The 60,948-nt window shown below is 28.6% G+C and overlaps 1 protein-coding gene across 10 annotated transcripts; it reads left to right on the top strand.

Moving 5' to 3' along the window:
* Window positions 1-2,793: 2,793 nt before the first annotated feature.
* On the top strand, window positions 2,794-56,061 carry LOC142333095 (odorant receptor 10-like). 10 transcript variants are annotated; one of them, XM_075379942.1, is made up of 9 exons: window positions 2,794-3,014; window positions 5,640-5,744; window positions 8,907-9,062; window positions 16,833-17,071; window positions 20,774-20,929; window positions 28,699-28,937; window positions 32,640-32,795; window positions 40,566-40,804; window positions 55,958-56,061. In XM_075379942.1, the coding sequence occupies exons 1-4, from the start codon at window positions 3,000-3,002 to the stop codon at window positions 16,896-16,898; spliced, it is 342 nt and encodes a 113-aa protein (XP_075236057.1). In that variant the 5' UTR covers window positions 2,794-2,999; the 3' UTR covers window positions 16,899-17,071; window positions 20,774-20,929; window positions 28,699-28,937; window positions 32,640-32,795; window positions 40,566-40,804; window positions 55,958-56,061. The 10 variants fall into 10 exon arrangements, with proteins under 10 accessions (XP_075236057.1, XP_075236054.1, XP_075236058.1 ...); XM_075379939.1 differs by lacking the exons at window positions 40,566-40,804; window positions 55,958-56,061 and adding an exon at window positions 35,747-37,026; XM_075379943.1 differs by lacking the exons at window positions 40,566-40,804; window positions 55,958-56,061 and adding an exon at window positions 36,057-37,026.
* The last annotated feature ends 4,887 nt before the right edge of the window (window positions 56,062-60,948 follow it).

The following is a 60,948-nucleotide window of genomic DNA, read 5'->3' on the forward strand; positions in this document are numbered from 1 at the left end:
GACATCCTTTGGAGTAGATAAATTGATAAGAATACCCGGATTTTCACCAACTTTTACTGTACAAGGACGGATATATCATCAAATTGGATCACTTTTTCCAGCAGATAATGAACAGCATAAATTTTTGCAGGTGTATTTTATGGGTGATGAAGAAAATGAAGTAAACCGTCTTTGTCAGTATATTGAAGGAGTCGAAAGAGATACAGTATTGAAAATTCAACGAAGGTTACACAGCCACAATTTGTTGGTAAATACCTTTAAAAGTGCAATAGAAAACTGGCCTCCAGATAATTACATAATGGTCATTCATGCTGATCGGACTCCACGTGGCGAACATGAGAGGCGTTATAATGCGCCGATCAATGAAGTTGCCGTTTTGGTTACTGGTGACCCATGCTCTCCACAAGACATAGTGTTACGGGCACATGATAATACGCTGAAACGGGTAGCCGATACTCATAAATTTTATGATGCTTTGCAATACCCTGAAAAACGTGATTTGCCATCACGTTAATTTTCAGTAAACGTGAGCCAGGATATCATTTCAATATTCCAGTCATTAATCCACAACAAGACAGCCAGTTCGCAATAAAAAGGTCTCCTGCATAGATTTTTATGCGTATCACATGATACTTCGAGAGCACGACTTCAATCTCCTTTCGCGGTCAAGGCAACTCTTTCATCAATGCTTGGTAGATATGTATATTAAAGTAGAAAGCGAACGCCTTTTTTACGTTTCTATAAACCAGACGAAATTACGAGCTGAAAATTACATTCATCTACAAGTTGCGATTAGCGCAGATGGTAATATTAGACCTAACGACATAGGCAAGATGGTTATTTTGCCTTCTACTTTTGTGAACAGTACCCGTTATCTAAATGAATACACTCAAGACGCTTTGCTTATGTACGAACTTACGGCAGGCCTGACCTCTTTGTAACTTTTACCTGTAATCCTTCGTGGCAGGATGTGACTAAAGAGCTAATGACCGGACAAAAAGCCACTGATGGACATGACGTAGTTGCTCGCGTATTTCGTTTAAAGGTTCCACGCGAGCGAAGCCGCGGGTAAAAGCTAGTTATATTATAAAAAAGAATTCATATATTTCTGGATAACGTTAACAAAGTTTATAGATTATTAAATCCTTAAAAACAGGTATTTTAAATCTTCACAATAAACTGAACAACAGTATTTCATATTACTTTATAAGGAATATAATTGATTGACTAATGATACTTTGCACTTGGCAGGACTTGAAATTGCCAAGAATATTTTAAACACTTACTGGTCTGATAAGCTCTATAGATTATTCAGACCCAGATAGATATGGCACCGCCATCAAATGTAATAAAATCAATTCCATTTATATTTTTATTATCTTTGCAGCTTTACTTTTGAATATTTCTTGATTATTTGTGCATTTTCTATATGCTTTACACTCAGTATTTTTATCCATTCTACAATTTCCACATGAATGATAGTTGTTTATAACCCATCATTAGTCAAGTTATACTGAACAATAGCTGACTTCTGGTAGAAGAAGGTCTCCTGCCAGTAGCCAATTCTCAATACATTACCAACCAATATTAGTTTTTCTAATGCAGAAAACTTAGTTCAGTTGATGAAAATAGTACTGAAGAAGATTTTATTGAGGACAGATTAAATGAATGCTTATATAGTTAATTTATGTGTAAGTATGCTAAGTGATCTGTTGTATTATCATGAAAAAGTTTTCTGCAATAATAAAATAAGAAGATTCTTAATTTGAACCCTATGTATTTTTATTAATGTAGTTCAAGCCTTACTTTTTAAAAGATTTCCACTTAAAATTCAAGAAAAATAGTCAGAAACCTTTGGTAAAAGGTAATATGTATATAGATGCATTTCAGACACTAACCTTAACTCATATTCATTAGTATTTTTTATGTTGTAAAATTTTAAGGTCTCATTTCCTTTTTATATTTTTTTATCAAAATGATGTTAAAGCAATTATAAATAATTGCATATTCCAAAAACCCATTGCTTCATAGCAGTTTCTTTACATTGTTCTTACTTTTATCACGACAGTAGTTTCTCATATTCAAATATTTTGGAAGGTGCTTTTATGAAGAGGAAAACATTTTTTTTTATAATCTACCCAAATATTAAATTAAAATGAATAAAATAAACTTTAAAGGGGTATTCAACTCAGATTTGACCAAACAAAAAATTATATATTTTTCATTTATTGATTCTTTAAAATCTGTTCTTTAATATGATATAACATTTTTTATAAATTTTAACGTTGAATATTATAAATGTATTTTTTATTTTTTTTTTTTTTTATTTCTTCTCGGATTTCCATCCGAAGAGTTCCATTCTCGGATGGAACTGATTCCATTCTCGGAGTTCGTTTAGGACTCGTTTTAAAACTTATTTTCACTGATCTATATTAACTGCGTAGGGGATCGTATGGTAAAATACAATTAAGTGTTCAATATTCACCCAGAGGTCCCGGGTTCGAATCCCGGTCAGGCATGGCATTTTCACACACGCTACAAATCATTCATCTCATCCTCTGAAGTAATGCTTAACTGTGGACTCGGAGGTTAAAAAAAAAAAAAAAAAAAAAAAAAAAAGTGTTCAATATTGAAGCATACTTCAGCGCCGCAGAATGAGCGGCTGGGAACAAAATAAAACCATTGTTCGCTTGCGCGACTATAATCGTGTGGTAGGGATGATTATTTTACTCTGGTCAGAACCAAGCCCACCGGGTTTTTTTAGTACAATTTTTTTCCACTAGATGATAGCACTATTCTTTGAGTAGTTAAGTTCTCTTGTGAATGTTTGTTTAGTATGCAATATTTCGACAAATACTTTAGGATTTTTCGGTGTTTTGGATTTGTGACTAAGTTATTTTCATTTTATTATTAATTACTATTGTTTTTATTTCACATTGTGCAGTTATTTGGGATAAATAAGATGCCGCTTTTAAAATATTGTTCACATGTGATAGGTTATGTATTGGTTACAGGTACAAATTCTTCTTTTTTTTTTGTTTATATATGTTGTAATTTTTATTTGATTAATTTATTAGTGTATAGAGTAAATTATAATATGGAACCAACAAAACAACGTGCTTCAAAAAAAAAATTAAGGGTACTAAAACGAAAAACAAAAATTGAAATTATGAACAAAAAATTGTTTACATTTTCTGAAAACTTTTTTCCAGGTTTTTAAAACATAAGAAACATTACAACTAATGTATGCCTGATATTTCGATGATTATTTTTTTTTTAATTTTGCAGAAGTTATTGCTGTGATTTGTAGAGAGGCTATATTAAAATAATTTACATGAAATTAACTAAAAAATATAATATCAAGGAAACGTTATCATTTTTTTAATTTTCGCCAAAACATTTTTTCTGACAGTGAAAACTGACAAACAAAAACTACCTCTACAGATCACAGCAAAACTTTCTGTTTATTTTACTTAATGAATTTGGTTTCTAGGATAAATCATATATGCGATATAACGTTTCTGGTAAATGACGATTGTTTCACCCAGAATTCTAGGGGTTGTAAGTCAAATATGGATGACTTTAAAAAACTGTAGTAGAAACTAAAAAACATAACATTATTTGAATTTTTGTAGTCTGTACAAAATTAAGTATTAGTTAAGTGTTGATAGTTGTTTATTTCTTATGTGCTGCCAATACTTAAGAATTTAAAAGAATTATTTTGTGGCTGTTAGTACAAGTTTTTAAACTCAAATTTATTTTTTTAAAAAGTTTATCTTACTAATTTGATAATTCTTTACATTCGTTTTGTAGTGTTATGCTTTCAACATGATGATTATAATTAGCAGCTATCATATCCTGTATTTTGATATTATTCAGTTATAATTTACCTTATATCTAAATTTCCTCAATAATTTCTGATTTTGTAAAATGAATTTCTTTCTGTATTACGTTATACTATCCTTACACTTAAACTGTAACATATCAAATTTCTCATAATAATTGAAAATTTCCTTATAAAAACTTAAAACAACCACATAACCTTTCCCAGAATACTCAAAAAAAAGAATATATAACAAAAACCCAAGAAAAAAAAATTAGCATAATGATTTATCAAAACATTTCTTGAGGAATGGACCAGCAGTAGTATAGTGTGGTTAAACAGTTTGTATTACAGTTTAGTTAATAGTAAAATTTATGGGATGGGTGGCACACAGCCACAGGCAGCTGACCACACGATAATGTTATGAAAAATGCACATTCATTTCAATGTTTACATTGATAAGAAACAAAAGTTATTTCATGTCAAATATTTAACTTTTTTCATAAATTACATTTTTAATGACTTATTTTGTTGCTGTTTGCCTACTGATATCCAAAAGAAGGAACATTTTCATGCAGTATGATTTTTATAATTCAGGTTATATTTTTATCATCTCTTAATTTGTTAATAACGTATCAATAAAGATGAAAGTGAAGTGAGGGAATACTTTCTTGGTAAAATTAAGGTAAGATGTGCCTTATCTCAATATTCTGTTCTAGGAGGTTTATATTAATAGAGATTAAAATATATTTTAGCAGTACTGAGGAGTAATATGAATCTTAAATAGATTAATCTCAGTAAAATAATAAATACACAATGTTAAAATAAAATGTAGCTCAGACTTTAATTTAAAACAAATTTTATGTGAAAGGACAATTTTTTTATTTCTCCCAAAAAAATGGAACAGCATTTTGACACCAGCGCTCCCCTGATGGGTGGAAAAGTACTTCAGTAGAAAGCTTGAATTAGTTCTCAGATGATTACTTAATAAAAAAGATGCAAAGCCTGTGCAGAGTATATTTAAGGTATTCCACAAAAAACTGTTAATCTGTAATTTATTATTCCCATTTAGCTGTTAGAGGTAGGAGCCTGCCAGTTGCAGGAGGCTTCAAAATTAACTAGTATCTGGGATTTTGTTCTTAAGCTTAAACTCCTCATTTGGGAGATATTCTTTTCTCTTCATTGGTTATTTTTATTTTTGCCATTTTAAGTTCTGTAAGTCTGAAATGAATTTTCCACAAAATTTGTACTAAAAATAGTACTTATGCATCTTTAATCTATTGTGGAGGAGCAAGGATCGTTTATAACCTAGCTATGTACTCTACTACCTGTACAGAGGCTGTATAATAAACCTAATGATTGAAGCATCTACATTCTGCTTGTCATATGAATTTTAATCATTTTATTTATGCATGTATTCTATACTGAAACTTGGCTCATCATACAGAATGTAACTGTCATATATTAAAATTCTCATTTCACAGATTTTTGATGGCTTTAAACATTTAAAAACGTAGATAAAACTGTCAATTAAACAAATTTTTCCAACTTAAAAATATAGATTATGTGATTAATAAAGTTTTAGGAAAGCTTTTTATATAAAACTTTAGAGATTGGATATAAGAACTGTAAAATGAGCAATAATGTACAGTAATGTGTGATATACTGTACTGTACAGTATAGTGTGATGTGTTTTATCTGATTACCAGGTCGTTCATCTGACTGAAACATTAAGTCACACCATATTGGAATTGCATTATAACCAATATGAGAAATAATTTTGTTATGATTTAATATTGTATAATTATTTTTATAGGTGGATGAAACTATTTTATCTAAAGTTAGCGATTTTCTTAGAATCTTAATCGTTTCAGTATTTACATACATATTTTCATCAATAAGTCAAAATCTTATTAATGAGGTAATTATGCCAAACTTACAGGAGCAATTAAGTTGTTAATTTTATTATATATAATTTTAAAATACAGCTTACCGAATTCCAGTTTAATTTTCTCGAGTGCTATTGGCTACTCTGCCATCTTCAAGAGGAATATAATTATGATTAAAATTATAAAACTACTATAATTAAATTATGGTACTTACGTATTAACGCCACCGCAGCTACAGCTTTATTTAAAAACAAAGTAGTCATACGGATTTCGGTGGAAAATGGGCTGATATAGAGTTTAACATAGATTCAAAACAGTCTCTTCATTTTATAAATATAATTTAACCAAACTTAACCTACGTTTGCTTCGCTCGCTAACCTTGACTAATTTTTTTTTTTTGTCTTCAGTCATTTGACTGGTTTGATGCAGCTCTCCAAGATTCCCTATCTAGTGCTAGTCATTTCATTTCAGTATACCCTCTACATCCTACATCCCTAACAATTTGTTTTACATATTCCAAACGTGGCCTGCCTACACAATTTTTTCCTTCTACTTGTCCTTCCAATATTAAAGCGACTATTCCTATGTGGCATATAAGTCTGTCTCTTCTTTTAACTATATTTTCCCAAATGCTTCTTTCTTCATCTATTTGCCGCAATACCTCTTCATTTGTCACTTTATCCACCCATCTGATTTTTAACATTCTCTTATAGCACCACATATCAAAAGCTTCTAATCTTTTCTTCTCAGATACTCCAATTGTCCAAGTTTCACTTCCATATAAAGCGACACTCCAAACATATACTTTCAAAAATCTTTTCCTGACATTTAAATTAATTTTTGATGTAAACAAGCTATATTTCTTACTGAAGGCTCATTTCGCTTGTGCTATTCGGCATTTTATATCGCTCCTGCTTCGTCCATCTTTAGTAATTCTACTTCCCAAATAACAAAATTCTTCTACCTCCATAATCTTTTCTCCTCCTATTTTCACATTCAGTGGTCCATCTTTGTTATTTCTACTACATTTCATTACTTTTGTTTTGTTCTTGTTTATTTTCATGCAATAGTTCTTGCGTAGGACTTCATCTATGCCGTTCATTGTTTCTTCTAAATCCTTTTTACTCTCAGCTAGAATTACTAAATCATCAGCAAATTGTAGCATCTTTATCTTTTCACCTTGTACTTTTACTCCGAATCTAAATTGTTCTTTAACTTCATTAACTGCTAGTTCCATGTAAAGATTAAAAAGTAACGAAGATAGGGAACATCCTTGTCGGACTCCCTTTCTTATTACGGCTTCTTTCTTATGTTCTTCAATTATTACTGTTGCCGTTTGGTTTCTGTACATGTTAGCAATTGTTCTTCTATCTCTGTATTTTAACCCTAATTTTTTTAAAATGCTGAACATTTTATTCCAGTCTACGTTATCGAATGCCTTTTCTAGGTCTATAAACGCCAAGTATGTTGGTTTATTTTTCTTTAATCTTCCTTCTACTATTAATCTGAGGCCTAAAATTGCTTCCGTTGTCCCTATACTTTTCCTGAAACCAAATTGGTCTTCTCCTAACACTTCTTCCACTCTCCTCTTAATTCTTTTGTATAGAATTCTAGTTAAGATTTTTGATGCATGACTAGTTAAACTAATTGTTCTGTATTCTTCACATTTATCTGCCCCTGCTTTCTTTGGTATCATGACTATAACACTTTTTTTGAAGTCTGACGGAAATTCCCCTTTTTCATAAATATTACATACCAGTTTGTATAATCTATCAATCGCTTCCTCACCTGCACTGCGCAGTAATTCTACAGGTATTTAGTCTATTCCAGGAGCCCTTGACTAATTAACACCGTAATTTTTTGAGTATTTATTTAATAAATTTAGTAATTATTGTAATTATTTATTATTATTTAAGTAACAATAATTACTGAATGTATTAAATAAATACGTTGTTAATTAGTCAAGGTTAGCGAGCGTAGGTTAAGTTTGGTTAAATTATATTTATAAAATATAAATAGTCGTATCTTAAAATTTATAAAGCGACTCAATAAAATAAATACTCAATTTTAAATAAAGCTGTAGCTGCGGTGGCGTTAATCGTAAGTACCTAAATTATATATATTAAACAATTGATCATCATTTTACTATTCGTCAAAAGTTAAAGTTTAAGTCAAAGTGACTACGTTAGTATTGTAATAGTTTCTCAATTGTTATGAGCTCTGTAAACTGTGGAATCAGTTTAGCCTACTTAATTGTTATTTTTCATTATCTGCTTATACAAAATATTATCATTGAACTTTACTTGTTCATTTATTAATTTATTATTATTATATGTATGGAATTTTTTTAAAAGTCTTATAATAATTATTAGAATAATCTAGTACTTCCATAAATTTATATGGATCATAATTATGCCTATTTTCCCATATACAAGGACTGTCCAGAAAATAAGTTATGTTTTGAAGTAAAAAACCAACCAAATAAAAAAAAAAATTTATTATATACATTTGAAAGGGACAATCTTAAAACTATTTTTCTACATAGTTGCCATTTAAATTGAGGCACTTATGATAACTATGCATAAGCTTTTCAATTCCTTCTCTGTAGAAATCTGCCACCTTAGATTTTTGGCAGTCACCTTGCACAAAACGTTTGATAACCAAGCTTCCCCGATACAATTTCATGCAGTAAACTTTGTGAAATTTGGGGGAAATGAAGTGAGAGTTTTATAATTGTAATGCAGCGATTTTTGCAAATTTTATTGTTGATTTCATTTTCAGTTCATCAGTTTCAAGGCTAGGCCAACCACTGCAGTCCTCATCGTGAACATTGGTGCACCCATTTTTAAACTGAATGTATCACTGCCTCAATCCACCTTCACTCATTATTCCATATCCATACGATGAATTTCAGTTGGTTTGAGGTTTTTTGGCAGTAAAAACCTAATCTCTGAATGCACCTCACAAATCGTGGGATTTTCTATTGAAGCGCACATTTCAATAATTTGCAATGAACAAAGTAAAAAATTCACAGTCCATTCGCTAAGACAGCTTTATGCATACTGAGTGTAGAAACGTTTTGATGCCAAGATGGCGGCTGTATCCCCAGCCACCTCCACGCTAGGCCCAAACCTAAGTTACTTTCTGGACACTTCGAACTGAACGTTAATAACTTTTTTTTTCTTTGCATTCAGGATGAGAATTTAAGGAATACACTTTATGAATGTTCTTGGATTAATAAACCTGAATGGTTCAAAAAATCATTACTAATAATGTTGACAAGAACTAATAAACCATTACAAATAAAACCTTTTGGATTGTATGTTATTAATCTAAATAGTTATGCCACTGTAAGTATATTTTTTATAATGAGATATAGTCATAATTGTAAAAGTAATGTGTATTAAATTTTTTAATTTATTATATTATTTAACAAACGGCTTTTCAGTTGACACACTTAACAAAATAATGCTAAGTAGTACATTATTGTAATAAATGTACAATAATATACAAAAAAAAACAAAAAACACTCATATACATGCTCTATATACAAATATAACAAATTTTAAAGATAAAATAGTATTAAAACCAGGGGTGAACTTGTAAATTTTACAGTATCAGAATGTTTGATTTTGTATTATAGCAGAACATAGGGAATTTAGTCCGCAGCTACAGGTGATTGGCTACCTGTCAATGTTATGAATATGCACATGTATTTCAATGTTTATATTAATAAGAAGCAAAATTTTTTCATAACAAATGTTTAAAATTTTCATGAATTAAATTTTTGGCGATTTATTTTGTCAACATTTCCTATGGATATCCTTTTTGTAGTATGATTTTTATGATTTAGGTTGTATTCTTTATGTTAAAATAAAACTTACTTAGGCCAGACTTAAGTTCAAACAAATTTTATGTAAAAGAACAATTTTTTATTTCTCCCAAAAAGCAGTACCAGATTAGCATTCTGGCAGCAGTGTACCCCAGATAAAAACAACAGTTTTATATTCTTACATCAAGTACTTTCATGTACTCAGTCGCACAAAAGTTGCCATCAGGAAATCCTCTGGGTTACCCACATATGCTTTGAGAGGGCAGTTTTCTTTTATATGTTTTATGATCTTCCTTGGAGCTCCAGTCACATATTGGTGTCAGCAGCCTACCCCAGTCGTTTAGTGAGTGCATATCTGCCATGCTCTAACCTCAGTCTGTTCAAAGCTACCCATAGCCTACAAGACTGGGCGAATAGACCTCAGAAAGATGAGGTTGTTAAAGACCAAAACACTTATTTCTAGTTTAAAACATTTTTCTAAGTAACATCAGAAGAGAGAAACACAGACCTAACATATAATTCTACAACCAAAGTATAATTTAATAATTTTGTTTATGCTATTACCTCCAATACGTTAATAATCAAATACAACAAATCAAGTTTAATATAAAGGAATTTATTTTCCTTTTCATAATATTTTGAATAATTTTTCATGTCAATTTTTTACTCTGTGTGAAATCTTTTTTATTAAATTAGCTCTCATATATGATAGGATTAAAGAACTTGGCAACAATATTTGATTAATTTTCCCATTATTTGCGTGAAGTCTAAAATTAAACTCTTGTTTACATTTACAGATATTGTAAAAACTCAGATCTTGATATACTTTATTAATAAAAAATTTACAAACACGTCAGTTCTGAAAAAAAACATAATTAACAAACAAAAGATAACAAAAGGTTGAATATTTTAACATGTATTAAAATGCTAAAGGAGTTTCCTTACCTTATTAGGCATGAGCTATTATCAACAAGTCTCACACGATTCTCCTTTGAAGAAGTATATGATAATTACACCTAAACAATTTTGTAAAAATCCTTGTAAGTGCTGGTATAGATTGTAAGATATTCATGTTCTTTTCTCTATAACTATGACATGTATCTTCTGTGACCAACAGAAATCTGTAGTTGCTTGAATGCATATACGTGCACATGCATGTATGCACACACACAGAGAGGCAGAGCTATACATATTGTATATTCACAAAAAATTATTAAAGCATTTTGTTCGTATCAATCCAATGTACATAATAAAATATATAAACTTTCTAATCTCGAAGATTATACAGTGATTTATTGAAATCAACTTATATGTTTAATAAAAGTTAGATAAAAAAGTGAACAAAATATTATTAAAAAAAATTAAATGAAGTAATTATATTTAGTTATAATATCAAACATGATATTCCAATTAAGTGAACAAGACTAAACTCTATTTTTATAATCAAATAAAAAATAAAGAAATTCTTTATTCTGATCTATTTACAATGATACATTATAAGATAAATTGTAAATGTAAAAAAAATTCTGAGAAAAATAGATATGATTAAAATCAAAATTAATTAATTAAGTATAAACATATGAAATAATGTTAAGGTAGAAAAATTAAATACAAAAAACTACTACAAAATAATCCATAAGGCAACATTGACAATTATTTTTGAGTTCATATTGAAGGGGATGCAGGGTTTTTGTTTTAAATAATATTATTTAAAAATTTGTGGAAAGAGTAAATTTTTTCTGTAAAAGAAAATCTTTTAATTGCATTTTAAATAAATTGATTGTAAGATTTTTCAAATGGTTTTGTAATTTATTAACAATTTCAACAAAATGATAATTAAGTCATCTTTTTGTAAGCCAAATTATTGTTTTGATTTACAAGAAAATATTAACATAGTCTGGTTTGAAATGGGTAGATATTGTTCATTTTTTAAAAATAAGTGACTATTCTTCTTAACAAATATTGCATATTCATAAATGTAAATACAAGGATAAGTTAACATATTTAATTTCTAAATATCAATCCACATAATTCATAATTATGGACACCAATATACTCGTAATTTTCTCATAACAAAAATTATACAGTCTATTCGGTTTTCATTAATTATTTATAGCACTGAAACTACAAAAAACAAAATAATAAGTAATTAAAAAGAACAATTAATTCAACAAGTAAATAAATACTAGTTGATTATTTTTATCAAGAAAAGAGTTCTAAAATTAAGCTATAATTTTACAATATTTATACAGTAAAAAGTTGAAAAAATCTATGTGATATTCTTGTTTTTAGGAAGGAAATAAACTTCCTATCTGTAAAAATAATAGTTAGAAGTAAAGATTATATTTTCACCTTCAAATATAATGACAACCAAACATCAACTTTTCCTTATCAATTAAAAAAAATTATTCTGTAAATTTATTTTATAAATTAATCTTATTCCTTTTTTTTAATAATTTTTTTTTCCAGATGATGAATGCAGCTTACACATATTTTAACTTATTAAGATCTTATAAATATGTATATAATTAATTAAATTATTAAGGGCAGTTGCATGAAATAAATTTAAGAAAAAATTTATTTTTTTCATTTTTAAATTCTCTTCTGTTTAATTTGATATTTAATGTATTACATTCAAGTGAAGATTTTTCTGCAAAATAGTTTTACATTATATATTTTATGATTTAGTCATTTATTTTGTGACAACTAAATTTTTTTTTTTTTTTTAATTTTTTGTAGCTGTATTTTCTATCCTGCTCACATGAAGTTTACTTTTGAGTTGTACAGGTTTGTTCAGACTAGGTGTACAGGTTGCTGGCCTTCGTGGTGCGAATGGTAGCATCTTGACCTTTCATCTGGAGGACCCAAGATCGAATCCCGGTCAAGCGTGGCATTTTCACACACTACATTTGTCATTCATCTTATCCTCTGAAGCAATACATAATGGTGGTCCCAGAGATTAAAAAAAAAAGAAAGGTTTACGTTAGGTATTCTTTGATGGTTGGGTTTATATTAACCACACATCTCAGGATTGCTTGACCTGAGACTGTACAGACCACACTTCATTTACATTCATTCATATCATCCTCATTTATTCTTTGAAGTAATACTTCACGGTGGTTCTGGAGGCTGAACAGAAAAGAGAGAGATGTTATGTTTTGTAGGTTCTAATGAATGTGAAAGTTTGTTGATTTTTGTGGTAATTGATATGAACTGTGCTGCTATGAACTGATGCTTCATTCTCTGGCGAGTCCCCGAACAGTCTTTGAAGTTGATTTCCTAAAAATATTTTTTTTCAATCTTTTTTAATATTAAGGTACACTTTTCTCAACAGCTAGAAAAGATATTTGAACAATTTTTTTGTGTTTTTTTAAAGAAAACAGATCTCTTTAACACTGTGGAAACTGATTTTCAAACAGCACATTACAAAATATTAAAAATAATTATTTCTCTTTCGAGATAAGGAAAATCGCAATTGATTACTGCAAAATTTTAAAATGTATAAAATATTGATTAAAATAAAAAACCAAATCCATAGCACTGAAAAAACCCCTGAGAAGTAAACAAAATCCTGTGAAATTATCTCTTCTGGTTTTCTGTAAAATTATACCAAAACATAAGACAAAATTAACATTCTATGTATAGAACCGTGCAAGTGCCCTTAATTCTTTATAACTAACTAATTAATCTTTAAAAATAAAATGTATTGTTAATGTGTATGTGATAAAAGGTAACTATAATATTTCAAAATTAACTTGTATATCATTAATTAAAACATGTGTATTAAAATTGATTAAATCTCATGTAATATAAATTTACTCTGTAACAATTTTGTTTTCTTTTGTTTTTAACCTTCCTTGTTTTTTCCTGAATTAAAAAATAACAAACAAATATTTTATTAAATTTTATATACTATTATTTTATTTAATTTTAGTGCTATTATTTTTTTACAATTATGTACTATTCATATGAAAAATAAATTGGTATGTGAGTATATAAATAAAAAAAGGAAGTATCCAAGATATTTTTAGGATTTTAGAAAATCAAGGATGAAAATAGTATTACAAAATTACAAAATAAGTAAAAACAAAAGAGAATTGATAATAATATTTATTAATTTATAAATATAATAATATCATAAAAAGTATGTGAAAATAGTTTGTAAAAAAAATCAATGTAGGAATAAGTAAAAATTTTAAACTACCTAAATTGAAAGATAGTTCAGCTAATATTTATATATATATACACATTGAATACAAATGCAGAAAATAAAATTTTATGTAATGCTCTGGGTCTTAGTTATATATATAGCTGAGCTGTGGACCCATTTTAATATCTCAGTGTAATAGTAATTTACAACTGCTAAGGGGATTTTTTGTCTCATATTTTAGAACAAATATTTCACACTATAATAAAGCAACTCAAGATATTTCAATGGTTTATTTACTTTGTGCATAGGCTCTTTTAAATGTTACTAAATTATTTCCCAAAAATTATTGTTATAAAATAATATCAGCTGATTTTCAGAAGATAAATTTGATTTATCAAATAATTTTTTTATTTAAGTCAACAAACAAGTTAAGAGCAAGTGTCTCTGGTATGTGCTATGCATTTGTGCCTAGATTATTTTTTTTTCTCATAACTATTACATAAATAATTATAGATAAAAAGACTTTTAAATATTTTTAAAAACTGCTACTTTCATTAGAACAAATATTTCATTTTTTCCACGTCAAAATTCCTTTTGAATTATATTATCATTTTATTAAAATAAAATTTTAAAGACAAAAAGAATTAAATGTAAAATTTTTCCATGTGCATTGTGAATCAGAAATCTGCATTCTTGGATTTCATTATTTCAAATTACTGAAATAGTTATTTTTTCCATCCTTATAAAGAAAACATTATTTTATAATAATAAGATCTTCATTTATGTCTCATTCAGTGAATTTATCTTTTTTTGAGGCAGCAATTTGTGTCTTACTCACTTACGTGTTTACTCGCTGTGTGACTCAAATTTATGTCTCACCATTTTTTTTTTTTAAACTTATTTAAAAATTAAGATAGAATAAAAATTTTATTTACAAAGTGTATAAATTGGAAAAAAAATTGTGGGGAAATAATATTATAACAGTGTTATCAAGTATTGCTGTTTTGGGTGTAGCTGTCAACTTGTTAAAAATTAATCATCAGAGTTCTATATATTATTTATTTACCATATATTACAGTATACACATGAGTAAAATTCTGCTATCTGGTAAGTTGTTATAATAAATGAGTCTTAAAAAATAAAGAGAATATTAAAGACAAATAAATACGTAAATCTAATTTTGTTTGTAGCTCTGACAATCCTTCTTGGGGGTGTGAATGTTTTCCCATAATGTCCAAATCGCACAAAATTGTCATACCATAACTGTAATGTAAAATAACACAACATAAGAAGAAAACATAAAAATATCATTCTGAAATTGGAAAATATTATAAAGTGTATTTAACTTATCACCAAACCGAACGTTAATAAATAATTAAATTAAAGTATCACAAATAAAAGGGGGATTTATAATTTAGAAAATTATATCTTTACTTAACATTAGATATAACAGCCCAGTCAGCTATAATACAGCAAAAGGAAAATTTGTTAAAAGATTTCCGTGAATGACCGTTAAATGCTTTTAACAGATCACAAAACCCTTCGGTAATATTCTACAATCTGCCAAGTTCACAAGAAATACTTTTAACAATCTCTTAATTGGCAGAGGTTATTCTGCCAAATTTGAAGTGGAGTCAGAATATTACTTGTCTCAAAATGCCTTTCAAATATTTTTGAGAACACCATTATGATTGTCATGTGATAATTATTTAAATCATCACCATGGGATTATATAATTGTATTTTAGCAAATCTAAATAAGATGTTAAGAGGTTATTTAATAAATGTGTGATTAGATTGAACTTTTTTCACAATAAAGATGATATTTCATCGCTGCAATAATATTTAAAAAACCTAATTTAATAATATTAATTGGTTTTAAAAGACGATACATCTAATATTATTGTTGGCAATTCATATTCACTGATAACAAACTAGAATCTTGTACCCAATCATAACATTCAAATGTTTTGTAAAATTACAATACTTGCTTACTTACAGTGTGCCATTTTGTTGTTTGAGATTTTTCAACCACTAATAACTTCACTAATTGTTCACCAATAAAATGAAAAAATTAAATAAAAAATTTGTAAAAAATACATATATGTTGATGATGCATTATTAAAGAAATTCCACCCTGCCTTAGTTACATTTTGTAATGATTATGCTACTTTTTGCCATTGTGGAGTAACTTTAAAAATTAATGGATATTTATTTTATTTTTTGCATAATTAATAAATAATCTTGAAAATAAAGATTATTCAGTAATTTATCTCTTGTAGAAGCTGACAAATTTCAGGATTTAAGGTCAATTGATTGTTGACTCTACAAAAATGTCCTACTTATTAATATACCTTCATTTGCTCATTTATTAATATATGTGTTATAGTTTTAAAACGAATAAGATAATGGATGATGAGACATTGATGACAATGAATGTCCTGTGAAATCTGGACAGTGATTTGTTTTACAAATATGATACCAACTGAAATTCATACACAACTTGTTTTTCGAATCGAATTAATGTGATAAATGAAAAAAATTTTATAATAATTTCATTATATAGATCTGATAGCGTACATCTATACTTGTTACACATTGTTTGCTAGGAAAATTTAAAACGAATATTTTTATCTGTTATACCATACGATTTAACCCCGAGTAACTTCCATTTATTTGAAAAACATATAATTCTACAACCAAAGCATAATTTAATAATTTTATTAATGCTATTACCTCCAATACAACATCTTAATAATCAAATATAACAAATCTAGTTTAATGTAAAGGAATTTATTTTCCTTTTCATAATATTTTGAATAATTTTTCATGTCAACAATTTTTTACTCTGTGTTTTCATTCGTCATAGAATATTTGCAGAGATCAGCTCATAGATTACAATATACCATATCATTTAACTGACTCAGAGCAGTAAGCCAAGCCAGCTTTGTCAATTTTTTTTTTTAAATCAATACACAACCTAACTAAAATGATTTTCAAGTATATTTAAAAATTAGCTTCATTTAGCGTAGATTTCTAATAAAATTTCTTAATTAACAAAATATTAATCATCCTTCCATGTCTAGAAATTTGTTAATGTTACTTAAGTAAAAATTTCTTACATATTAAATTTTTTCAGAGAATGCAGGTCGCATGTTTGGAATTTATGGTAAGCTGTTTAAAATATAAAACAAAACGGGAATAAAGTACAGCTTGTGGCTATTATCTTTTGTAAATGAATAAATAGATATAGATCATGCAGTGATGATTTACGCCTACTGTGGTCAATACCGGAATCTAATATTCTCCTAACCAATCACAAATGGATATGTAGAAGAATGGAGTGATTTCATTTCTCAGTATGGGTCCTGATAAATGGTAAGTACTAAAATATAGAAATCATTTTAATCAGGAAACCTGGGTTGGGATATAAGTTCGTAAACAAAACATGAATACTGATTAGAATAGCGTTTTGGACAAAAAGTGGTTATAATGTTGTTAGAATAAATATATGAAAAATTGTTGCTCATGTGAGAGTTTGAAAAAAGTAAATATTACTTGAAAATATTTAAAAATTCATTATTTGTTAGATTAGGTTTTCTCTGTTTCAAGTCAATATTAACATTTTTCATAAATGAATGTTTAGGACACTATGTGAAGGTAGTTTATTGAAAGGAAAGATAATTAAATATATGTCATTATTATCAATTTGCTTTAGGGGGGTCTTCAAATATACAAATAATAAATCTTCGAAGAAAGTAGGTTTTCTTTAGAAAAAAAAAGGTTATTAAAATTTCCAAGGTCATTTCTTTAAGATGTATATTATGTACTGTTAAATGTGTCTGTTTTCTTAGAATCTTAATCGTTTCAGTATTTACATACATATTTTCATCAATAAGTCAAAATCTTATTAATGAGGTAATTATGCCAAACTTACAGGAGCAATTAAGTTGTTAATTTTATTATATATAATTTTAAAATACAGCTTACCGAATTCCAGTTTAATTTTCTCGAGTGCTATTGGCTACTCTGCCATCTTCAAGAGGAATATAATTATGATTAAAATTATAAAACTACTATAATTAAATTATGGTACTTACGTATTAACGCCACCGCAGCTACAGCTTTATTTAAAAACAAAGTAGTCATACGGATTTCGGTGGAAAATGGGCTGATATAGAGTTTAACATAGATTCAAAACAGTCTCTTCATTTTATAAATATAATTTAACCAAACTTAACCTACGTTTGCTTCGCTCGCTAACCTTGACTAATTTTTTTTTTTTGTCTTCAGTCATTTGACTGGTTTGATGCAGCTCTCCAAGATTCCCTATCTAGTGCTAGTCATTTCATTTCAGTATACCCTCTACATCCTACATCCCTAACAATTTGTTTTACATATTCCAAACGTGGCCTGCCTACACAATTTTTTCCTTCTACTTGTCCTTCCAATATTAAAGCGACTATTCCTATGTGGCATATAAGTCTGTCTCTTCTTTTAACTATATTTTCCCAAATGCTTCTTTCTTCATCTATTTGCCGCAATACCTCTTCATTTGTCACTTTATCCACCCATCTGATTTTTAACATTCTCTTATAGCACCACATATCAAAAGCTTCTAATCTTTTCTTCTCAGATACTCCAATTGTCCAAGTTTCACTTCCATATAAAGCGACACTCCAAACATATACTTTCAAAAATCTTTTCCTGACATTTAAATTAATTTTTGATGTAAACAAGCTATATTTCTTACTGAAGGCTCATTTCGCTTGTGCTATTCGGCATTTTATATCGCTCCTGCTTCGTCCATCTTTAGTAATTCTACTTCCCAAATAACAAAATTCTTCTACCTCCATAATCTTTTCTCCTCCTATTTTCACATTCAGTGGTCCATCTTTGTTATTTCTACTACATTTCATTACTTTTGTTTTGTTCTTGTTTATTTTCATGCAATAGTTCTTGCGTAGGACTTCATCTATGCCGTTCATTGTTTCTTCTAAATCCTTTTTACTCTCAGCTAGAATTACTAAATCATCAGCAAATTGTAGCATCTTTATCTTTTCACCTTGTACTTTTACTCCGAATCTAAATTGTTCTTTAACTTCATTAACTGCTAGTTCCATGTAAAGATTAAAAAGTAACGAAGATAGGGAACATCCTTGTCGGACTCCCTTTCTTATTACGGCTTCTTTCTTATGTTCTTCAATTATTACTGTTGCCGTTTGGTTTCTGTACATGTTAGCAATTGTTCTTCTATCTCTGTATTTTAACCCTAATTTTTTTAAAATGCTGAACATTTTATTCCAGTCTACGTTATCGAATGCCTTTTCTAGGTCTATAAACGCCAAGTATGTTGGTTTATTTTTCTTTAATCTTCCTTCTACTATTAATCTGAGGCCTAAAATTGCTTCCGTTGTCCCTATACTTTTCCTGAAACCAAATTGGTCTTCTCCTAACACTTCTTCCACTCTCCTCTTAATTCTTTTGTATAGAATTCTAGTTAAGATTTTTGATGCATGACTAGTTAAACTAATTGTTCTGTATTCTTCACATTTATCTGCCCCTGCTTTCTTTGGTATCATGACTATAACACTTTTTTTGAAGTCTGACGGAAATTCCCCTTTTTCATAAATATTACATACCAGTTTGTATAATCTATCAATCGCTTCCTCACCTGCACTGCGCAGTAATTCTACAGGTATTTAGTCTATTCCAGGAGCCCTTGACTAATTAACACCGTAATTTTTTGAGTATTTATTTAATAAATTTAGTAATTATTGTAATTATTTATTATTATTTAAGTAACAATAATTACTGAATGTATTAAATAAATACGTTGTTAATTAGTCAAGGTTAGCGAGCGTAGGTTAAGTTTGGTTAAATTATATTTATAAAATATAAATAGTCGTATCTTAAAATTTATAAAGCGACTCAATAAAATAAATACTCAATTTTAAATAAAGCTGTAGCTGCGGTGGCGTTAATCGTAAGTACCTAAATTATATATATTAAACAATTGATCATCATTTTACTATTCGTCAAAAGTTAAAGTTTAAGTCAAAGTGACTACGTTAGTATTGTAATAGTTTCTCAATTGTTATGAGCTCTGTAAACTGTGGAATCAGTTTAGCCTACTTAATTGTTATTTTTCATTATCTGCTTATACAAAATATTATCATTGAACTTTACTTGTTCATTTATTAATTTATTATTATTATATGTATGGAATTTTTTTAAAAGTCTTATAATAATTATTAGAATAATCTAGTACTTCCATAAATTTATATGGATCATAATTATGCCTATTTTCCCATATACAAGGACTGTCCAGAAAATAAGTTATGTTTTGAAGTAAAAAACCAACCAAATAAAAAAAAAAATTTATTATATACATTTGAAAGGGACAATCTTAAAACTATTTTTCTACATAGTTGCCATTTAAATTGAGGCACTTATGATAACTATGCATAAGCTTTTCAATTCCTTCTCTGTAGAAATCTGCCACCTTAGATTTTTGGCAGTCACCTTGCACAAAACGTTTGATAACCAAGCTTCCCCGATACAATTTCATGCAGTAAACTTTGTGAAATTTGGGGGAAATGAAGTGAGAGTTTTATAATTGTAATGCAGCGATTTTTGCAAATTTTATTGTTGATTTCATTTTCAGTTCATCAGTTTCAAGGCTAGGCCAACCACTGCAGTCCTCATCGTGAACATTGGTGCACCCATTTTTAAACTGAATGTATCACTGCCTCAATCCACCTTCACTCATTATTCCATATCCATACGATGAATTTCAGTTGGTTTGAGGTTTTTTGGCAGTAAAAACCTAATCTCTGAATGCACCTCACAAATCGTGGGATTTTCTATTGAAGCGCACATTTCAATAATTTGCAATGAACAAAGTAAAAAATTCACAGTCCATTCGCTAAGACAGCTTTATGCATACTGAGTGTAGAAACGTTTTGATGCCAAGATGGCGGCTGTATCCCCAGCCACCTCCACGCTAGGCCCAAACCTAAGTTACTTTCTGGACACTTCGAACTGAACGTTAATAACTTTTTTTTTCTTTGCATTCAGGATGAGAATTTAAGGAATACACTTTATGAATGTTCTTGGATTAATAAACCTGAATGGTTCAAAAAATCATTACTAATAATGTTGACAAGAACTAATAAACCATTACAAATAAAACCTTTTGGATTGTATGTTATTAATCTAAATAGTTATGCCACTGTAAGTATATTTTTTATAATGAGATATAGTCATAATTGTAAAAGTAATGTGTATTAAATTTTTTAATTTATTATATTATTTAACAAACGGCTTTTCAGTTGACACACTTAACAAAATAATGCTAAGTAGTACATTATTGTAATAAATGTACAATAATATACAAAAAAAAACAAAAAACACTCATATACATGCTCTATATACAAATATAACAAATTTTAAAGATAAAATAGTATTAAAACCAGGGGTGAACTTGTAAATTTTACAGTATCAGAATGTTTGATTTTGTATTATAGCAGAACATAGGGAATTTAGTCCGCAGCTACAGGTGATTGGCTACCTGTCAATGTTATGAATATGCACATGTATTTCAATGTTTATATTAATAAGAAGCAAAATTTTTTCATAACAAATGTTTAAAATTTTCATGAATTAAATTTTTGGCGATTTATTTTGTCAACATTTCCTATGGATATCCTTTTTGTAGTATGATTTTTATGATTTAGGTTGTATTCTTTATGTTAAAATAAAACTTACTTAGGCCAGACTTAAGTTCAAACAAATTTTATGTAAAAGAACAATTTTTTATTTCTCCCAAAAAGCAGTACCAGATTAGCATTCTGGCAGCAGTGTACCCCAGATAAAAACAACAGTTTTATATTCTTACATCAAGTACTTTCATGTACTCAGTCGCACAAAAGTTGCCATCAGGAAATCCTCTGGGTTACCCACATATGCTTTGAGAGGGCAGTTTTCTTTTATATGTTTTATGATCTTCCTTGGAGCTCCAGTCACATATTGGTGTCAGCAGCCTACCCCAGTCGTTTAGTGAGTGCATATCTGCCATGCTCTAACCTCAGTCTGTTCAAAGCTACCCATAGCCTACAAGACTGGGCGAATAGACCTCAGAAAGATGAGGTTGTTAAAGACCAAAACACTTATTTCTAGTTTAAAACATTTTTCTAAGTAACATCAGAAGAGAGAAACACAGACCTAACATATAATTCTACAACCAAAGTATAATTTAATAATTTTGTTTATGCTATTACCTCCAATACGTTAATAATCAAATACAACAAATCAAGTTTAATATAAAGGAATTTATTTTCCTTTTCATAATATTTTGAATAATTTTTCATGTCAATTTTTTACTCTGTGTGAAATCTTTTTTATTAAATTAGCTCTCATATATGATAGGATTAAAGAACTTGGCAACAATATTTGATTAATTTTCCCATTATTTGCGTGAAGTCTAAAATTAAACTCTTGTTTACATTTACAGATATTGTAAAAACTCAGATCTTGATATACTTTATTAATAAAAAATTTACAAACACGTCAGTTCTGAAAAAAAACATAATTAACAAACAAAAGATAACAAAAGGTTGAATATTTTAACATGTATTAAAATGCTAAAGGAGTTTCCTTACCTTATTAGGCATGAGCTATTATCAACAAGTCTCACACGATTCTCCTTTGAAGAAGTATATGATAATTACACCTAAACAATTTTGTAAAAATCCTTGTAAGTGCTGGTATAGATTGTAAGATATTCATGTTCTTTTCTCTATAACTATGACATGTATCTTCTGTGACCAACAGAAATCTGTAGTTGCTTGAATGCATATACGTGCACATGCATGTATGCACACACACAGAGAGGCAGAGCTATACATATTGTATATTCACAAAAAATTATTAAAGCATTTTGTTCGTATCAATCCAATGTACATAATAAAATATATAAACTTTCTAATCTCGAAGATTATACAGTGATTTATTGAAATCAACTTATATGTTTAATAAAAGTTAGATAAAAAAGTGAACAAAATATTATTAAAAAAAATTAAATGAAGTAATTATATTTAGTTATAATATCAAACATGATATTCCAATTAAGTGAACAAGACTAAACTCTATTTTTATAATCAAATAAAAAATAAAGAAATTCTTTATTCTGATCTATTTACAATGATACATTATAAGATAAATTGTAAATGTAAAAAAAATTCTGAGAAAAATAGATATGATTAAAATCAAAATTAATTAATTAAGTATAAACATATGAAATAATGTTAAGGTAGAAAAATTAAATACAAAAAACTACTACAAAATAATCCATAAGGCAACATTGACAATTATTTTTGAGTTCATATTGAAGGGGATGCAGGGTTTTTGTTTTAAATAATATTATTTAAAAATTTGTGGAAAGAGTAAATTTTTTCTGTAAAAGAAAATCTTTTAATTGCATTTTAAATAAATTGATTGTAAGATTTTTCAAATGGTTTTGTAATTTATTAACAATTTCAACAAAATGATAATTAAGTCATCTTTTTGTAAGCCAAATTATTGTTTTGATTTACAAGAAAATATTAACATAGTCTGGTTTGAAATGGGTAGATATTGTTCATTTTTTAAAAATAAGTGACTATTCTTCTTAACAAATATTGCATATTCATAAATGTAAATACAAGGATAAGTTAACATATTTAATTTCTAAATATCAATCCACATAATTCATAATTCTGGACACCAATATACTCGTAATTTTCTCATAACAAAAATTATACAGTCTATTCGGTTTTCATTAATTATTTATAGCACTGAAACTACAAAAAACAAAATAATAAGTAATTAAAAAGAACAATTAATTCAACAAGTAAATAAATACTAGTTGATTATTTTTATCAAGAAAAGAGTTCTAAAATTAAGCTATAATTTTACAATATTTATACAGTAAAAAGTTGAAAAAATCTATGTGATATTCTTGTTTTTAGGAAGGAAATAAACTTCCTATCTGTAAAAATAATAGTTAGAAGTAAAGATTATATTTTCACCTTCAAATATAATGACAACCAAACATCAACTTTTCCTTATCAATTAAAAAAAATTATTCTGTAAATTTATTTTATAAATTAATCTTATTCCTTTTTTTTTATAATTTTTTTTTCCAGATGATGAATGCAGCTTACACATATTTTAACTTATTAAGATCTTATAAATATGTATATAATTAATTAAATTATTAAGGGCAGTTGCATGAAATAAATTTAAGAAAAAATTTATTTTTTTCATTTTTAAATTCTCTTCTGTTTAATTTGATATTTAATGTATTACATTCAAGTGAAGATTTTTCTGCAAAATAGTTTTACATTATATATTTTATGATTTAGTCATTTATTTTGTGACAACTAAATTTTTTTTTTTTTTTTAATTTTTTGTAGCTGTATTTTCTATCCTGCTCACATGAAGTTTACTTTTGAGTTGTACAGGTTTGTTCAGACTAGGTGTACAGGTTGCTGGCCTTCGTGGTGCGAATGGTAGCATCTTGACCTTTCATCTGGAGGACCCAAGATCGAATCCCGGTCAAGCGTGGCATTTTCACACACTACATTTGTCATTCATCTTATCTTCTGAAGCAATACATAATGGTGGTCCCAGAGATTAAAAAAAAAAGAAAGGTTTACGTTAGGTATTCTTTGATGGTTGGGTTTATATTAACCACACATCTCAGGATTGCTTGACCTGAGACTGTACAGACCACACTTCATTTACATTCATTCATATCATCCTCATTTATTCTTTGAAGTAATACTTCACGGTGGTTCTGGAGGCTGAACAGAAAAGAGAGAGATGTTATGTTTTGTAGGTTCTAATGAATGTGAAAGTTTGCTGATTTTTGTGGTAATTGATATGAACTGTGCTGCTATGAACTGATGCTTCATTCTCTGGCGAGTCCCCGAACAGTCTTTGAAGTTGATTTCCTAAAAATATTTTTTTTCAATCTTTTTTAATATTAAGGTACACTTTTCTCAACAGCTAGAAAAGATATTTGAACAATTTTTTTGTGTTTTTTTAAAGAAAACAGATCTCTTTAACACTGTGGAAACTGATTTTCAAACAGCACATTACAAAATATTAAAAATAATTATTTCTCTTTCGAGATAAGGAAAATCGCAATTGATTACTGCAAAATTTTAAAATGTATAAAATATTGATTAAAATAAAAAACCAAATCCATAGCACTGAAAAAACCCCTGAGAAGTAAACAAAATCCTGTGAAATTATCTCTTCTGGTTTTCTGTAAAATTATACCAAAACATAAGACAAAATTAACATTCTATGTATAGAACCGTGCAAGTGCCCTTAATTCTTTATAACTAACTAATTAATCTTTAAAAATAAAATGTATTGTTAATGTGTATGTGATAAAAGGTAACTATAATATTTCAAAATTAACTTGTATATCATTAATTAAAACATGTGTATTAAAATTGATTAAATCTCATGTAATATAAATTTACTCTGTAACAATTTTGTTTTCTTTTGTTTTTAACCTTCCTTGTTTTTTCCTGAATTAAAAAATAACAAACAAATATTTTATTAAATTTTATATACTATTATTTTATTTAATTTTAGTGCTATTATTTTTTTACAATTATGTACTATTCATATGAAAAATAAATTGGTATGTGAGTATATAAATAAAAAAAGGAAGTATCCAAGATATTTTTAGGATTTTAGAAAATCAAGGATGAAAATAGTATTACAAAATTACAAAATAAGTAAAAACAAAAGAGAATTGATAATAATATTTATTAATTTATAAATATAATAATATCATAAAAAGTATGTGAAAATAGTTTGTAAAAAAAATCAATGTAGGAATAAGTAAAAATTTTAAACTACCTAAATTGAAAGATAGTTCAGCTAATATTTATATATATATACACATTGAATACAAATGCAGAAAATAAAATTTTATGTAATGCTCTGGGTCTTAGTTATATATATAGCTGAGCTGTGGACCCATTTTAATATCTCAGTGTAATAGTAATTTACAACTGCTAAGGGGATTTTTTGTCTCATATTTTAGAACAAATATTTCACACTATAATAAAGCAACTCAAGATATTTCAATGGTTTATTTACTTTGTGCATAGGCTCTTTTAAATGTTACTAAATTATTTCCCAAAAATTATTGTTATAAAATAATATCAGCTGATTTTCAGAAGATAAATTTGATTTATCAAATAATTTTTTTATTTAAGTCAACAAACAAGTTAAGAGCAAGTGTCTCTGGTATGTGCTATGCATTTGTGCCTAGATTATTTTTTTTTCTCATAACTATTACATAAATAATTATAGATAAAAAGACTTTTAAATATTTTTAAAAACTGCTACTTTCATTAGAACAAATATTTCATTTTTTCCACGTCAAAATTCCTTTTGAATTATATTATCATTTTATTAAAATAAAATTTTAAAGACAAAAAGAATTAAATGTAAAATTTTTCCATGTGCATTGTGAATCAGAAATCTGCATTCTTGGATTTCATTATTTCAAATTACTGAAATAGTTATTTTTTCCATCCTTATAAAGAAAACATTATTTTATAATAATAAGATCTTCATTTATGTCTCATTCAGTGAATTTATCTTTTTTTGAGGCAGCAATTTGTGTCTTACTCACTTACGTGTTTACTCGCTGTGTGACTCAAATTTATGTCTCACCATTTTTTTTTTTTAAACTTATTTAAAAATTAAGATAGAATAAAAATTTTATTTACAAAGTGTATAAATTGGAAAAAAATTGTGGGGAAATAATATTATAACAGTGTTATCAAGTATTGCTGTTTTGGGTGTAGCTGTCAACTTGTTAAAAATTAATCATCAGAGTTCTATATATTATTTATTTACCATATATTACAGTATACACATGAGTAAAATTCTGCTATCTGGTAAGTTGTTATAATAAATGAGTCTTAAAAAATAAAGAGAATATTAAAGACAAATAAATACGTAAATCTAATTTTGTTTGTAGCTCTGACAATCCTTCTTGGGGGTGTGAATGTTTTCCCATAATGTCCAAATCGCACAAAATTGTCATACCATAACTGTAATGTAAAATAACACAACATAAGAAGAAAACATAAAAATATCATTCTGAAATTGGAAAATATTATAAAGTGTATTTAACTTATCACCAAACCGAACGTTAATAAATAATTAAATTAAAGTATCACAAATAAAAGGGGGATTTATAATTTAGAAAATTATATCTTTACTTAACATTAGATATAACAGCCCAGTCAGCTATAATACAGCAAAAGGAAAATTTGTTAAAAGATTTCCGTGAATGACCGTTAAATGCTTTTAACAGATCACAAAACCCTTCGGTAATATTCTACAATCTGCCAAGTTCACAAGAAATACTTTTAACAATCTCTTAATTGGCAGAGGTTATTCTGCCAAATTTGAAGTGGAGTCAGAATATTACTTGTCTCAAAATGCCTTTCAAATATTTTTGAGAACACCATTATGATTGTCATGTGATAATTATTTAAATCATCACCATGGGATTATATAATTGTATTTTAGCAAATCTAAATAAGATGTTAAGAGGTTATTTAATAAATGTGTGATTAGATTGAACTTTTTTCACAATAAAGATGATATTTCATCGCTGCAATAATATTTAAAAAACCTAATTTAATAATATTAATTGGTTTTAAAAGACGATACATCTAATATTATTGTTGGCAATTCATATTCACTGATAACAAACTAGAATCTTGTACCCAATCATAACATTCAAATGTTTTGTAAAATTACAATACTTGCTTACTTACAGTGTGCCATTTTGTTGTTTGAGATTTTTCAACCACTAATAACTTCACTAATTGTTCACCAATAAAATGAAAAAATTAAATAAAAAATTTGTAAAAAATACATATATGTTGATGATGCATTATTAAAGAAATTCCACCCTGCCTTAGTTACATTTTGTAATGATTATGCTACTTTTTGCCATTGTGGAGTAACTTTAAAAATTAATGGATATTTATTTTATTTTTTGCATAATTAATAAATAATCTTGAAAATAAAGATTATTCAGTAATTTATCTCTTGTAGAAGCTGACAAATTTCAGGATTTAAGGTCAATTGATTGTTGACTCTACAAAAATGTCCTACTTATTAATATACCTTCATTTGCTCATTTATTAATATATGTGTTATAGTTTTAAAACGAATAAGATAATGGATGATGAGACATTGATGACAATGAATGTCCTGTGAAATCTGGACAGTGATTTGTTTTACAAATATGATACCAACTGAAATTCATACACAACTTGTTTTTCGAATCGAATTAATGTGATAAATGAAAAAAATTTTATAATAATTTCATTATATAGATCTGATAGCGTACATCTATACTTGTTACACATTGTTTGCTAGGAAAATTTAAAACGAATATTTTTATCTGTTATACCATACGATTTAACCCCGAGTAACTTCCATTTATTTGAAAAACATATAATTCTACAACCAAAGCATAATTTAATAATTTTATTAATGCTATTACCTCCAATACAACATCTTAATAATCAAATATAACAAATCTAGTTTAATGTAAAGGAATTTATTTTCCTTTTCATAATATTTTGAATAATTTTTCATGTCAACAATTTTTTACTCTGTGTTTTCATTCGTCATAGAATATTTGCAGAGATCAGCTCATAGATTACAATATACCATATCATTTAACTGACTCAGAGCAGTAAGCCAAGCCAGCTTTGTCAATTTTTTTTTTTAAATCAATACACAACCTAACTAAAATGATTTTCAAGTATATTTAAAAATTAGCTTCATTTAGCGTAGATTTCTAATAAAATTTCTTAATTAACAAAATATTAATCATCCTTCCATGTCTAGAAATTTGTTAATGTTACTTAAGTAAAAATTTCTTACATATTAAATTTTTTCAGAGAATGCAGGTCGCATGTTTGGAATTTATGGTAAGCTGTTTAAAATATAAAACAAAACGGGAATAAAGTACAGCTTGTGGCTATTATCTTTTGTAAATGAATAAATAGATATAGATCATGCAGTGATGATTTACGCCTACTGTGGTCAATACCGGAATCTAATATTCTCCTAACCAATCACAAATGGATATGTAGAAGAATGGAGTGATTTCATTTCTCAGTATGGGTCCTGATAAATGGTAAGTACTAAAATATAGAAATCATTTTAATCAGGAAACCTGGGTTGGGATATAAGTTCGTAAACAAAACATGAATACTGATTAGAATAGCGTTTTGGACAAAAAGTGGTTATAATGTTGTTAGAATAAATATATGAAAAATTGTTGCTCATGTGAGAGTTTGAAAAAAGTAAATATTACTTGAAAATATTTAAAAATTCATTATTTGTTAGATTAGGTTTTCTCTGTTTCAAGTCAATATTAACATTTTTCATAAATGAATGTTTAGGACACTATGTGAAGGTAGTTTATTGAAAGGAAAGATAATTAAATATATGTCATTATTATCAATTTGCTTTAGGGGGGTCTTCAAATATACAAATAATAAATCTTCGAAGAAAGTAGGTTTTCTTTAGAAAAAAAAAGGTTATTAAAATTTCCAAGGTCATTTCTTTAAGATGTATATTATGTACTGTTAAATGTGTCTGTTTTCTTAGAATCTTAATCGTTTCAGTATTTACATACATATTTTCATCAATAAGTCAAAATCTTATTAATGAGGTAATTATGCCAAACTTACAGGAGCAATTAAGTTGTTAATTTTATTATATATAATTTTAAAATACAGCTTACCGAATTCCAGTTTAATTTTCTCGAGTGCTATTGGCTACTCTGCCATCTTCAAGAGGAATATAATTATGATTAAAATTATAAAACTACTATAATTAAATTATGGTACTTACGTATTAACGCCACCGCAGCTACAGCTTTATTTAAAAACAAAGTAGTCATACGGATTTCGGTGGAAAATGGGCTGATATAGAGTTTAACATAGATTCAAAACAGTCTCTTCATTTTATAAATATAATTTAACCAAACTTAACCTACGTTTGCTTCGCTCGCTAACCTTGACTAATTTTTTTTTTTTGTCTTCAGTCATTTGACTGGTTTGATGCAGCTCTCCAAGATTCCCTATCTAGTGCTAGTCATTTCATTTCAGTATACCCTCTACATCCTACATCCCTAACAATTTGTTTTACATATTCCAAACGTGGCCTGCCTACACAATTTTTTCCTTCTACTTGTCCTTCCAATATTAAAGCGACTATTCCTATGTGGCATATAAGTCTGTCTCTTCTTTTAACTATATTTTCCCAAATGCTTCTTTCTTCATCTATTTGCCGCAATACCTCTTCATTTGTCACTTTATCCACCCATCTGATTTTTAACATTCTCTTATAGCACCACATATCAAAAGCTTCTAATCTTTTCTTCTCAGATACTCCAATTGTCCAAGTTTCACTTCCATATAAAGCGACACTCCAAACATATACTTTCAAAAATCTTTTCCTGACATTTAAATTAATTTTTGATGTAAACAAGCTATATTTCTTACTGAAGGCTCATTTCGCTTGTGCTATTCGGCATTTTATATCGCTCCTGCTTCGTCCATCTTTAGTAATTCTACTTCCCAAATAACAAAATTCTTCTACCTCCATAATCTTTTCTCCTCCTATTTTCACATTCAGTGGTCCATCTTTGTTATTTCTACTACATTTCATTACTTTTGTTTTGTTCTTGTTTATTTTCATGCAATAGTTCTTGCGTAGGACTTCATCTATGCCGTTCATTGTTTCTTCTAAATCCTTTTTACTCTCAGCTAGAATTACTAAATCATCAGCAAATTGTAGCATCTTTATCTTTTCACCTTGTACTTTTACTCCGAATCTAAATTGTTCTTTAACTTCATTAACTGCTAGTTCCATGTAAAGATTAAAAAGTAACGAAGATAGGGAACATCCTTGTCGGACTCCCTTTCTTATTACGGCTTCTTTCTTATGTTCTTCAATTATTACTGTTGCCGTTTGGTTTCTGTACATGTTAGCAATTGTTCTTCTATCTCTGTATTTTAACCCTAATTTTTTTAAAATGCTGAACATTTTATTCCAGTCTACGTTATCGAATGCCTTTTCTAGGTCTATAAACGCCAAGTATGTTGGTTTATTTTTCTTTAATCTTCCTTCTACTATTAATCTGAGGCCTAAAATTGCTTCCGTTGTCCCTATACTTTTCCTGAAACCAAATTGGTCTTCTCCTAACACTTCTTCCACTCTCCTCTTAATTCTTTTGTATAGAATTCTAGTTAAGATTTTTGATGCATGACTAGTTAAACTAATTGTTCTGTATTCTTCACATTTATCTGCCCCTGCTTTCTTTGGTATCATGACTATAACACTTTTTTTGAAGTCTGACGGAAATTCCCCTTTTTCATAAATATTACATACCAGTTTGTATAATCTATCAATCGCTTCCTCACCTGCACTGCGCAGTAATTCTACAGGTATTTAGTCTATTCCAGGAGCCCTTGACTAATTAACACCGTAATTTTTTGAGTATTTATTTAATAAATTTAGTAATTATTGTAATTATTTATTATTATTTAAGTAACAATAATTACTGAATGTATTAAATAAATACGTTGTTAATTAGTCAAGGTTAGCGAGCGTAGGTTAAGTTTGGTTAAATTATATTTATAAAATATAAATAGTCGTATCTTAAAATTTATAAAGCGACTCAATAAAATAAATACTCAATTTTAAATAAAGCTGTAGCTGCGGTGGCGTTAATCGTAAGTACCTAAATTATATATATTAAACAATTGATCATCATTTTACTATTCGTCAAAAGTTAAAGTTTAAGTCAAAGTGACTACGTTAGTATTGTAATAGTTTCTCAATTGTTATGAGCTCTGTAAACTGTGGAATCAGTTTAGCCTACTTAATTGTTATTTTTCATTATCTGCTTATACAAAATATTATCATTGAACTTTACTTGTTCATTTATTAATTTATTATTATTATATGTATGGAATTTTTTTAAAAGTCTTATAATAATTATTAGAATAATCTAGTACTTCCATAAATTTATATGGATCATAATTATGCCTATTTTCCCATATACAAGGACTGTCCAGAAAATAAGTTATGTTTTGAAGTAAAAAACCAACCAAATAAAAAAAAAAATTTATTATATACATTTGAAAGGGACAATCTTAAAACTATTTTTCTACATAGTTGCCATTTAAATTGAGGCACTTATGATAACTATGCATAAGCTTTTCAATTCCTTCTCTGTAGAAATCTGCCACCTTAGATTTTTGGCAGTCACCTTGCACAAAACGTTTGATAACCAAGCTTCCCCGATACAATTTCATGCAGTAAACTTTGTGAAATTTGGGGGAAATGAAGTGAGAGTTTTATAATTGTAATGCAGCGATTTTTGCAAATTTTATTGTTGATTTCATTTTCAGTTCATCAGTTTCAAGGCTAGGCCAACCACTGCAGTCCTCATCGTGAACATTGGTGCACCCATTTTTAAACTGAATGTATCACTGCCTCAATCCACCTTCACTCATTATTCCATATCCATACGATGAATTTCAGTTGGTTTGAGGTTTTTTGGCAGTAAAAACCTAATCTCTGAATGCACCTCACAAATCGTGGGATTTTCTATTGAAGCGCACATTTCAATAATTTGCAATGAACAAAGTAAAAAATTCACAGTCCATTCGCTAAGACAGCTTTATGCATACTGAGTGTAGAAACGTTTTGATGCCAAGATGGCGGCTGTATCCCCAGCCACCTCCACGCTAGGCCCAAACCTAAGTTACTTTCTGGACACTTCGAACTGAACGTTAATAACTTTTTTTTTCTTTGCATTCAGGATGAGAATTTAAGGAATACACTTTATGAATGTTCTTGGATTAATAAACCTGAATGGTTCAAAAAATCATTACTAATAATGTTGACAAGAACTAATAAACCATTACAAATAAAACCTTTTGGATTGTATGTTATTAATCTAAATAGTTATGCCACTGTAAGTATATTTTTTATAATGAGATATAGTCATAATTGTAAAAGTAATGTGTATTAAATTTTTTAATTTATTATATTATTTAACAAACGGCTTTTCAGTTGACACACTTAACAAAATAATGCTAAGTAGTACATTATTGTAATAAATGTACAATAATATACAAAAAAAAACAAAAAACACTCATATACATGCTCTATATACAAATATAACAAATTTTAAAGATAAAATAGTATTAAAACCAGGGGTGAACTTGTAAATTTTACAGTATCAGAATGTTTGATTTTGTATTATAGCAGAACATAGGGAATTTAGTCCGCAGCTACAGGTGATTGGCTACCTGTCAATGTTATGAATATGCACATGTATTTCAATGTTTATATTAATAAGAAGCAAAATTTTTTCATAACAAATGTTTAAAATTTTCATGAATTAAATTTTTGGCGATTTATTTTGTCAACATTTCCTATGGATATCCTTTTTGTAGTATGATTTTTATGATTTAGGTTGTATTCTTTATGTTAAAATAAAACTTACTTAGGCCAGACTTAAGTTCAAACAAATTTTATGTAAAAGAACAATTTTTTATTTCTCCCAAAAAGCAGTACCAGATTAGCATTCTGGCAGCAGTGTACCCCAGATAAAAACAACAGTTTTATATTCTTACATCAAGTACTTTCATGTACTCAGTCGCACAAAAGTTGCCATCAGGAAATCCTCTGGGTTACCCACATATGCTTTGAGAGGGCAGTTTTCTTTTATATGTTTTATGATCTTCCTTGGAGCTCCAGTCACATATTGGTGTCAGCAGCCTACCCCAGTCGTTTAGTGAGTGCATATCTGCCATGCTCTAACCTCAGTCTGTTCAAAGCTACCCATAGCCTACAAGACTGGGCGAATAGACCTCAGAAAGATGAGGTTGTTAAAGACCAAAACACTTATTTCTAGTTTAAAACATTTTTCTAAGTAACATCAGAAGAGAGAAACACAGACCTAACATATAATTCTACAACCAAAGTATAATTTAATAATTTTGTTTATGCTATTACCTCCAATACGTTAATAATCAAATACAACAAATCAAGTTTAATATAAAGGAATTTATTTTCCTTTTCATAATATTTTGAATAATTTTTCATGTCAATTTTTTACTCTGTGTGAAATCTTTTTTATTAAATTAGCTCTCATATATGATAGGATTAAAGAACTTGGCAACAATATTTGATTAATTTTCCCATTATTTGCGTGAAGTCTAAAATTAAACTCTTGTTTACATTTACAGATATTGTAAAAACTCAGATCTTGATATACTTTATTAATAAAAAATTTACAAACACGTCAGTTCTGAAAAAAAACATAATTAACAAACAAAAGATAACAAAAGGTTGAATATTTTAACATGTATTAAAATGCTAAAGGAGTTTCCTTACCTTATTAGGCATGAGCTATTATCAACAAGTCTCACACGATTCTCCTTTGAAGAAGTATATGATAATTACACCTAAACAATTTTGTAAAAATCCTTGTAAGTGCTGGTATAGATTGTAAGATATTCATGTTCTTTTCTCTATAACTATGACATGTATCTTCTGTGACCAACAGAAATCTGTAGTTGCTTGAATGCATATACGTGCACATGCATGTATGCACACACACAGAGAGGCAGAGCTATACATATTGTATATTCACAAAAAATTATTAAAGCATTTTGTTCGTATCAATCCAATGTACATAATAAAATATATAAACTTTCTAATCTCGAAGATTATACAGTGATTTATTGAAATCAACTTATATGTTTAATAAAAGTTAGATAAAAAAGTGAACAAAATATTATTAAAAAAAATTAAATGAAGTAATTATATTTAGTTATAATATCAAACATGATATTCCAATTAAGTGAACAAGACTAAACTCTATTTTTATAATCAAATAAAAAATAAAGAAATTCTTTATTCTGATCTATTTACAATGATACATTATAAGATAAATTGTAAATGTAAAAAAAATTCTGAGAAAAATAGATATGATTAAAATCAAAATTAATTAATTAAGTATAAACATATGAAATAATGTTAAGGTAGAAAAATTAAATACAAAAAACTACTACAAAATAATCCATAAGGCAACATTGACAATTATTTTTGAGTTCATATTGAAGGGGATGCAGGGTTTTTGTTTTAAATAATATTATTTAAAAATTTGTGGAAAGAGTAAATTTTTTCTGTAAAAGAAAATCTTTTAATTGCATTTTAAATAAATTGATTGTAAGATTTTTCAAATGGTTTTGTAATTTATTAACAATTTCAACAAAATGATAATTAAGTCATCTTTTTGTAAGCCAAATTATTGTTTTGATTTACAAGAAAATATTAACATAGTCTGGTTTGAAATGGGTAGATATTGTTCATTTTTTAAAAATAAGTGACTATTCTTCTTAACAAATATTGCATATTCATAAATGTAAATACAAGGATAAGTTAACATATTTAATTTCTAAATATCAATCCACATAATTCATAATTATGGACACCAATATACTCGTAATTTTCTCATAACAAAAATTATACAGTCTATTCGGTTTTCATTAATTATTTATAGCACTGAAACTACAAAAAACAAAATAATAAGTAATTAAAAAGAACAATTAATTCAACAAGTAAATAAATACTAGTTGATTATTTTTATCAAGAAAAGAGTTCTAAAATTAAGCTATAATTTTACAATATTTATACAGTAAAAAGTTGAAAAAATCTATGTGATATTCTTGTTTTTAGGAAGGAAATAAACTTCCTATCTGTAAAAATAATAGTTAGAAGTAAAGATTATATTTTCACCTTCAAATATAATGACAACCAAACATCAACTTTTCCTTATCAATTAAAAAAAATTATTCTGTAAATTTATTTTATAAATTAATCTTATTCCTTTTTTTTAATAATTTTTTTTTCCAGATGATGAATGCAGCTTACACATATTTTAACTTATTAAGATCTTATAAATATGTATATAATTAATTAAATTATTAAGGGCAGTTGCATGAAATAAATTTAAGAAAAAATTTATTTTTTTCATTTTTAAATTCTCTTCTGTTTAATTTGATATTTAATGTATTACATTCAAGTGAAGATTTTTCTGCAAAATAGTTTTACATTATATATTTTATGATTTAGTCATTTATTTTGTGACAACTAAATTTTTTTTTTTTTTTTAATTTTTTGTAGCTGTATTTTCTATCCTGCTCACATGAAGTTTACTTTTGAGTTGTACAGGTTTGTTCAGACTAGGTGTACAGGTTGCTGGCCTTCGTGGTGCGAATGGTAGCATCTTGACCTTTCATCTGGAGGACCCAAGATCGAATCCCGGTCAAGCGTGGCATTTTCACACACTACATTTGTCATTCATCTTATCCTCTGAAGCAATACATAATGGTGGTCCCAGAGATTAAAAAAAAAAGAAAGGTTTACGTTAGGTATTCTTTGATGGTTGGGTTTATATTAACCACACATCTCAGGATTGCTTGACCTGAGACTGTACAGACCACACTTCATTTACATTCATTCATATCATCCTCATTTATTCTTTGAAGTAATACTTCACGGTGGTTCTGGAGGCTGAACAGAAAAGAGAGAGATGTTATGTTTTGTAGGTTCTAATGAATGTGAAAGTTTGCTGATTTTTGTGGTAATTGATATGAACTGTGCTGCTATGAACTGATGCTTCATTCTCTGGCGAGTCCCCGAACAGTCTTTGAAGTTGATTTCCTAAAAATATTTTTTTTCAATCTTTTTTAATATTAAGGTACACTTTTCTCAACAGCTAGAAAAGATATTTGAACAATTTTTTTGTGTTTTTTTAAAGAAAACAGATCTCTTTAACACTGTGGAAACTGATTTTCAAACAGCACATTACAAAATATTAAAAATAATTATTTCTCTTTCGAGATAAGGAAAATCGCAATTGATTACTGCAAAATTTTAAAATGTATAAAATATTGATTAAAATAAAAAACCAAATCCATAGCACTGAAAAAACCCCTGAGAAGTAAACAAAATCCTGTGAAATTATCTCTTCTGGTTTTCTGTAAAATTATACCAAAACATAAGACAAAATTAACATTCTATGTATAGAACCGTGCAAGTGCCCTTAATTCTTTATAACTAACTAATTAATCTTTAAAAATAAAATGTATTGTTAATGTGTATGTGATAAAAGGTAACTATAATATTTCAAAATTAACTTGTATATCATTAATTAAAACATGTTTATTAAAATTGATTAAATCTCATGTAATATAAATTTACTCTGTAACAATTTTGTTTTCTTTTGTTTTTAACCTTCCTTGTTTTTTCCTGAATTAAAAAATAACAAACAAATATTTTATTAAATTTTATATACTATTATTTTATTTAATTTTAGTGCTATTATTTTTTTACAATTATGTACTATTCATATGAAAAATAAATTGGTATGTGAGTATATAAATAAAAAAAGGAAGTATCCAAGATATTTTTAGGATTTTAGAAAATCAAGGATGAAAATAGTATTACAAAATTACAAAATAAGTAAAAACAAAAGAGAATTGATAATAATATTTATTAATTTATAAATATAATAATATCATAAAAAGTATGTGAAAATAGTTTGTAAAAAAAATCAATGTAGGAATAAGTAAAAATTTTAAACTACCTAAATTGAAAGATAGTTCAGCTAATATTTATATATATATACACATTGAATACAAATGCAGAAAATAAAATTTTATGTAATGCTCTGGGTCTTAGTTATATATATAGCTGAGCTGTGGACCCATTTTAATATCTCAGTGTAATAGTAATTTACAACTGCTAAGGGGATTTTTTGTCTCATATTTTAGAACAAATATTTCACACTATAATAAAGCAACTCAAGATATTTCAATGGTTTATTTACTTTGTGCATAGGCTCTTTTAAATGTTACTAAATTATTTCCCAAAAATTATTGTTATAAAATAATATCAGCTGATTTTCAGAAGATAAATTTGATTTATCAAATAATTTTTTTATTTAAGTCAACAAACAAGTTAAGAGCAAGTGTCTCTGGTATGTGCTATGCATTTGTGCCTAGATTATTTTTTTTTCTCATAACTATTACATAAATAATTATAGATAAAAAGACTTTTAAATATTTTTAAAAACTGCTACTTTCATTAGAACAAATATTTCATTTTTTCCACGTCAAAATTCCTTTTGAATTATATTATCATTTTATTAAAATAAAATTTTAAAGACAAAAAGAATTAAATGTAAAATTTTTCCATGTGCATTGTGAATCAGAAATCTGCATTCTTGGATTTCATTATTTCAAATTACTGAAATAGTTATTTTTTCCATCCTTATAAAGAAAACATTATTTTATAATAATAAGATCTTCATTTATGTCTCATTCAGTGAATTTATCTTTTTTTGAGGCAGCAATTTGTGTCTTACTCACTTACGTGTTTACTCGCTGTGTGACTCAAATTTATGTCTCACCATTTTTTTTTTTTAAACTTATTTAAAAATTAAGATAGAATAAAAATTTTATTTACAAAGTGTATAAATTGGAAAAAAAATTGTGGGGAAATAATATTATAACAGTGTTATCAAGTATTGCTGTTTTGGGTGTAGCTGTCAACTTGTTAAAAATTAATCATCAGAGTTCTATATATTATTTATTTACCATATATTACAGTATACACATGAGTAAAATTCTGCTATCTGGTAAGTTGTTATAATAAATGAGTCTTAAAAAATAAAGAGAATATTAAAGACAAATAAATACGTAAATCTAATTTTGTTTGTAGCTCTGACAATCCTTCTTGGGGGTGTGAATGTTTTCCCATAATGTCCAAATCGCACAAAATTGTCATACCATAACTGTAATGTAAAATAACACAACATAAGAAGAAAACATAAAAATATCATTCTGAAATTGGAAAATATTATAAAGTGTATTTAACTTATCACCAAACCGAACGTTAATAAATAATTAAATTAAAGTATCACAAATAAAAGGGGGATTTATAATTTAGAAAATTATATCTTTACTTAACATTAGATATAACAGCCCAGTCAGCTATAATACAGCAAAAGGAAAATTTGTTAAAAGATTTCCGTGAATGACCGTTAAATGCTTTTAACAGATCACAAAACCCTTCGGTAATATTCTACAATCTGCCAAGTTCACAAGAAATACTTTTAACAATCTCTTAATTGGCAGAGGTTATTCTGCCAAATTTGAAGTGGAGTCAGAATATTACTTGTCTCAAAATGCCTTTCAAATATTTTTGAGAACACCATTATGATTGTCATGTGATAATTATTTAAATCATCACCATGGGATTATATAATTGTATTTTAGCAAATCTAAATAAGATGTTAAGAGGTTATTTAATAAATGTGTGATTAGATTGAACTTTTTTCACAATAAAGATGATATTTCATCGCTGCAATAATATTTAAAAAACCTAATTTAATAATATTAATTGGTTTTAAAAGACGATACATCTAATATTATTGTTGGCAATTCATATTCACTGATAACAAACTAGAATCTTGTACCCAATCATAACATTCAAATGTTTTGTAAAATTACAATACTTGCTTACTTACAGTGTGCCATTTTGTTGTTTGAGATTTTTCAACCACTAATAACTTCACTAATTGTTCACCAATAAAATGAAAAAATTAAATAAAAAATTTGTAAAAAATACATATATGTTGATGATGCATTATTAAAGAAATTCCACCCTGCCTTAGTTACATTTTGTAATGATTATGCTACTTTTTGCCATTGTGGAGTAACTTTAAAAATTAATGGATATTTATTTTATTTTTTGCATAATTAATAAATAATCTTGAAAATAAAGATTATTCAGTAATTTATCTCTTGTAGAAGCTGACAAATTTCAGGATTTAAGGTCAATTGATTGTTGACTCTACAAAAATGTCCTACTTATTAATATACCTTCATTTGCTCATTTATTAATATATGTGTTATAGTTTTAAAACGAATAAGATAATGGATGATGAGACATTGATGACAATGAATGTCCTGTGAAATCTGGACAGTGATTTGTTTTACAAATATGATACCAACTGAAATTCATACACAACTTGTTTTTCGAATCGAATTAATGTGATAAATGAAAAAAATTTTATAATAATTTCATTATATAGATCTGATAGCGTACATCTATACTTGTTACACATTGTTTGCTAGGAAAATTTAAAACGAATATTTTTATCTGTTATACCATACGATTTAACCCCGAGTAACTTCCATTTATTTGAAAAACATATAATTCTACAACCAAAGCATAATTTAATAATTTTATTAATGCTATTACCTCCAATACAACATCTTAATAATCAAATATAACAAATCTAGTTTAATGTAAAGGAATTTATTTTCCTTTTCATAATATTTTGAATAATTTTTCATGTCAACAATTTTTTACTCTGTGTTTTCATTCGTCATAGAATATTTGCAGAGATCAGCTCATAGATTACAATATACCATATCATTTAACTGACTCAGAGCAGTAAGCCAAGCCAGCTTTGTCAATTTTTTTTTTTAAATCAATACACAACCTAACTAAAATGATTTTCAAGTATATTTAAAAATTAGCTTCATTTAGCGTAGATTTCTAATAAAATTTCTTAATTAACAAAATATTAATCATCCTTCCATGTCTAGAAATTTGTTAATGTTACTTAAGTAAAAATTTCTTACATATTAAATTTTTTCAGAGAATGCAGGTCGCATGTTTGGAATTTATGGTAAGCTGTTTAAAATATAAAACAAAACGGGAATAAAGTACAGCTTGTGGCTATTATCTTTTGTAAATGAATAAATAGATATAGATCATGCAGTGATGATTTACGCCTACTGTGGTCAATACCGGAATCTAATATTCTCCTAACCAATCACAAATGGATATGTAGAAGAATGGAGTGATTTCATTTCTCAGTATGGGTCCTGATAAATGGTAAGTACTAAAATATAGAAATCATTTTAATCAGGAAACCTGGGTTGGGATATAAGTTCGTAAACAAAACATGAATACTGATTAGAATAGCGTTTTGGACAAAAAGTGGTTATAATGTTGTTAGAATAAATATATGAAAAATTGTTGCTCATGTGAGAGTTTGAAAAAAGTAAATATTACTTGAAAATATTTAAAAATTCATTATTTGTTAGATTAGGTTTTCTCTGTTTCAAGTCAATATTAACATTTTTCATAAATGAATGTTTAGGACACTATGTGAAGGTAGTTTATTGAAAGGAAAGATAATTAAATATATGTCATTATTATCAATTTGCTTTAGGGGGGTCTTCAAATATACAAATAATAAATCTTCGAAGAAAGTAGGTTTTCTTTAGAAAAAAAAAGGTTATTAAAATTTCCAAGGTCATTTCTTTAAGATGTATATTATGTACTGTTAAATGTGGCACCTCCAACTCGCAAAGAATATGGCTTAAGATTGCTACAACGTTATAAACTTCTTCTTTTTTTTTAATGTTTAAAAATACATAAAACACTTGGCTTTAATTTTATTTTGATAATAAAATAATTTAGATATTTAACTGCAATGAAATATTTCTAAATATCAGTGTGATTTGATGTAAAAGTTAAAATCCAGATTTTATCATTATTCTCCGTTTAATTTTCTGGCCTAAAATAGTCCAGTTGAATCCAAAACTAAACACTACTGTATTTCAAACTAGGTAGGGCAGCAGTCAGACCACAGAAAGCGTTTGTTGATAAAAAAAGCCAGACTTTGCAAGACTCAGATTTATAGTTCATCATCTTTGAAACAAAATTTCATTTCTTAAGGAACCAGCTTGTTCACATCAGAAGATCAAGTCAATCAGGAATCGCTGTCTTATCATACATATCCCAAGAGTCCAGTCTTTATTTGAAAGAGATTAACACCTAAACTCTCTGCATCAAACAAGTATTCTGTTTCCTTGATTAATAGAAATAGAAGAGAGACCTGAGAGTATCATATAATGTAATTTCAGACAACTTGGATTAATTAACTCAATGCACAAAAGTCAGTTCTATTACACAATAACCAATTAATAAATAACTTGGTTTCTTATAAACTACTGTGTTAATAACTTTTATCAGCAGCATAATACAGGAAGATCATCTATAAATAAATATTTTATTTTGATTGGTCCATAATAGTACATTATATTCATTTATATATAGATCATGTTTAAAATGGTAAGTTTGCTTTCCCACATATAAAATAAAGAAACTGCTTTAGTGTTTGCATGGATTAACTAAGTAAGAGAAACCTTGATCAGAGCTCAGTCACAAAATATATAATTAATTGTAAAATAAAAACGTAAGAAATTGTTTAAAATATAAACACATAAAAATAATATTCAGATATTATATATAAAAAAAGAAGTTGAAGAGGATGAAATGGAAGCAACAATACTGAGATCTGTATTTAAGAAAGCATTAAAAGATTTGCATGGCAGAAAGGCTCCTGGAATAGATGGAATACCTGTAGAATTACTGCGCATTGCAGGTGAGGAAGTGATTGATAGATTATGCAAACTGGTGTGTAATATTTATGTAAAAGGGGAAGTTCCGTCAAACTTCAAAAAAAGTGTTATAGTAATTATACCAAAGAAAGCAGGGGCAGATAAAGGTGACGAATACAGAACAATTAGTTTAACTAGTCATGCATCAAAAATCTTAACTAGAATTCTGCACAGAAGAATTGAGAGGAGAGTGGGAGAAGAGTTAGGAGAAGACCAATTTGGTTTCAGGAAAAGTATAGGGACAAGGGAAGCAATTTTAGGCCTCAGATTAATAGTAGAAGGAAGATTAAAGAAAAACAAACCAACATACTTGGCGTTTATAGATCTAGAAAATGCATTCGATAACGTAGACTGGAATAAAATGTTCAGCATTTTAAAAAAATGAGGGTTCAAATACAGAGATAGAGAACGATTGCTAACATTTACAGCAACCAAACAGCAACAGTAATAATTGAAGAACATAAGAGAGAAGCTGTAATAAGAAAGGGAGTCCGACAAGGATGTTCCCTATCTCCGTTACTTTTAAATCTTTAAATGGAACTAGCAGTTAATGATGTTAAAGAACAATTTAGATTCGTAGTATAAGTACATGGAGAAAAGTTAAAGATGCTACGATTTGCTGATGGTATAGTAATTCTAGCTGAGAGTAAAAGGGATTTAGAAGAAACAATGAATGGCATGGATGAAGTCCTACGCAAAATCTACCGCGTGAAAATAAACAAGAACAAAATGGAAGTAATGAGATGTAGTAAAAATAACAATGATGGACCGCTGAATGTGAAAATAGGAGAAGAAAAGATTATGGAGGTAGAAGAATTTTGTTATTTGGGAAGTAGAATTACTAAAGATGGACGAAGCAGGAGGGATATAAAATGCCGAATAGCACAAGCTAAACGAGCCTTCAGTAAGAAATATACTTTGTTTACATCAAAAATTAATTTAAATATCAGGAAAAATTTTTAAAAGCATATGTTTGGAGCGTCGCATTATATGGATGTGAAACTTGGACGATCGGAGTAAATGAAAAGAAAAGATTAGAAGCTTTTGAAATGTGGTGCTATAGGAGAATGTTAAAAATCAGATGGGTGGATAAAGTGACAAATGAAGAGGTATTGCCGCAAATAGATGAAGAAAGAAGCATTTGGAAAAATATAGTTAAAAGAAGAGACAGACTTATAGGCCACATACTAAGACATCCTGGAATAGCCGCTTTAATATTGGAAGGACAGGTAGAAGGGAAAAATTGTGTAGGCAGGCCACGTTTGGAATATGTAAAACAAATTTTTAGGGATGTAGGATGTAGAGGATATACTGAAATGAAACGTCTAGCACTAGATAGGGAATCTTGGAGAGCTGCATCAAACCAGTCAAATGATTGAAGACAAAAAAAAAGTTATACAAATAAAAATATGTTTTTTAAAAATTCATGAAGAAATGAACAGAAATATTCCATTTCCAGCAATAACGAGGGAAATATTTCACACTATTTGTTTTCCAAGGGCAAAAAGAAACTATTCGTATTGAAATAAAGGAGTAAATTTAACCTGATAAATGAAATAAAATAGATCCCAGTTATGTATTTTTTAGAAACTTATTATAAATAAAAAAATAATGTTTCAAAATTTCCTTTTTAGGTAGATTTCATAAGAAAGGTACCTATTATTATGGGTACCATGATTTGGCTTCCGGAAAATTTCCACATACCTTTGCGTTTCACATCCCGCAGAATTCAAAACCACCGGTCAGCTCAAAAATACTAATTTATATATATATTTCACTTTCTTGTGGACACGACAACTGCCGTAATTTTGCGCCAGTAACTTTCAAATTGTTGGTTAAAAATAAATCGTCCCAAAACCTCGGTGGAGTTCGTTAATGGGCAAAATCGGACCAATGGGGTGAAAATGGGGGCTTTTTAAAAAAAATATCTTTATAACTTTCTTATTAGGTAAAATAACGAATTCATATAAAGTTCTTACTATTCTTTGGTTAAAAGCCTAATATTTATATAAGTAAAGTTTTTTGATATCATCAACCGTTGGCGCAGGGGGTGGAAAAAATGGGGCTTTGAAGACAAAAAAATCATACCTCCCTTAATAGGCACAGTGTCGAATCGGTATAAAGTGGTCGTTAATCCTCTCAACATTACCTAAAATTTGGTGTTTTAACAATTTTTGATTACAGCAAGGGATCACCAAAATGTTGTTGGAATTTTAAGATGTGTCTTCTCGTATGCTAAACATGTGAAAATATTTTTCACATGCAACCGTTGTCGTATGGAGTAATTTTGAATTTTATGGTGGAAATTTTTTTAATCCCTTACTTAGCACCGGCAAAATCTACGTCCGCCTTCCGACGTGCCGAAAGGGATTTTTTATGTTTTAGTTAAATTACCTTCATTAACTTACTGATAAAAAAATAAAATTTGTAGAGAATTTAGTTTAAAAATAAAAACAAAAAAAAACTATGTAAGTATTATCGACTGAACACGATGATAATAGAATCACGCTCGTAACTGAAAGTTTCTACAAACAAAATTAATTGCGTGTTTCAAATAAATAAAACAAAAAATTATAACTTAATAGCTGTTACGTTCCACGTCGAGCTGGTACAGTAGTAAAATTTCTGTAGTATTTTAGGGACGGGAAATTGAGTAACAGGAGGAAAAAATTTATAATTTCAAAAGTTAAGGAATTAGGTGAATTCTTTTCCGGTTTACCAGAAAAATTACACTCGAGAAAAGTTTTCGAACAAAAAGAAGATATTAAAATCGGTCTGGATAAACTTTACAAAAAAATATTTTATTTACGAAAATCTTCACCTTTTAATGGATCGTATACAGAAGTTGACTCATAAAGGAACGGAAAGAATTTCAGGACACGTTCTAAAAGCGAAAAATAAACAAAAAATTTCATGTAACTTAAATCAGGAAACTCTAAGTTTTCGAGCACACCTTACGAAAATCGAGGTAAAATGGAGCCAACAGATCTTATGTTAATGGATAAATAATTCATTTTTATCTAAATTGAACCTCATTTGGTTCCACAACTGCACCTATAATAAAATTTTAGAAAATAGCTATAAAAAAAAAACCAAGAAAAAATTGGCGTCAAAAATTTTATTTTAGTTTGACGTACTTTTTAAATTTCCATGAAAAAAATTTGTAAAGAATTAAATTATGAGAAAATCTACGTAAGTAGCATCAAGTGAACGTAAAAAAGATTTAGGAAATTTTATTTTTATTTATGTAAAAAAAAAAACAATATCGAAACGTTGTAGAAAAACTCTGTGTTATATAATAGTATTATTAAATTGAAACAAGAATTATTATCAATATTGCAAAATATTAAGAAACAAAATCATTTTTTATTAAAAATTCATAAATCGAAAGAAAAAAATAATTAAATTTTCAAAAGAATATTATTTGTTTACGATATTGTAATACTATTTAATACCAACAAAATTACAATAAATAAATTTTAATACGTTATTTTTCTGCCACTTTTTGTTTAAATGAATAAAAGTAAAATTTTACAAAACTTCTTTATTCATAACTTCTTTATGCGTACACACGCATAAACAACTTCGAATGAAGAAGTTGAGAAATCCGTGTCGATTTCTCGGAATTATATTTTACACAAATTTTATTTATAAATGTCAATTTAACGTCAAGTCTAAAAACATGTACTTAAAAAAGAAATAAATATAGAAAAAATTAAAAAAACAGTACTGCCTCAAAAAACAGTTTTTACAGTGGACTGTTTAGTTTTTTTTAATTTTATTGCTATCTCTAGACCGGTTAAATCGATAAGGGTGAAATTTTGCACCACTTCTGTATAGCGACATTGATGTCATGTAATTTTGGCTGCAATCGATCAGAAGGACAGACAGAAACCCTTTTTACGTAGTTTTTACGTCTTCATAGGTAATTAAGATATTTCCTGATCATATTCAAACCCCCGCTAACAAAAAACTCATTACTATTTTTTGTAGTTTTAAGAATTTTCCGGTGCATAAATCGAGTAATTTAATTAAAAACATTTTTTTAAATACTTTTTCTTGTTTTGTTTTTTCCCAAGATAAAATGATGAAATTTTTTGTATAAAAATAATTCTAAAATTATTGGTTACAAGAGTTTTTAAATAATTAAAAAAATAATAATTTTAAGACAAAGCCTTTGGGAGATAATATGCTTTAATATAATAAAGCTTATTTTTTATCTTTTTTTTTAAAATGATATTAAATGAAGATAGTGAAATACGTTCACCGTGAGTCCCGTATCTTAAAATTTTGCTCAAAGGGAAGGAATCACTTTTGTAAATATTTTTTTAATTTTTATCCTAGCCCGGTAGCTCGGTAGTTAGACTTTCTCAGTTTTAAGAAATCCAAATTAAAGTTATTCTTATTCGCGTAAATACTGTATCTTAATATTTTTTTTTTGTCTTCAGTCATTTGACTGGTTTGATGCAGCTCTCCAAGATTCCCTATCTAGTGCTAGTCGTTTCATTTCAGTATACCCTGTACATCCTATATCCCTAACAATTTCTTAGCAGTATCTTAGCAGATATCTTAATACTGCTTCAAAAATCGATAATTTTTAAACTATTTTTATAAAATATTTGTTCATTTTTTTGGGGGAGAAAAAACAAAACAAAATATCAGTTCTATTTTTAAACACTCATACATATCTACACAATTATATAAATTAGAACAGCGTGTTTCTTTGTTCGAGATAAACAAAAATTCTGATGTTGACACCACTTGACTTCCTTGTACGCCTATTAAATTACATATACACATTTTTTGTTGCACTTCATTTAAATTTATTTCATTTGAAAGCGGGATACGATACTTCAATTCTTTAATAAAGCGGACAGTTACACGATTTTTAAAACTAGAGAACGTGTACACAAATTAAGATCAGAATTATATCAAACCAAAGAGCGTTTAAATGATCGGCAAAAGAATACAAATAAACGACACGATGATGGACTCCGACCTGGGAAGAATATTGTCCGAGGATATCAGAGGAGTAATGAATTAAAAGATAAGAATTTTTTGAATTTTATTAAAGATCGGGCATGTATGCCTCAGTGTATATGTTCTTCTTGTGAGGGTCTCTTTTTCAGTCACTGTGTAGTTAACTTTAATGTAGATAAAATTAAACAGAAATGAAACTAGAAAATGCAAAAATTATCTAAATTATAATTTTTAATTAATATTAAATAATCAGATGTTTCACCAAATTTATTACATATACACATATGTGATAACGCCTATTAAATTCCATATACATATTTTCAAAAGTACATAAAATTTTATTCCATAATAACTTCAAAATTTTATTTTTTTTATTGTTATTGTTCAATTATTATTTATCGTAAATATTTTTTAACAAGCAGAGATTAATAATTATTAATAAATCAATATATTTATATAAAAAAAAAGTTAAAAAAAAGTAAATGAATTCTGATTCGAACCGATGAGCCTTCCCTTGTAAGATCCAAATATTTCATTCATTAAACATTTATTTGGCTGTAACTCTGGAACCGGTAAAAATAAATAATATTTATGATAGATGGTTGAAAAGCTCTCAATGAAGGCTTATTACTGCAGTTAAGAAAAAGTCCTAAATCCGTTTTTTTTGCATTTTAGGTTTTTTGGACACTTTTGATCTAATCGTTTTAAATTAAACAGGAAAAAGAAAGAAACATGTCACGCCAAAACTAGTCAGAATGGATTAAGAGATGGTCAAAAGCATATTTCCCTTGAAATCTGAAAACAGAAATTTATCGCGATTACAATACTTCCTTTACTGCGTACAAGGAAGTAAAAAACTACTCAATCAATCGCAACCAAATTTTTACTCACGTTTCTTGACATAAGTGAGTAGTTTTTAGTTATGTTTCATCTCGAAAAATCTTTAAAATAATATATATATATATATATGTGTGTGTGTGTGTGTGTGTGTGTGTGTGTGTGTGTGTGTGTGTGTGTGTTACTGGAGATTTACCGGTTGAAGCGGAAACATTAAAGAATTAAATTAATTGGCTGTGAACTGTGAGCCATATTACTAAATAAATACACTTAAATTTATGTTACATAAAATAAAATAATATTAAATAAATTAAAAAAATTTCTGTTTAACAATTACGGTTTTCCCGTGAGAATTGCGTGTGAGGCTGGAGTGGTGCACCTCGTGGGAGGCTAGACCGATCATCACCATCAACTGATAACAAACGGGGTGCCCCTAGGGTGCTGTTTTGGGAGGTGCAATGGGGTCCTCTTATAATACCTCTGCAAAAATCGTCCGATTTCAAAAATTCAAACGGGGTATTCGTTAGTAGATTGAAAGCAAATTTTTACATGCATCAGATATATTCTAGAACTAACACACACACACACAAACATATATATATATATATATATATATATATATATATACGTCTCTTCGTTTTTTATAGCATCACGCGAAAATCAACCGATCGATTACTTTCAAATTTTCAGGATATATTCGTGTTATTTCAGGAAATGTTTTAAACCATCGACCGACGGCCTAGCTCCCTTGTAGGTTGAGAAATAAAAAAATATTCTTTATTTTTTCATCCGCAAGAAGGGCGAGTTGTGAAAAAAGATATTCATGAGGGAAATATAGATTAATCCTTATACTTCGTTGTTATATTTCTGCCACCGTGGCAAAGAAATAGGTTATGAATTTTTCATCGTCAGTGGTGTGTGTATTTTAATTACCATAGTTACTATTATTCTGTATTTTGTAATTTAGTTTCTTTTTCAGGGTACTAAAAAGCCTGAATACGATATTTATTAGTATTATTCCTACAACGATGAGGATGACGTTTTGTGCGGGAGTTCACGGGTGGATGCTTCTAGGTAGATGGGAATGACGACCGAAAGCACCAGGAGCCCGTGAATTGGCACCGGGATTCCCCTGAGCTGACCTGAACTCCTAAGGTCCGGGTTCTAGCTAGACTGGCCGGCTGGTGTATATATATATATATATATATATATATATATATACATGTTATTTGATTTATGCACTGGTAAAAAAACCGAACGATAGAAATAATTTTAAAAATCTTATTATCATTAACTTTATTTAATAAAATAATTTAATTTCATGACGTTATGTATCGATTGAATCTTGCCTATTAATAATTATAATATTTACAATTTTTATTTAAAATTAAATACATTTTAATAAAAAAATTAATTTTAATTTATTATTTCCGTCTTAAAATTTTATTGAATGTAAGTAATTGTATCCAGAAAGTTGCAATTCTTTGACGACTTTATTTAAATAAAAATTACTGCAAGTGAGATTAATGCATTAACGCATTAATTAAAAGTCAAAACCCAATAAAATGATTCATTCTGTAATTATTATTACTACTGTTATCTACTCATAAGAGTCGTATAATTTTTTTTCGAAAAAATGGTGTAATAAATACAGGATAGCCGGTGGGAAACTTATGATTATTAAAAAAATCAGAACATAAAAAAGAAATTATTTGCTTAATTTAAGCTAATATTGATGCCATAAAAAGAAGTACATCGTTTTTATTTTCTTATACGAAATAAGGGAGTATTGTGATTACGAAAAATTTCTGTTTTCAGATTTCAACGGAAATATTCATTTTCTCTATCGCTGAATCCATTTTGACAACATTCGGCGTGACATGTTTTTTTCTTTTTCCTATTTAGCCTCCGGTAGTTACCGTTCAGATAATACTTCAGAGGATTATATATATGAGTGTAAATGAAGTGTAGTCTTGTACAGTCTCAGTTTAACCATTACTGAGATGTGTGGTTAATTGAAACTCGACCACCAAAGAACACCGGTATCCACGCTCTAGTATTCAAATCCGTATAAAAATAACTGACTTTACTAGGACTTGAACGCTGGAACTCTCGATTTTCAAATCAGGTGATTTGGGAGGACTTCACCGCTAGCCGAACCCGGAGGGCTTCGGCCTGACATCTGTACGAACCTATGTATATATCTCGTAACTAAAAAACGATTAGCCGTAGGATGTTCAAATTTTTGAATTAGGACTGTTGTAACATCTACTTGTACATCTCCCCGTTCGATTGCAATTGATCGGACCAGAAGTGTCCAAAAAAACTCAAAATCCAAAAAAAAAATTGATTTTGGACTTTTTCTTAATTGCAGTAATAAGCTCTGATTGAGATTTTTTCAACGATTTATCCATAAATGGTACTTATTTTATCCGGTATTGGAGTTATAGCCTAAAAACATTTGATAATTGAAATATTTGGATCTTACAAGGGAAGGCACATCGGTACCAGTATAGTTAAAGTAAAATTAGATTGTATAAACGGAATAAGAAGTGGTGGAAAACATCATCATGTTGTATAATTTTATCCACACTGCATTAGTCAAAGATATTCATAAACATCTGACTTTTATTTAAAAATTAAATATCTCACGTTTAAAAAAAAATAAATATATACTCTATAATTTATTTAAAAAATAAATTTCCGATTTCAAAATTAAATATCCCATACTTTATTTAAGAGTTTAATTTCCCGACCGTTGTTCATTAAAATCATAAATAATTTATTGTAAAACCTAATTATATTATCCGATTTTCCCAGATTTAAAATATTTAAAATATTATTTATTTACTAATAAATTTAATGTCCAAATTTATTATAATTTTCAGGTAATTTATTTTTTAATATTCAAACATGAGAAAATGTAATGCGGTGGCTGAAATGTTTACTGCAGTTTTATCACTAATGGGTAATAGATTACTGATAAATGAAAAAAATGAAAAAACACCATTAAAGGGAATAATTCTGTTATTATCGGCAATTATTTCATTATTTTGTAGTATTATTAGTATTTACGTATATTGGAACGATTCAAATTACAGGCAAGTATTATTTGAAGACGTTGTAACGTTTTCTAATTATTTTTTATTTGTGGTCGATTTTATTTTGATACCAAATAATTGTAAAACATTGATCGGCTTAATGAAACGTTCTGCATTTAAAGGATACAAATATATGAGTGAAACTGACATCGATAAATTAATGGATAAAGCCAATACAGTTTCATGGAATATAATACGGTAAGTCGCTTAAAATTATGTTTACTAGTCGTTAGAGTTCAATTAATAGATCTTTGCCATAAACTGAACTATATACAGTCAATATTCGCGTAATATAAAGTCGCTAGAAATTCAATGTTATTAAATGCACGGCATAAATTTTAAGCGTGCCATCATCGGGTTCTTATAAACTAGAAAAGCTGTTAAGGATTTTAACCTAAATACTTTTCCTGATTTTTAATAGATTATTAAAATTTTCTATCGGCACGATTGAAATTTTTGCCATATTTCACAGATACGGAAATCATCTTCAGTTTTAAAATTAAAACCCCTAATTTTTCATATAATTTTTGGGTACAATAAAATCTCACTATTGCGGTCTATATTACGCAAAGGTTATTCTTATATTAACATTACATTTATTAGTCAATTGACATTTTGCGAAAGTAATATTACTTAGAAACTAAAAATTATACATTTTTTAAAGAGATTTTTAGAGGTACATTCCTGGGAATCATAAAAAAAAATAGTTTTAAAGATAAATAAAAAAAATTTTTTCGGCACGCCAAGAGGCGGAGAGAGATTTCAAAGGTGTGAAATAGGGGATAAAAGAAACTTTCAGTATAAAGTTACTCAATACGACAATGGTTGCAAGTGAAAAAAGTTTCACATGTTTAGCATACGACAAGCCCCATCTTCTTACAATTCCAGCAATATTTTGGTCATCCCTTGTCGTAAGGGTTTGTTCATATCAAAAATTGTTACAGACAAAAGTTTAAGTAATGTTTAGAGGCTAACGACCACTGTAAACCGATTCGATACTGTGCCTATTAAGGGAGTTATGATTTTTTTTATCTTCGACACACCATTTTTTTCAACTCCCTGGGCCGGTGGTTGGTGATATAAAAAAAATTTACTTAAATAAGTTTTAGGCCCTTATCCAACGAACAATAGGAACTTTTAAATGAATTCTATGTTTTACTTAATAAGAAAGTTATAGCGATATTTTGTTTTTTTCGAAAAAGCCTCCCCAATTTCCACCCCTATGGTCCAATTTTGCCCGTTAAACAACTCGAGATTTTGGGACGAGTTATTTTTAGAGAACAATTTGAAAGTGATTGGCGCAAAATTACGGCGGTTATCATGATCACAAGAAAGTGAAATATATACATAAACTTTTGAGCTGACGGTGGTTTTTCGCGAAGGTATGACGAATTTTTCCGTAAGTCGAATCATGGTACCCGTTACAATAGATAGCTTTCTTATGAAATCTACCTAAAATAAATAATTTTTACTATAAATAGCATCCAAAAAAATTATACATTATTATTACAGAACAAAAATGAGGGTGGAATATTTCGGAAGTCGTAACTAAAAAACAATGCAATCCATATTTATAAATTTATTGATTGTTGCCGTTATCATTAATTCTAGGATCATCTTGTGAATGTACGTGTACTTTGCTACTTTAACACTCTGAATGTAAGCAAATAGAAAAGACCGGTGGCATTCTAAATACGGAAATTGAGACAAATATACCGAGTGTACAAAAAGTAACGTTAGGTTTTTAGTTTGTAATAATATCTTGTGTATGGAATTAACAGTGTTGATTTAAAGCTAGAACCAAAGAGCAAAATGGACAGTTAGTTACGTGCGTGGCCATAGTTTAATTCTCTATCTATCGGCTTCAGAGTGCCAATATCTAAGTCCGTGACTACTGAGCAGAAAGCCTTTTGTGTTTTGCAGTTGCAGTTAGCTGAATGAGATCTGTAGTTACAGAATGTTCCGTAGAAATTTTAATAGTGATTCTTCTAGTGACAATACAACGATCGTCGATAGCATAATCGGAGAACTACACGAAAATCTGAACGGTATGTTGTCGGTGAAATAACGATGTCAGTGATAACAGTGTGGAATGTTTTAAGGTCTTGTTGGAACCCATAACGTAACCGCTGCAGAATCGGTTGGTTATGTTGGAATGAGATTTTATAAATGATACGGATAAATTAAATAAGAAAAACATAAAACCTATTTTAAATGTATTTATTTACCTGATTGTTACAAAATACGTTCAAAATGATTACCCTGAGGATCGATGCACTTTTGTGCTCGACTGACGCAAAACCTTGTGGTCAAATGCGTATTGTAGGAACTACATGCATCATCTCTCTCCTTAGATAACTGTGGGAAAATTGGTGGCCACCGTCCTCTGCTGATAGCTCGTTCATTTGTGAAAGCTGTATGAAGCGATTCATTGAAACGTTTGATGTGATACGTTGCGCCGCCTTGTTGGAAAAAGCTGTATTCTTTTTCATTATCGGTTAATTGCGTATAGAATTCTTCGAAAATTGTGAGGGAAACTTGTATATTGACAGTCCGGTCAAAAATTATCGCTCCCACTATACCGGAAACGGAACTCTAAACACCAATTTTCTCATCGTGATTAAACGCTCGAATATCTCGTGAGGATTCCTCGCCATCCAATACCTGGTGTTCTACGAATTAACACTACCGGATAAATGAAAGCACGCCTTGTCTTACATGAAATACGACTTCGGGTCTATCTGTTCCCCAACACTGTTTTCGAGAAGTCAAATGAGATTATCAAGTCGGAAAGTTTTTACGAATACTCGACGTGATTATTCAAACGATCCAACACGAATATAAGCCTCAACTACAGCTATCCTCTCCTGGATTGAAAGAGGCACTTTACACAAAACAACAGCACTGCAACAAAACGTATACTGCACTAGTAAGTAACCACCTGATAAACGGCAGCAACAATCAGTAGTAACATATATATCCACTAGTCGCGCTAGTTGTGTGAGAATCTTTCACAAATAGTGTTTGCTAACGGTTTTATTACGGATTCGGTTTTATGATGCTCACTCTGTATAATAGGTAACGGAATAATATAATAATGGACTATATTTGCAGATCTGTAGGCTTTTTATTCGTAGTTCCGGGTTCAATAAGCATCGTTTAGCGGTCATTAATTAATCAGTCAGTAAAGAAAAATATTTTAGGGATATGAGAAACGAGTGAGTACATTTAAATCTGATTTTTTTATAGTATTTTATCACCCGCTTAATGGAAGCGGAAGCGTCACAGCTTTGATTTAGAAAGTTCTGCGTTCGAATCCCGATGATACTTAATATTTTTCAAACGCCATCTAAAATTAATTTTTCATCATTATCAAAAGAGAAAAAAGATAACTGAAAATAATAAATAAAAATTCAATTCATAAATCTTAACGGTAATTATTGTTTTTAATCGGTTTATTTACAGGTTCATATCGATAGAAATGGCGGTGTACTGGGTATTAATGTGCTTTGTACCAACAATCGCATACATTTTACACGCGATAAATAATGATAAAATCGATTTAAATGACGTAATTACACCTTTTCCGTCGCTTTTATTGATTACAATATATAATAATGACAATAAAATAATATTGAGTCAAAATTTAATTATGCAAATAATAATGTATACTGTAACTTTAACAACGATTGGGATGTGGTTATTATTAGAAATGTGTTCTTTGGTTTTCGTTTGTTTTGAAATAGAATATTTAAGCGATATCATTGAAAATATGGATAACGTAATCGATGAATTGAATGAAAATAATTTTAATAGAGATTTATCAGCGATAGACACAGAATTAAGTGATCTAAAATTGAAAGATTTTTTAATAAATGTACATCGCCATCACCTCATAATAATAGAGTAAGTGTTCATTTTTTATTTTATTTTTACGGAAGATTATTTTCTAATGGGAAAGGTTCCATAAGGTTGATTAAAAAATAAATTTTTAGAATTAGTTCAAGTAAATTTCATATTCCAATCGCGATGATAGTACGGCATTCACGACAGAGTTGTCCTAACAGCTGGCATTAATAAATAAATATCTATCATCAAACCGGTCAAATGACTGAAGACAAAAATAAAATATTTATATATATAGTAATGTCATCGGCGAAAATAATTATCATAAACGGATCAAGATTTTGAGGCAGCTCGTTAATAAAGAAAGAAAAAGCAAGGGACCTAGATCAGTTCTCCGAGGCAATTGGCGTTTTACATCCAGATATAAATTTACATGTGTATACTTACAAAAGATGAAATTTCACCTACTTATTTGCGGTTGGTAAACTTTTAATGAAACTGATTGTAAACAGCTATTCCGATACCATATATTTTATGATTTTTCATTAATAAAAAATGCGGAATTAAATCGAATCTATTATTCAGATCGCAAAAAAATATAATACAAACAAATTTTTTGTTTCGTTAGAAAATTGAAATATAAAAATTTATTTTTTTTAGTTTTGAGATAAATTTGAGTCTATAAACTCTAGTAGGTTTCTTTATTTATTTTATTTTAAGCAAATACAACTTATAATTCAACTTAAACATAAGTTACAGTCGTTAATGAGATATCTCTCGAGCTAAATTTTGTTTTATTTATTTTTTCTTTTCAGGAAGGTGAAAGATGTATATAATTCACTGAAATTTACTTTTTTGGTATTTAATCAAGTGATGTGCTTCCATTGCAGTGTTATGCTGTATTGCATGTTTCAGGTAATGATAATAATAATAATAATAATAATAATAATAAGTAAATGAAAATTTTTATTAGTAAAATAAAAAATAAGAAGTATTTTGATAATATTACATTAAATTTTTAGTTGGATTTTAATTTTTTATATACAAGTGTGTTGAATTATTGTAAAAAGATTACCTGATTTTTTTACTAGTCGTGATGCTTCTGTCGTGCATAATTTTACAAAAGAAAAAACTATAACCTCTTACAGGTACGGAAGGATTGAGATGCCAGATATTTAAATGAATCTTACGCAATTAATACATGAATCACAGTAAGGCCGATTAAAAACACATTAAAAGTCACTATTATCAGTTTAACAGTTATTATTATAAATAAACGCAATTTTATAACCTTTTAATTAATTTCCATACTATTATTATTATCCACACTTTTACTTTTACCGTTGACATTCCTTATACTCGGAGTAATTTATACCAACGAGATTAGGCTTTCTATTGTTGACTAAGTGACTACCGGGCAACAAGGCGGATATCAATTATCATGTTCCTTTGCATTAGCGCTTGGGTCTTCCACTGGATCTTCAGTTTTTCAGGACTGTTGTGCATAGGAGATGGTATTATTCCCTCCGCAGATATAATTATCGGGATTATATAAACTTTTTCTGATTCCGCATTTCTTTAATTTCAAAAGCAAGATCTGTATATTTCTGCAGGTTCTGATTGCGTTTAGTGTTGATGTTACTTGATGGGATGGCTACGTCTATTAGGTAAGTTACTTTTTCCATTTTATCAACTACTACAATATCTGGCTTATTGCAGTCGATGGGTTTTGCTGTTACAATTCCCTGGTTCCAGAAACTTTTTGCGCTGTTGTTCTCCAAAAAGGAGTCTGGCTCATTAGTATAGTAGGGCCCTTTTTGAAGCTGTAACTTGTATCTTCCGCAGAGTTCTATGTGTACAATTTTTGCAGCGTTGTTGTGCCTTCTGGTGTACTCCGTCGGAGCTAGAATCGGACAACCAGTGATTATATGATCTATTGTTTCATTGTGTTGCATACATAGCCAACATTTGTTGTTGATATTTTCTTTAAGAATTACTCTCTTATAATTTCTTATGATTATGATCTTTGTCAGCCACGAGTGCGGCACACTATCGAATGTCTTTTTATAGTCTATATAGGCCAGCCACAGATTTCTTTTAGTGTATCGTGGCTACCGTATCTATGATTATTTGTTCTTTGCTCCTCCTCGCGGCTTTTGCACATCCCTTCTGCTGCAAATGGAGGACTTTGTTAGTTTCCAGGTGCTTGTATATTTTGTTGGCAATAATTGTTGTCATATTATTATTTTACACATTTATTAATGTAAATACCATAATCTGATATGCTCAGATCTCATGAGCGCCTTATACGCGATTAGTGACATGTACTCCAGTCACCCTCTTACCAGTGAGATTCAGAGTGTTATTTCTGAAATGACTCAACGTAACACAACTGTGAGCTTCTGCAGGATCCCCAGCCATATTGGAATTACAGGCGATGAGCGCGCCGATATTGCGGCAAAAGAATTTCTTCAGCCTCCTTTCACTAATTGTGTTCTTTCTGATGATCTTGCCTTTTTTACAAAGAGGGTGGTCCGTGACCTGTGGTGAAGTGTACGGAATGCTACCGTCCACAATCAACTTCGTCCTGTTAAGAATACTCTATCATCGTAGAGCTACCGTGCACGAACAACAGTCGAGAGGAGAATTTGCCGTTTGCGAATAGGACACACTAAGCATACGTCATGCGTATCACGACTCAGAACGATGTCCCATTTCTGTTGCCTGCGACTGCAAATTAATTGTACACAGCCTCCATACGGATCGTGTCTATTATGCGGCATCGCGTCGGAAGTTTAATCTAGGAGCTAACTCCCGAAATACCTTACGAAAAATGAGACGATGTTTTCGAATACTTTAGATTTCTTAAGTCCGTCCGTTTATAATCAAAGATTTGATTTTTATATCTTTTGGTACGGTAGACGGTAATTTTATTGTTTTAATATAGAATATTAATTTAATAATTCATCGCGATTTTATTTCGCTTTTAGCATACGTCATAGGCAATCATCACTGACGAAGTCAGTTTGTTACGGGCCCAGGAAATTAGTAGTGAAGTGGTTTCCCGTTGTTTATTCGTTTAAATATATTTTTATTTATCAGCACACTAAGCGTTCATAAATTTATTTACGTATTTATAGTTTAAAATGATTTTTTTTAGAACAATGAAATTTCTGGCAAAGGAAAATATGTGATGGGATATTTAGCAACTGTTGGCTCTTACGGAATGATCTGCGTTATGGGACAATATCTAATAAATTCGGTAAGATAATTTTGGATAACGTTACTTATTATTGAATGTTTGTGGATGGTAGTCGGTACTTTTTTACGTGTAAAAATGTAATTATTCTTTTTTTAGAGCGAACATCTATGGAATACGATAGCTTCAAGCCCGTGGCAAAATAAACCGATATGGTTTAAACACGGAATCAAAATGTTATTAATCGGAACGCAAAAACCATTGAAAATGGAGCCGGCCGGTTTATATGTAATGGATTTTAATTTCTTACTAAAGGTAAATTATACTTAAATATTATAAACGTGACCGAGATTTTGGGTCATTATATTTTATTTATCAATTTAAAATTTAGCCTTATTCCTCAGCGTTTAATTAAAACTGCAGGCTTTAAAACTTCAAAAAAGCAGCGTTTATTATGAAGCCCTCTCCTGATAATTCTCCAGTATTTGTCAACCTGATTCTCAAAAAAAAATATAAAATTAATTTTCTCGCCGAGTACGTGTATTTGAAATTTTTGATTATCCGCTATTCGTATTTTTAATCCGTACTTTGCCATTTTTTCTCTCTCACGACATTTTACCAATTTTTCATTACCAGTCATGCCGCTATCCAATAGTTTATCTCAGCTATATGTCTCTAAAAATCCGTACTATATTTGCAATTTATAAATTCACTTATAAGTAAATAAATCTTTTAGGTCGATCGGAACAAAACGATATGATATACAGCCGAATAACTAACTGTGCTATTTCATTAGTAACATTAAAAGAACTGTTCCAGAACTTTCCTGGGTGGATCAATGGAATCCCAGGATAAAACCTTTATAAGAACAGCATCGTAAAATTAATAATTAATTACGAAATAGGAAAAATGTAATTAAAAAGTAATTCACTGTTGAGAAGGCGTTAATGAAAATTATTTGAGCACACAAAATTCATCGACGGTAAATGAAAAACGTCGAATTTTATTTTTAATAAATTGTCCCAATTACTTTTAATCGTTCGGTAATTTATTAAAGCGTAATACAAATTTCTTCCAATTCAATATATTTTATTAAATTACAAGAAAACAGTTTTGCTGTACCATTTGATGAAGGTTTGTTATTCTCCCCCCCCCCCCCCTGAAGCACGAGAACACCCGCGTCTTAGCGTGTCTAATTGCTACATTCCCCTCAATTCCTAGCCACGAGTGGCTTAAATAAAGGACATCTTCTCGCCCTCAAACCGATCACATTCCACAGTCATTAGTTCGGCCTCTTCAGATGCCACCGAAGCAGATGCCTCGAGAGACATTCCCGTCGGTAAATTCCACCCTAGTCAAGTTTGCCTTCAAGAAAACATCAGACACCTAACTAACCTTGTAGCCCTCAAGAACTAAGCTAAAAGCCTACACGCGAAAGATCAGAGACCCCGCATCAAACTCAACAAATTTCTATCACCACCTAAACCGAACGTACCCGCTTTACAAACGATTACAAATAACATTTGTTTTTTGTATAACAAAAGCCATTCTGAAAAGTGAAAAATTGTGATTACACTTTACATTTTCCAGTCATCAAAACACCAGATTCCTAATTTTTGGCCCCAGCCGAACGATATGTATGTATTGCGGTATTATTAACGGTTAAGTTTTCAAATTTGATATCTAGCTTTTTGCTCTACATAAACGACCTACTATTGCGCTGTTGAGTCAATCCTAACATCATCACCCGAAAAATATTTTGGATTCGGAAAATATTTTGACTTCTGAGGATGAATTTTTTACTCTTTTGTAGTAGTCTGTTGTCAGAAGAATATTTGTATTTCATCCGCTTTCTCCCTTTGAAGATTTTCCTTAAATCAGAGAGGGTAATAATTACTGTGGAATTTTCTAGATTTTCCTCAACGCTGACTTCAGTAGCAAGTCGCTCGTAATTAAATAGTTGTAGACTTGCTAAAAGCAAAACGTTTTGCACTATATTTATAAATTAGAGAGACAAATCGTGTTAAAATCGAACAAAAACCGGTTACATTAGTATTTATTAATCGAAGTCAATCTCTTAAAGTAGCCATCTCTTAAAAGCAGTTATATTAAAATAAAAAGCAGTCAGATTCCGAAAATAGCGAAAACTTACTCATAAAAAGCAGCTAAACTCGTAGTTTAAAATAAGCGGTTAAAGGCGATTTCTAAACAATCCACATCGTAAAAATAAAACGTTAAGGAAAAGATTTATTTGTGCTAATTAATTTACACACCACGATACTAAAATTTACATGCTATTTTATATATGCGCAACTTAATTTGATTAAAGTAGTGAATTAAAGTTGTTGATTACAGTAGTGAACCCTGAAATTTAAGAATGGAAGAAGAAAAACAAAGGCGTAATATAAAAAGAATTTTGAACTAATTAAGTAGTTTTAATAATTAGAGTAATAAATTATTCATTCTAATTTCTTTTCAGGTACTACAAGTCTCGTACTCGTACTGCAATATGATGTTGCAATTCAACAGCAAACAAAATTAAAATATGTAAATTTATAAATGATTTAATTGTAGATGATTTTTAGACTTTTAAAGTTTAAATTTTTT

Source organism: Lycorma delicatula, chromosome 12 (genome assembly GCF_047948215.1).
Source record: "Lycorma delicatula isolate Av1 chromosome 12, ASM4794821v1, whole genome shotgun sequence".
NCBI classification, from domain to species: Eukaryota; Metazoa; Arthropoda; class Insecta; order Hemiptera; family Fulgoridae; genus Lycorma; species Lycorma delicatula.

Excerpts from the sequence above, each read along its gene's own strand:
- LOC142333095 (XM_075379942.1), top strand. Across the intron at positions 5,745-8,906 it reads GTCAAAATCTTATTAATGAG|GATGAGAATTTAAGGAATAC; the intron begins GTAATTATGCCA and ends CTTTGCATTCAG. Across the intron at positions 9,063-16,832 it reads ATCTAAATAGTTATGCCACT|AGAATGCAGGTCGCATGTTT; the intron begins GTAAGTATATTT and ends AAATTTTTTCAG.